Here is a 70,761-nt window from a genome sequence, read left to right on the forward strand (position 1 = left end):
TTGGACAAGATCTATACAAACTAACTTCAAAGCAATGGCCAACTCTAAGCCGTGCACCGGTGCGGCCCACCCTCTCAATATTCTTATTGTTATGTAAGGTCTTTTTAGTTATAGGAATGCTAAACTGAGGGGCACCCTTACAAAACTCGAAAGAAAGGGCTCCACCGTTGGTAACACGTCAGCAGAGTGCAATCAATGTTCTGTGACTTTTAAATACTACAAATGCACTTTGGTGACGTTCAACCAATGGGGGCGCCCTTTCTTCTGATTTTTGCAATGGCAGCCTTGAGTTTACCATTCCTCTTTTAGTTATAAAGAAATTTATATGAAGGGCGCCCTTGCAAATATCAGCTTCAAGGTCGCGCCCCGGTTGACTTCTAAGAAATCAGCCAATAGGAGGGCCCTTGAAGCTGATTTTTGCAACGGTGCCCTTCATTCTATCATTCCTCTTATATGTTATTTAAGAGAAGTAGAAGATTTTATCTTTATAAGGTTTTAAATAAACTAGGCCTCCCAAGAGAGTGCACATATTTCGCTATCATTCCTTAGAGTCCAACAGCAATAACAATACCACATCCGTGACACAACAGGACAGAGACAGAGAAAAAGATTCCAAAAGTCTTCTCTACTTTTTTGAGCTTTTTATGTTGGGCCAAGAAAGAGAAGTCAAAGATTTTGTCCTGCTTCTTTTACTAAATTCAACAGAGTTATGAAGGAGAAAAATACTACCCCAGATTCATTGAACCTGGACTGGATTTGGGTTTCCCTCTTGTAATGAGAGATTGCATTCCAAATCCAAAACGTTGAGAGCCATTGAAAGTGGTCGAAGAGAAAAAGAAAAGGGAGGGGGAGTAAAGATAAAAATTTGTTTGGATTTTTCTTATACTTTTCATCTAGATTTTTTGGGGGCACTATGGATGGTTTGCATGTAAAGATTTTTATGGGCTAGGAGGTGAGATTCTGTAGGCTTTTTGTCTTTTTAGCCTTTTTGCCTTTTTGATTATATAATAGAACAAGAACCCTTTCATGGAATTGTAATGTGTTTTATTAATTTATTGAATATTTTGACTAATTTGAACAAGTAAGAGAGGTTGGTTAGATTGGTTGATTGAATATGTTCACCTGGCTTTTGGGTTTTAGCAAGGGGCATGATTTGCTTGTATTTTGAGAATTCATGGGCTCTTCTTTATTATATTTCCAGAATTGGGCCTCTGATTTTTTTGGTCTTCTTTAGTAAAACCAGAATTGGGTCTCTGATTTTTTTTTTTTTTTGAATTTCCAATACAAATTGATATTGAGCTTTTTGTGTATTTTGAAATTTTTCATCATTTTATGCATCATCATTATCATCATCATCTCTCTCTCTCTCTCTCTCTCTCTCTCTCTCTCTCTCTCTCTCTCGATATTGAGCTTTTTGTGCATTTTGAAAATTCTCATCATTTTATGCATCATCATCATCATCATCTCTCTCTCTCTCTCATGTGGGGGTGCATAAGAAATGTTACTTATATAGGGTTTCCTTGAATATTCAAGATATTATTATTATTTATATTTTTTATAGTTCTGTTTTCCTGCAGAACAAAAAAAAATATGGATAGAGAAAAAAAAATAGAAGGAAAGAGGAAGTGGGTATTTTTATCTTTTGAAAAATGGATTTTCATTTTTGCCTCTTGGCACAAAATCTGCTACTTCTCTGCTATTTTTTATAATTTATAAGATTGAATGCTGATATTTTTTTGGCTGTTTAGCCTTGTTACTTTATTTTTTGGAATGATCATTGGAACTTCTTTTTAAATGGTCTTGTTAAGGTAATCTTATCTACCTTCAAGCTACAATTTTTCAGTAGAGGAGCTACAACCGTATTTTCAAAACTCCTCTACGTCATCGTAAACTCCCCCAAGTCGACTCTCTTTTACCTTAGCCGCGTTCTTGTCCAAGTCCGTGTTTTGCCCTACAAAGTCAATCAATACTCGTTTGAGTATCCCGAGTTATCACTCTGTCTACTAATTACTCAGCCGTGTCAACTGAGTACTCGACCACGTCGTATAAAGTCAACTAGGATTTGCTTTGGCTGCATTCTGACATATGTCTGCATTTTAATACATTGGCTACAACTATGCACAACAGAAAGCCCAGACAGTGAAAGTTGCCATTTTATTGAAGAAACAATAAAAAAAGCAATGTCCGACTGGCGTGAGGAATGGAAGTTGTAGTTGGCTTTTGCTTTTCAGGCCAAATTGTTTAACACCCACCGCAGAAAAACTCTTCTTCCATGATTCTCTTTCTGAACTTTCCCTGAAAATGTATAGCTTGTTGTGTCCACAGTTGTAATCAGAACACCCAAGTCAACACCTTTTTTAACCTTCTGTTTAAGTTCATAAGTAAAGTAATATACAATGGATATAGACCTTACAACATTGCCTAACCATTGGGTATTCAATAATCCGGTCATTGGTTTTTTTTATATTTTAATTAGCTTAGACTTGGCAATCTTGTATTGGGTACTTATAAGATTTAGGTTCATAGCAATGATGGCTTACCCCTCAGGTAACAAGTTTGACTTGGAATTCAGCTAAAACTTATATAAAGAGCTTCTCCAATTCCATTGTAGAGAAGGAGCAGAAGGCTCTGAGTTGGAGTGTTTGTTGTCTATGCCTTCTTTGTAGTCCTCCCTTTCACTTCGTTGTATTTAATTCGCAAACTTCCCTTCTGAAATCAAGCGCAAAAGGCCTTAATTCACTATAGTTCTCTGATCACAAGAGCTCAGATTCAGTATACCCTCGTGTTGCTTGAATTAGGTAATTGTCTCTATTGACTAAACTAAGTCCTACTTACTAGATTGCCTGTTGCAATTTATTTGGATTTTGTGACATATTTGAGCTTTGGAATTGAATGTTTGGTTTCATAACTGAGAAGAAAATCCATCACATCATATCGTATATCTTCTAGCTTATACTTATTGAATAATAATCTACATCATAAGACACCTTCAATGATCAATTTGCAGCTTTCCTAATAAATTTATAGATGTTAGAGCAGAAATGTGCATATTGAAGGCAAATTATGTCTTTTGATTTGTATATACATACATATGTACATACATATATGTATATGTATATATACATACATACATACACACATATATACATATACATATATGTATGTACATATGTAGTGATGTAGCATTTGTTAGTTTTACCAACACATATTAAGGCTAGTATGTGGCTCTTCTGATCGAATTTTTTTACATCATACAGGTGAATACTTTGTTCTTGTAGCCACATCAGTCTTTGGTCTCAGATGGGCCACTCTGTTTCTGATGAGCATGATGCAAAAGAATTGGACATTGCCAGCCATCATTCCTCACGTCGTGGGGATGAATTTCCATCTGTTCACAAGGTGAGATTGCCCCCTCGACAAAAACTCATTACGGAATTCACTTCTATGGTGAAGGAAACGTTATTTGCCGATGACCCTTTCCGCCCTTTCAAGGACCAATCAATTTCAAGAAAGTTAATCCTAGGCCTGCAGTTCTTATTTCCCATTCTTGAATGGGGGAGACACTACAATTTACAGAAATTCAAAGGAGATCTTATTGCAGGACTAACCATTGCCAGTCTCTGTATTCCGCAGGTAGATAATTTAAAGAACCAAGTTGTCTCCATTTCCTAACTGTTGCCATCTCTAAGAGCTTAAACTTTTGGAGTAATTGGTTGTTTCACATGGTATCAGAGCAAAGGCCCCGAGTTCAAAACTCCTTGATGTTAAAAATCCACATGTAATGGCCAACCCAAAAAGGGGGGCCACATGTGTCCCATGTAGGTCAACCAAAAAAAAAGAGGGGCCACACGCGAGGGGGAGTTTTAAACTATAAAAGATTAAATAACTCCATCTCTAAGAGCTTAAGCTTTTGGAGTAATTGGTTGTTTCACACTTACTAGTTTAATAAATGTTCTGATTTGAGATTTGGTCTTTGAAATAGGACATTGGATATGCAAAGCTTGCAAATTTGGATCCCCAATATGGGCTATGTAAGTCTCACATTTCCATTCAACTTTGTTATGTTTGTTTAACAAGAGCATATTGACTTAGTGCCAATTGATTTTATGAACAAATCTATCTTTTATCGTATGTCACAGACTCTAGTTTTGTTCCTCCGCTTATTTATGCTTTCATGGGGAGTTCAAGAGACATCGCCATTGGTCCGGTAGCTGTTGTGTCTCTGTTGCTAGGAACTCTGCTCCAAAATGAGATTGATCCTGTCGCCAATCCGGTTGAGTACCGTCGGCTCGCATTCACAGCTACTTTTTTTGCTGGTATTACTCAAGCCACACTTGGGTTTTTCAGGTAAATAACATGTATCCATTTTATATCTTTTCTTGTCCTTAATTAACTTATAGTCACCTATTATTCTCATTTTATATGTTTGTGATTATGTTCTCTAGTGGGGTGTTAGTCCCATATTACTTAGTATTATTCTCATTTTTTTTTTTGTTTGTAACTGCAAGCTCCTGGCTACTTACTTAGGGGCTGTTTGGATACAGGGATTTTAAAATCCTGGATTTCCTCAAAATCCTGGATGGGAGATGAGACTGAGAGAAGGAGACCGTCCGTAGTTTTCTGATTTCTCGCCCCTCTTTTTGCCTATCGAGAGAGTAGGAGATTGTCCCGTGTTTCCAGGATTTAGAGATCTCAGGATGGTGGAGAGATTTCTAAAACCTGGATTTCTAACTTAAAATCCAAGAAAACAATTGATATCCAAGAATTTAAAGGAGACCATCTGCCATTTTCTGATTTCTTGCCCCTCTTTTACACTGCATTCAAACTAAAACCTGGATTCTAAAATCCACGTATCCAAATTCCAAACAGCCCTTTAGAGATCCCATGTCTACATGTTTTTTCTCTCATTCCTTTAGTTGAACGTTGAATTCATAATTATTATCGATAGCTCCTCCCCTAAGAGTAAACAAAATTGGACTAAATTATGTGTTAATTGTTTTCTGTTCATCTCTTGTGCCTGATTATTCATAACTATCAGTATTCTATGTTATAACAACTATGACTTTGGTTACATTTTCAGGTTAGGATTCTTGATTGACTTCCTATCCCATGCTGCCATTGTTGGGTTTATGGGTGGGGCAGCCATTACAATTGCCCTACAACAGCTCAAAGGTTTCCTTGGTGTGGAGAATTTTACCAAGAAGACTGATATTGTTTCTGTTATGCGTTCCGTATGGGGTTCAGTACACCATGGGGTGAGGAATTAGCACTCTTGAATGTTTATTAAGATCAGTGAAATCAGTCATTTTGTTGCGTTTGTTAACCGTTAACCTTTTACTGCATTTACAGTGGAACTGGCAGACAATACTAATAGGAGCGACATTCTTGGCTTTCCTTCTACTTGCAAAATATATCGTAAGAGTTTCTCTTTACTTCATATAGCCTGAACTTTATACTTGTCTAAAGGGTTTTTTTTTCATGCTTCTTACATGATTTGATGTAACAGGGAAAGAAGAAGAAGAATCTTTTCTGGGTGGCTGCGATAGCCCCCTTGATCTCTGTTATTCTATCCACCTTTTTCGTATATATTACCCATGCTGATAGGCATGGTGTTCAAATTGTAAGTTAAAAACTTTGAATAGAACAATATATCACCATTGTTTGTTTTGAAAACTGAATAGAAATGTTTCCCTGAATTATCGCATAACAGTAAAACCCGTAAGGGACTAATATTTCTTCTGATGTCTTGAAAGGTGAAACATATAAAGAAGGGTATAAATCCCTCATCCGTGGATCAAATTTATTTCACTGGTGGATATGTTGGGAAAGGTTTTCGAATTGGCATCGTGGCTGGTATGATAGCCTTAACGGTAAGCCTAGATTTTAAGACTATATTAAATTTGATTTCTGTATTGTAAGACTAAAAGCAACGGATTTATCAGGAAGCTGTAGCGATTGGAAGAACATTTGCAGCCATGAAGGACTATCAATTGGATGGAAACAAAGAAATGGTGGCCCTTGGAGTGATGAATGTTGCTGGTTCCATGACTTCTTGCTATGTGGCAACAGGTGAAAGAGCTAATATAGACACACACAGAGAAATGGTGGTCCTTGGAGTGATAAGTTATCTACTCGATCGAGTAGATACACTTCTCTGTGTGTGCGTGAGTGCGTGTGTATGCTAGCGTCCATCGCAAGAGGCATTTCGAAGATGGTCCGTCGCATGTCAGACCAGCCACATGGTGAATGAAGACAAAATCTGCTGAAAAGTGATCCTGTGTGGCTGGTTCACTTTGTGGCTGGTCTGACATGAGACAGACCATCTGTGATCTGCCTTTTGTGACGGACGCTAGAAAATCCCATATATATATATAGGGTCATGATAAATTCACACCCTCTGTAGGATAATTCGCACCCCTTTTAACTGATTTGATCTCAAAAAGCGTTAAGTCTGCCACAATTCACGTTATGAGGGGTGCGAATTATCCTACAACGGGTGCAAATTTATCATCTCCGTCGACCAGAAACAGAGTGAGGCCCACTTTGTTTGGGTGATGCAAACCATTCATTTGATGGGCCCTGTCATAGATGGGTGTGCCCAAAAAATCATCTCGTTAGAATCATCCTAACCCTCCACAAATCGAAGGGTTAGGATGATCCTATGGAGATGATATTTTGGGCACACCCTATCTATGTCAGGGTCCATCAAATGAATGGATTAGATCACCCAAACAATGTGGGCCCCACTCTATTTCTGGTCGACAGACAAGATAAGTTAAAATGTGGACCACCATAACCTGCTATTTCACTGCTCATTTTTCTTCTCTCTTTCTCGACTCTCGGATTGACGGGCTCCTATGTTACAGGTTCCTTTTCTCGCTCTGCAGTGAACTACATGGCTGGCTGCCAAACAGCCGTCTCTAACATTGTGATGTCGGCAGTAGTATGCCTAACTCTAGAACTGATCACACCCCTTTTCAAATACACCCCAAATGCCATTCTTTCATCTATCATTATTTCTGCTGTGATCAGCCTAATCGACTATGAAGCCGCACATCTGATCTGGAAAATTGATAAATTGGATTTTTTTGCCTGCATTGGAGCCTTTTTTGGTGTAATTTTTGCATCGGTTGAGATTGGCCTCTTAATTTCGGTAGGGAGCAGATTATGCTTTCAAACTAACTTTCATCTGTTCCCCTTTCTCTACCTGTTGGAAACTAAAATCTTTAATTATCTGTTTTAAATAGGTTGCAATATCATTTGCAAAAATCCTTCTACAAGTGACAAGGCCAAGGACAGCTATACTTGGGAACCTTCCCAGAACAGCTATCTATAGAAATGTCGAACAGTATCCTAATGCAAAGAAAGTTCCCGGTATTATGATTGTGAGAGTTGATTCAGCTATCTACTTTTCCAACTCCAACTATATTAAGGAGAGGTATTCATGTCTCCTTTTTTTCAGTTCAATTTTTAGTATGCATATCTAATCAGACAGAATTGGGTCTTAAATATATTCAATTTTTAGCAAACTTCAACAGTGAACACAAAATTTAAACAGCATGCAGGTATGACAATCAAATTAAATAAAACATCAAATAGAAACTTCTTCAAAAGTGACATGAACCTAACAGATACAGCTAACAAAATTGCAGTGTTTGGCTTACTAAAACTATATCCTTTTATATTCCTATCATTTTATTTAATGTTTTGATTGAATGTTCAAAACCCAAGTGGGAAATTTTGCTGACAATTCTCAGGACTTTTATATGCAACTTCAAATTCTATTCTCTACGACATCATATTCAATCTGAACAAATTGATTGATAAAAACACATAGAAACCATGATTTTTCCTTAAGCTTTGATGTTCATTTATCAAAGTGTCTCCCAGTGAAACTCCACCTTCTTTAATATTAGTCTTATGCTGTTAAGTAGGTTTAGCCCCATGGGTGATTAGAAATCCCTAAAGAACTTACTAACAACAATTAAACATGTTTTCTTACAGGATCTTGAGATGGTTGGGTGATGACGAAGAACAACTGAAAGCAAACAATCAATCACGGATTGAGTATTTGATTGTGGAAATGTCACGTATGCAATCTGACTTGGTCTTATGTTCTCTTGTTTAACTTTGTCATGAGTAAACATGTTGAATTCAGTTAAGTCAAGTCTCATTTTCACGATTTTGTTTCTGTTACAGCCGTTACCGACATTGACACCAGCGGCATCCACGCCATGGAAGAGCTGCACGGTAGTCTCCAGAAGCGAGACATTCAGGTGAGCAACACCATAATCCCATTCTACAAGGAAAAACTAATAAGAACAGGATTTTAATGTGTAGATTTTGTGAATATTACCGAATCAAAATAAATATCCAATAGCAAGTTGATGGGTTTATTCTATAAGAAATAGAAATGGAACTGGGAGTTGGTGCTATATTTCATTGGTACTATCCAACCGAATCCAATTCAACCATTTACTCACTCAATGAGTGAATTTTCAAGTTCAATGGACACTTTTTCAAATTAAAAATATAAAAAAAAGTAGATGAATTAGAATCAAGAGGAAGTGTTTCATTTATCTATCATTATAGACAATCCCATCCATATTATCTATGGTATTCGAACCTGAACTCTGTATACACAAATTATTTCCATAAATTATGAGAATTTGGAGTGAATCAAAGCTTGTACAAAAATTCTATGGTTGTTAGATTGAAAGTACCTCAGAAATCTCATTATCTTCACAACAGCTTGTTCTGGCCAATCCTGGGCAAGTGGTGATCGACAAGCTCTACGCATCCAAATTCACAGAAGTTATTGGCCAAGACAAGATTTTCTTGACGGTCGCAGATGCCGTGATGACCTTCTCTCCAAAGATGAGGGTGGAAGAAGTCTGAGAGAATCAGTACCCAACTCTCTTGAAAGAGAAAAGCCACCATGGGAGGAGAATTCAAGCTGGTTTTCTTAACATAATTCAGTAAAAGAATACTGCTAGCAGAGTGTGGGAAACAGTATGTCCTATGAAGAAAGGGGAAGATTAGATTGGATTGGATTCATGGGTTGTAAAGGTGACTTAAAAATTTGAGAGAGAGAGAGTGCATATGATGATCAGTGGGGACCTGTGGGGTAGCAAAAAGAAAAGGGAAATGGTGTGGAAAAAGTTGATGGGTGGTTTGTATTATAGCAGGTTTGATAAGATTGAGACGTTCTCTTGTGTAATTCTGAAAATGGCCCTCTCTTTGTGAATGTTGCATTACAAAATGAATAAACTATAAGAGTTTTTAATCAAATCTTCCCATTGGACAACGTGGCACTCAATTATTTTCCACCCTCTTCAAGTGGTCTCTCCACCACCTTCCAGTGCCCGCCCTTAAGGAATTTGATCATTTCATATGCACTAAGGTGGTTGGATTCATGGATTGATATGTTCTTCTTGGAATTAGGAAAAGATATTGGACTTTTGTGGATAATTTTTTTTCCTCAAATGGGTGGAGTTTTGTGGACCAATACCATTGAATCAACAAAATTATGGTATTCTTGCCTTTATAGTGATTTTGATATTGAAACTTGCACACTTGTGGACACCAGAACTCCCTTTAAAATGATAACTTGGCTTAAGGGTGCGTTTGGATTCCCAGAATCAGGAATCAAATTCGGGATCTGATTCCATTTCTGCTGATTCATTTGGTTCTAAAAAATTAGCCAAATGGGAGATCCCAGGCGGAATTTCTTCTGGAATTTTATGGATTACATAGCAGAATAGTTCTGTTCATGTAGGAATGACATGTAGGCACAACAGACTAGTTACTACGAATGTTTTCTTTTCTTAAGATTTCAAAAGAGAATTAGGAAAAAAAATGGCTCCTCACAATATTTAGTTCATCACACACCATATTGAAATTCTGTTTAATGGGAGAAGGAATAGGAATCGAATGTGATGTCAATTCTGATTCCTGATTCGGGTAATTTAAAAGTGCTAAACTGATGCCATCTGGATAATCTGAACAATCAAGCAGGTCTTGCTCTTGACCTCCCATGACCCAAAAAGCATGAAATCTTGACATCTAATAATGTGATTTTTATCATTAGATGTGAACATGTTACCATTGGATGACTCGTGATTTTTGGACCATAAAAGATCCAAAGCAAGCCCTATCAAATTGATTGTTCAGATTAGTCAAAGGTGGGCATGTGGGATTAGTAAGAGCACGCCATTGTATTATGATGAGGCGGCACCCTACTAAAGCATTCCTCTAAACCAGTGAGTTTGTGGCTCTGCAGAATGCCATCCTCAAAAAAGTTTCAAATTGCTAAACAAAAAAATCATTGACATGGGATGGTGGAAGAAGAGAAAAGCTTTCAAATTTTTTTTTTCCTACTTGATAGAAAGCGAATGCAGCAAATTCTGCATCAACATAACACTGCCAACCATGCAAATTTACTTGCTTAGTAATGTAAAGCAATTTCTGTATCAATTTAACACTGCCAATCATGTAAATTTACTTACATTTGCCCTTTAATAGATGTCTTTCAAATACATGCATCCACATTCTAAAAGGCAGATTTCCACCCTATTTGGATACAATTATTTGCAGATAATGACTATCATAGTTTTAGAAAGGGAAATGATTTCAGCGCTCCAAAGTTTTGATAAACATGCGCTCACTTGTTTGTCATGTAGTATTCAAAGGGCTTTAAGAGTTTTTTGAGAACCGTAATATCCTCTGACATCCTTTTAAATGCTACATGACAAACAAGTAGAGCGCATGTTTATCAAAACAGTGGAGCACAGAAATCATTTCCCATTTTAGATATCATTCAGCATTTCAGCTTATGGCTTCCAAAGAGGCCATTGTATCCTGTAATAAAATTGGATTAAATTAATTTTGGAGGCATCAAAGAGGCTATCCAAGAAAACCCATCTAAAAACTGCTTTGAACTCCCAACCCGATAATGTCCACAAGAACAAATGACTATAAAACAGAACAGAAGCAACAAAGAATGGCTTCCAAAGAGGCCATTCTTGAGGACAAAGATTTCCTTCCTCTTTGGATAAAATTATTTGCAAATAATGGCTGTTTTAAAAATCATCCAATTATTTCCAAGAGGCCTAAATATACTGTAATCAAAGTAGATTAAATAAACTAATTTTGGAGGCATCAAAGAATCCATCCAAAAAAACCCATCTAGAAACTGAATTAAACTCCAAATCCAATTCTAATCCTATCCAAGAAGTTCTAAACTAGTATGCATAAACCAAATAAAAATGCAATGCCTAATAAAAAATCTATGACATAGTCAATCTAAAAGAAGTAAGTTGCAGAGGCAACTGCAATACTAAGAAGAAGAGCTGAAAATGAAACTGGAAGTGCTAGAGCACCAGAAGTAGTCGATGGAGCTGGTGCCGGAACTTCTCCAGATGTAGGAGGAACTGCTGGCGTGATTGGCGATGAAGGAGGAACTGCTGGCGTGATTGGCGATGAAGGAGGTGGTGTAGAAGGCAATGGGGGTGTTGCCGGCGGTGGAGACTTTGGCGGTGGAGAGATTGGTGGTGGAGACATTGGCGGTGGAGACGGAACTGGAGTTGGAGCTGCAAGACAATAACAATAGATTTTAATAAAGATTTTATTTGGTCTTAGAAAGATTAGATTCTGTTCTAGACTTGGCATTTTGAAAGCGACGACTAACTGTTTTTGTAGGAAGAAATAAGAAAATTTTGCATGATTATGACAGTTCATCTTGGGTTATATAGTTGATCCATGATTTATGTTTTATATTTCTTTTCGTTTTATGCTTTCTTTTGAATGGTAAGATATTTTATTAAAAACAATATACAAATGATAAAAAAACATCTGTACTTCTACAATGGGCTTCTCATGGTAAGGATTATCATAGTATCTATCCCTTAAGAAATATAAAAAAAAGTTCAATCAAATTCCACTCAGACAAAAAACTAGACTCGAATGTAGTTTGAAATTCACTATCCAATCTAGTTTTGAACGGAACCCAAAATCTCAATTGGCCTCATAAACATTGGTATAGAATAAAAAAACAAACATAGAATGAGTTCTCAAAACAAAGTACTACAGAAAATAAGCAAAATTCTATACCTGCAAGAGAAGATAACACAAGATTTGAACAAGTTTTACATCAAGGATAAAAGAAACTAGACTGAAATCATGAACCACCATATCCGTGAGACTCAAAAAGAACTTTCCCCGACTCAAGAACGGTGTGGAGGAAAAAAACGCAAACCTCGTCTTCAACCTCCGGCTCCTCCATCGTCTTCAACCTCCGGAAAACGACACAGACAACATCTTTACACTACAACAATGGTGCTCCAGCAGTTTTCCTGAAGCCAAAGAACAGCTTGAAAACATGTACAAGGAGAAGCCTCTGTATCACAAAGGTACGCAAACCCCTGTTTCTTTTTGCCGGCAGAACCAGCAGCATACTTTCCGGCAGCATATTTGTTTGAATGCCCAAGATCCGTAGGGGCCAAGATACCATGGATCCTCCGGATCCCCGCAAATACTCTCACTCATTGCAAAGATCGAGAGAGGAACCACCCGATCCAGGAAAAATTCCGGCCTTGCAAACCCTTAAAGAAAACGAATCGTCACGGCCGAGGCAGAACCAGCCGGAGAAAAGTTCTTTTGATCCTGTAGCTGCCATCCCAGCAATCCCTCAAGAGGTAAAAGACCTCGAAAAAGAGTACTGGTCCTCACACGACATTGTGGAATCTTCTCCCAAAGACCTCTGCTCTGTCGATAATGGAAAATCCATCTCCAAAAACCTTGAGGCATTGAAAGTTGGTTTATTCCTCGATGCTTTCAGCATCGATTTTGATCCCTCAACTCACTATAAAAAGGGGACTCGACTTCACAAAATCCTTCCTTCCTGGTAGATCATCAGTGTCTCCCCCAAATCAGCCAAACCCAGCCCAGAAATCAGCTCCGGCTGTTAAATCTCCTCCCAATCCCTTCAAAACACCGGATCCTAACCTAGAGATCGCTTTCAGGCCACCAAGAAACCCAACCCTAGATGAATTCATCCAACCCCATCTTCAACCGCCTGAGTCTCACTCACTGAGTCAACTCAGTCCACCAAGCCAATTCGCCCATCCAAACCAAGACTCGCCCTCCTCCTCGGGACCATTGCCCACTCCCCCTAGCCCAAAAAAAACGCCTCTTCATACATCAAAATCTCCCGCCCAGAGATCTCAAAGCTCAATCCCTCCCTCTGTCGCCCCTACTCAAGCAAACTCCTGGCCTTCCCTCCCCTCAAATGGGAAATGGGCTGGTCTCTTTGCCTCAAGCCCAAAAGATGCTGTTGACACCAAAATCCTCTTCTTCTCCCCAATTTCCCCGGAAGAAGGACCTCAGAGAGCTCTGTTTGGAGAAGAAGACTTCGATAAGGCTAAGAATATGTGGGAATATTGCCTTCTAGGTTATTTTCTGGGTCGAATACTTTATTACCTAGCTCTAAAAACCTATTTATCCAGGAAATAGAATCCTAAGGGAGACTTCCAGCTTGTTGTCCTTCCGAACAGTTTTTTCCTGTTCAAATTTTCTAATGAAGAAGACTGCAGAAAAGTCTTGGAAACCCCTACCACTTATGGAGGCAGAACTCTGATTCTTCAAAAATGGACTTCGGATTGTGCATTGGAAAAGCTGAAGCTAACCTCCATACCCTTATGGATAAAATTCCCAGCTCTCCATCTAAAATTTTGGACACCAACTGGTCTTGGAAAGTTAGCAAGCCTGGTAGGACAGCCTCTCTACATGGACACTCAAACTGCAGAATGCACAAGACTCACATACGCCCGAGTATGTGTTGAAATCTCTGCAGAGGACTCCCTACCAGACATAATCCACATCCAAACCCCTACTGGCTTAGAGACCCAAGCTGTAGAATATGATTGGAGGCCAAGAGCCTGCCAACATTGCAAAGAATTCAACCACAATTCAGACAGATGTGCCCAAACTGCCCAAAGGCCGATTCCTCAAGGGAAGAAGAAGCAAGAATGGATCTCCAAAAAGAATTTGGGAAACCAGGAAGCAGGAAATAGTTCGGTTGCACCTTCCCAAGAAGAAAAGAAAACCCCCCCAGCTATTGATATCCAAATTAATAACCGTTTTGACACTTTGGTTTCAATGGAACTGATGAGAACCCATCCTATTCAGAGAAAGACCCCAGCTCTCAATCCTCAGAGATCCAACCTCCCAAAGAAAACCCCCTCTACACCAGTCAGGCCCAAGACCCTTCTCTTACTACATCCCCAACCATGGCCCAAACTCCTTCACAAAATTCAAATGGCAGCCCCATTGCCCCCAGTCAAATTAAGCCTTCCTCTTCTGGACCTGGTACCCAACCTCAACCATTTAACCCTCCTCCCAGACCAAACAGCTCCCAACCCCCATCACAGATAATCATGATGTCTCTGGTGGTTTGTCAGTCTCAGCCGATTCGAGGCCTGAGAAGGAACAAAGTGAACCTTGTCATAGAAAGGAGGAGGCACTTAGGCCTGAAACAGAGTACTCCTCCAAAGAAGAGTCGGAAATGGAAGCTGATGAAGAAGAACACCCCTATCTGAAGAAAAAAGAAACCCTCTATCAAAGGAAAACTAAATCTTCTAAGGTTCAGAAGCTGAGGAAGAGCCAGAGACCAAGGTATTTTAGCCTGAAGATGAAAGACGCCTTGGATCATGAGTGCCTTAATCATGAGGACCGGCTCTAGATTTCACATGATTTCACATGTTTTCTCTATTCCCTTTTTTGTTTTGTTATCAAGGGTATTATTATCTTTGTTGTTTCCCACTCCCTTAGTCATTGTTCTCAGGATTAGGGAGTGGTCTTGTTTCTTTCATTGTAATATCTTTCTTTAATTAATATACTGGTAGGGGTCCGCCTAACCCCAGCTTACCGATCAAAAAAAAAAAAAAAAAAAAGACTGAAATCATACCAAGGTTAGTCTTTTCTTCATCAATATCATCCAAAAAAATGTTATCAATATGAATAATAGAACGAATAATAATAGTAATAATAACAGATGCCTTTGGAATGATAAATCCGACCCATGTTATTTTTTATCCAACAGATGAGCCTTATTTTGCATGTTTAATTTCGTCCCTATAAGTTTCGATTTAATAAAAACTTGCATGAAAAATGGATAGCAAATGAACAATAAGAGATCAAATATGATAATCAAATTCGATCAAATATGATAATATGAGATCAAATATGATAATCAAATAAGAGATCAAATAAGATAATCACATACCAGGAGCCGGACTAGGAGGAACACCTGCACCTGCAATACCCAAAACCAAGCTCCATAGTCAAATCAAATAGCAAAAAGTGCTAACAAAAAAAGTGGAAGAAGCAAGAAAAAGAGACAGAAAAAACAAACCAATCACAAAAAGAGAAGGGACAGAAAAAACAAACCAATCCCAAAAATAGAGCAAGGAAACCATTGTCAAAACGAAAGGAAACAAAGAGAGAGAGAAACAAACCCAATAAGAGTTAGAAAACCATTGATTAAAAAAAAGAAAAAAGAAAAGGAAACCAATCCCAAAAATAGAGCAAGGAAACCATTGTCAAAAACAAAAGGAAACAAAGAGAAAGAAAAACAAACAAACCCAATAAGAGAGTTAGAAAACCATTGATTAAAAAAAAAGAAAAAAAGAAAAGGAAATCAATCCCAAAAATAGAGTAAGGAAACCATTGTCAAAAACAAAAGGAAACAAAGACAGAGAAAAAAAAAACAAACCCAGTAAGAGAGTTAGAAAACCATTGATTAAAAAAAAAGAAAAAAGAAAAGGAATCAACCAAAAACCCAAAGATCAATTACCTGCACAATTATTAGCAGGAGGAGCAGAGAGCCCACATGTTTTAGGAAGGGTCAATGCTCTAGTCATATTCACTTGAATCCCAAGACTATTATTGGGACTTAATGCATCACATAAGCAAATAGGGGCCTCCTTCAACACAGTGGCGAGCCCTGAACAACAAGTCTTATCAGGCTTAGCAACAGTACTCCCATTCGAAACATAATCAATACAATCAGACATCCCCATAAGAACATCCAAACAGTCCACAGTTGGAGGTGGTGATGGAGAATGATGTGCTCCATTGGCCACAACCCACATAGCCAAAACACAAAAAACCCAGAAAGATTTCACCATTGTTTTGGAAGAATAATAATAACACTAAAAACTCAAAACAAACAAAGCAGTGCAACTATGTTTCTGTCTACGTTATAAAGTAGAGAAGAGAGTTGGGATAGAGTCCAACTTTTCGAAAATAAAGGGAAATGTGACATGTGTGAATACTATTCAGATTTTTCCAACAAGTATTTTCATACGTGTAGAGTTGTAGAGGGATAAAGATCAATATGAGATTTGCCCAATGCAAATCTGTTCCCTGATTTTTAGACGGTTTTAAGCTTACCTCATGTACTGCAATTTCAAAGGAAATAAAAAAGGAAACCAAAACTACCCAGATTTTTTTGCTTATTTTGTGCTAGAGATAGAAAGAGAGATAGGATACCTTTTGGAAACTTAAACGTACTGTTACTTTCAAACTTTTTTGCTGATTTGTGCCAGATAGAGAGGATTGGAGAGTTTTTAAACGATGAAAGGCCTTGTACTGTATTATTTTTCAAAAAGTAGAGCCCACCCATTTGATGGGCCACATCCCAAAAATCATTTCCACAGGATGATGGCAACCCTCCGATCTAAGGAGAAACTGCGGAAACCTTATAGATCGGATGGTTGCAATCATTTGAAAATGATTTTGAGGAACAACCTATTTACGTTGCTGCCCATCAAATAGAGGGCTTGGAAAATACTTCATCTTGAAAAATATGGGTGGGCCTACAATTAGGCCTTAATGTTACCGTACGATCTTTCTGGTATTTCTCGGTATAAGATCAATCAATCTTTCTTTATCTATTTATTTAGATATACACCCGCTTCGCTGCGCCTCGTAACGGATAAAGCTCCGATGGCTCGAACACGAAGGAATGCTACGGATTTGCTGCTCCTACGGAATCAAAACAAAGAATAAGCTACAGGTACGACCTGCCATTTGATTGGACACAATGTAAATAAGTTGTGCTCCAAAAATCATTTCCATGGGATGATCGCAACCCTCCAATCTAAAGAGGTTTCTGATGGGACGGCTAGGATCATCCTATGGAAATGAGATTTTTGGGCGCAACCTATTTAAGTTTGGCCCATGAAATGGATCATCCTAGGGGTACAGTTCATTTTGAAAAATATGGGCGGGCCTACCCTTATTCAAAGATTTCAACAAATTAATTGTTGGGCCCACGGTGAGAGAGAAACCGAGTTGTTGTACCGGCTGAGAATGGTAGGGGAGATTTTATCCCGAATATCACTGCCCTAAATAGATTGCTAAAAGATAGGGATTTCCGTTTGAGAGAGAGAGAGAGAGAGAGAGAGAGAGAGAGAGAGAGAGAGAGCATTGAATGATGTAAGTTTACTCTGCTAAAAGATAGGGATTTCAGTTATGGAAAGACACCCAGATCCTATCCGTCTTTGAAGTAGAAGGGATTTTTGCGGATTAGTCAAAATTCAAAACTGCCTACAAATTTAGTGATTTTATTAGGGCATTGATAAATCGACTCCCAAATATCTTAGATGGGTCCAGCCTCTAGCTCAATTGGTTAAGCCGTTAAGGCTTTGCTTGATACCGCCAAAAACCTCAGAAGTTCCTCGTTGTGTAGATAGAAGCAAAATAGATAATATACAAAAGAGAAGGTTTCCTTCAATCACCGTAGTAGGGAATACAGTCGTCCACTGTCAAAGGAATGACAATTACACGGAATTGGAAAATATTCCTGTAGGGCTAATCCTAGCAACCTAAAAGTTCTTAAAGAATTAAAAACCCTGAAGGCAAAAAAAAAAAAAAACCATCTTGGAACTATGCGTGCAACTTGGGCGGGCTCAACCCTAACCCGACGGGTTCAACCTGATTTTGGCTCAAGCTGGGTTGGCATTTTCTCGGGTTGGATTGGGTTAGGGTAGGGAAAAGCCAACCCAATTTAAATTCGGGTTGGGTTAGGGTTGAGGCCCTGGCAACCCGACCCGACCCAAACCCAACCTCCATCTTCTAATTTTATCATGATTTTCTCAGAATTATGTTTTTCTTTCTTGTATTTTTCTGTTTGGCCGTAGATGAACCCGACTCAACCCAAACCTAATATGACTCAACCCGACCCGATTTGGAGGTGGGTTGGGTTAGGGTTGACCATCCTCAACCCAAGGCTCGGGTTGGGTCGGGTTAGGGTTGAGGGAATGCTATCTCGGGTTGGGTTAGGGTTGGACCCAACCCGACCTGAGTTGCACCCCTACTTAGAACTTGAATGTGGACATTAAGATCATCTCATAAGTGTGATTTTATGGTCATGTTATTTTTATGAAAGGATCCGTTGCAATGAAGGGTCTAAATCATGTTAAAGTTAGGAAAAACATTTTAGACTAGTGTGTGTGAAAAGGGATATGGGTGTATGATATTGGAATCAATCCCATGGCAAAGTTCATAGTAGGAGAAACTTTCATTCAAACATTTTACTATTGTTGTGGCTAACACTAGTGCAACGGAAATGAGGGACTTTGAGAGACATAAAAGTAGGGGTGTCGATGGACTGAGACGATTCGGTGGACCCTAAAGGGCTGTTTGGATACATGAATTTTATAATCCAAGATCCTAGTACCTTGATTTTACAATACATGGATTATAGAATCCAGGTTTTAGCTTATAAAATCCAAGATTTTACAATCCTTGATCATAAACTGCATGAATCAAATGGCCCCGAAGGATCCGAGTGGTAATGGATAGGATTTGGGCATTGCAACTGAACCGTGTTCGTTGGATCCATATCCGAAGGTCCACAATTCAGATGTAGAACAAAATTCAAAGGAGGTATCTTAGGTCAGAGTGGAGGGTACTAATGTACGAAAATACCCTTCATTTTTTTGTTCATTTATGTGTAGTAATGAGGGTTACATCTATTGATAAATCTTTATAGCTCAATTGGAAGGCCTTCTGCTAGTTGAACATGGGCAATTATTCCTTATATGTCTTGGTCATTGTCCATTTGCTGGCAACTAACCAACATGATTAAGATTAATTGCGTCTTTATGGCCCATGACCACTCATTAGTGGCATCTACTATAGATGAATGATGGGATCTCATATATGGGCCACTCCAACACAAATCATCTACATTTATGTCTACCCATCCTCTCTAAAGTCCCTTTATTCAGTGCCCATGTTTTTAGCATGAGCTCTTCTACTACTACATTTTCTTCACTATTTTTCCAAGATTGTAGTATTGGATGAATCTTCTTCAAGATTGGTTTGTTGCATTAGAAATGATTTGCTTACCTCAAACAAAACATTTCATTCCATATCATATGATTCTTCTTTGTCTTCTAATTATGATCGATTGAAAATTTGAGTCATCAATCAATGGAAAGTGCAGAACAATAGTTCTAGAACAATTTTCAGTAAGTTTTATTTTTACTTTTATTATCTTTCTTAAATATTTCCTTATAGATTTGAATAGTAATTATTTTTAACTTAAGAATCTTAAATAAGAATCTTGAATATAGATCATTGCTGAAAATTCATGTAATCTTATTCTTATAGAAGTAGATGAGAGATAAAAAAGAACTCTGAAGGAATTTAGAGCTGGAGAAAATTCCATGAAATCCCAGTTCCTGAGCATCAAACTCAGAAGAGCTACTAGTTCTAAACAAAATTCGTGCGCAGATATGAGCACACTTCACGAAATCTTATGCTTGATTTTCACCAGAATTTCCAAGGCTTTACAAAATTCATGTTCAGTTCTAAGCACACTTACAAGAGTTTATTTTTGTGGTAGAGTTTCAACAGGATTTCCAAGGCTTTTCTAATTATTTCCTTGTGTTACTAATCCTTAAGAAATTCAATTAAGAAACATGCGCAATTCACTTAATGAATATGTAAGCTAATCCTACTGTATGTAGAGGACGGCACTCTTGTAGCTTGTTAGGGGACAACTTATCCCTTATTTGGCACTCGTTGGAATAATAAATGTCAATTTTCATAAAAAAAAAGGTGCAATCAACAAGAAATTCCATAGCATAACTGTAATTTTTGGAGATCAGAGTTGCTTTCTTGCATAGATCTCTTGGTCCACTGCCACAAACACTATCATTTGAAGTGAAAGTTCCAGATCTTTCACCATAGAGAAGGATCTTCCATGGCATATCTATGTTATTTTTAATAACCTAAATGGAGTCCTTTCTTGAGCTTCTCCAAAACTCTAAAACCCTCTCCAAACCCATTTTCCCTGGGTTTCTTCTCCACAATAGGAACCACTGAACCTTGTTTATAGATAAACTAAGATGTGTTCATTGAGTTTTTAATATGGTGTAAGCCTTTAAAGTCCTGTATTTTTCAAAAAGTACTGTACAGGCCACACTATATGATGATCCAAACCGTCCATGCGATGGACCACAATGTAAGTAGGTTGTGCAAAGAAAAATCATTTCTATAGGATGATCTCATCCGTCTGATCTCTAGAGAAACCACATATTATGGAAACTTCAATAGATCAGAGGGCTAGGATCATCCTGTGGAAATGATTTTTGGGGCACAACCTATTTACGTTGTGTTCCATCACATGGACGGTTCGGATCGTCCTATGATGTGGTCCGTACAGTACTTTTTGAAAAAATACGGCACTATAAGGCCTTACACCATATAAAATCTCAATCATTTGGGTTTTTGCAGGCACCCGTGGCACCCACGGGTTTACCCAGCCTAGCCCAATTTTGACGGAATGGGTGGGCCGTGTCAAATTTCAATGGGTCACTAATTTAGTGACCCAGACCCTTAAATTACGGGCGGGCCCACGGGTCCGGGTCACCTTTTGGGCCTTTTGGATACATGGATTTTAGAATTTGGTAAAGTGAGTTTTCTAGCATTTTGGTAAACATTTTCCATGATTATTTTGTAAATTAAAAAATTATCCATCTTTTTCAAAGAAAATTGGAAACTAATAGACCTTGGAATTTTATTTTCCATGGAATATTTTATATACCACAATCTTCTTTTCCTTACATCCAGACACCCCTAAGGAAAGTCAATTCCATTGTAAAATTTGATAATAAAAAAATTCTATGTACATTAAATGAAATTGAAGGCCTTTTTGTCATTAAACTTCTCACAATCAGTGAGTAGCTTTCACATGTTGTCAATATGAAGAAAAAACAGAACCCATAAAAAGAATGCAACTGTTGAAATAGCCAAACAGGAATAAAGAAATATATGGTGAAGGCATAGAAAGGGAGAGTGATGTTGACCTCAGCATTGCAAAACATAGAGCTTAGGTGTAAAGGGGCAAAGTAGTTGTGACTTGTGAGCATTGCAAAGGGGTGTTCCACCATTTATTTTTGTAGCAATTTGGGAAATGAATTGATAAGGGCACTCATTTCAGATGATAATGACACTCCTCACTTCATCAGACAGGGTTTTTTTTTTTTTTTTTTTTTTTTTCTGATAGGCTGTTATAGCTTTTTGGGAGTTTCTAACAAGTTGTGGAAGCTAATTAGAAAAGTTCCTAAAGAGAGAGGAATGCCCTTGGTGAAAGAAGGGGGTGTGGGTATCATTTTCCTTTTAAAAATTGAGAAGATTAATTTGGAAGCTAATAATCATTTGTGAACAAATCAAAATCACCAAATGGCTGAAATAGATGGTGACCCGGTGAAGGTGGTCAAATTCAACCGTTTAAAGACCGGCATTGAAAAATGAAGCCCCAACTAACCTTGACACAATGCTTATTATGTGATAATTGAAGAGGGAAATGATATTTCCACACCCCTTTTCAGCATTTCCACCCACTCTTTTTTGTCTTTTCCTACAAATGGATGCATTTCCACCTCATTTTATTTGTCTTTTCTTGAAAATAAATTCATTTTGCGAAAAAAAAGAAAAAAAGAAAGGGGGGAGGGGGGATTAATGCTGGGAAAGGGGTGGGAATGTCATTTCCCTACTGAAAATAATAATTAGATTGTATGACTTATAAAATCATGTCTCCACTTTAAGTTATGAAGGTGGGCCTTTGAGTTCATTTCATTTAAGAGAGTTAGATTAGACCATTTTGTGTGTACTCCATATCTAATGGTGATGAGACAACTCCTATAAGGAAAACAAGCCCACATCTCCCCTAACATATTATATACATCCAAACAAACATTTATGTTTTGTCCTGTGTATGTCTTTGATTAGAGAAGATAACCAACTATATGTAAAGCAAATTCATTTAGAGTTTGGTGAGAGCAGCTTTATAAAAAAGAAGAAGCATAATTTACATAAATAAAATGGGGTATTGTTTAATGAAATTTTTTTATTTCTTTTATTTAAACCATGATAAAGAAAAAGAGAAAAAAATAAAATAAAATGGGGTCACCCTTATAAGAGAAACCCTTATAAACAAAAGCAAGCTTGGCTCTACAGTACAGCAGTGCAATTATTGGCAAATATCAATAATTTAATCTTAAACATACTATAAACAGTGCAATTATTGGCTAATATCAATAATTTAATCTTAAACAACATCTTAAGCATTCAGGTGTGGCTTTCTTGTGCATGTCTCGAGGGAGGCGAATCCCACAGCGGATAGTGTAGGAGAAAGGCGCTGAGCTACTCCTACAATGAGAGAAGCCATTTTTTTAAAAATATTTTAGGCGGCGAGGTTACGACAAAGAGCACTGTTCTATTGAGAATCTCATTTAATTAGTGAAAATTACTGATTTATTAAAAGTGTACTTGTTAAGATGTTTATATATTGAGATCTAATGCTCATGTGACAATATTTTTTTTAAAATACTACTTGCACTAAGACTGTCATCAAGTTAATCTTTTCCATATTAAGCATATAGACAGCTGACATAAAAGTGTATGGAGGAACCAAAATTGAACGAAAATCTTTTCCATACTAAGCACATATGACAATGTAAGTACCTAAAGCATGGACCAGGCAAGCATACATACCTTCTCTTATTTATTCATTTTTATTTAGGAAGATGATCATATGTTCCTCCCTTTAGTAAATTCTTATTTGATTGAGTATTGGTAGCCATTTGGGAGCAGCTCTCATATTTTTATAATGACACTCATGCTTTTGTTTTTTAATGGTAATAATTTATTTAAAAGGGGTGAAGTCCAATGACCAAGATGATCAGAAACAAACCAAAGAAAAAAGAGAAAAAAACAAACAAAAGGCCACATCATGGAGGGATATAATTAAAGGTCTCAACTACTAGTTTGTCCTCCCCCAAATGGGCCAAATCCACCTCTGAATGGGCCAAAAGATCGACATCACTATTAGCCGAATGGTAACCATTCTAAAACATCATGCATGGAGTGTTCCTCAACCTTGTCAAACACTTCCTCAAATTTATCAGCAAACCTCCATGAATAGTTCGTCCCTATTTTCATCGAATGAATTACATTGAGTGAGTCTCCTTTAACAATAAGAAAATTTAGGATTGTGATCCAGGTGGATCGTGGCTGAAGGTGGGCCCGATTGGACGCACCACACTTAGCAATAAGTTAGAGCCCGCTTGTTTTTTTTTTTTTTTGGCCAGGATGGTGTGGCATGTTTTTAACATGGGGTTGATGGCATGCATTGGAAAGAGTCCTACTTCCACGAGTGAAAGGAGAAATTCAAGTTTTGAGATAAACAATATCTCATTCTTGGCAACAACCGTGACATCAAAGGAGCCTACATGCCAGGATTTATCTTATCTAATTAAAGATGTGTTTTAGGCCGGAGTTCTTATCTTTTGGAAATTTGATGTAAACAGGGACATTAGTTCCCAATAAAAAAAATCTACATGCCAGGATTTATCTTATCTAATTAGAGATGTGTTTTAGGAGTTCTTATCTTTTGGAAATTTGATGTAAACAGGGACATTAGTTCCCAATATAAAAAAAATCCCACGTACAGTGGAGAGGAGGGGTTACATTTTATTTTTCTTAGTTAAATCTACCATAGAGCTCCCATATTGGAGAAGACAAAAAAAAAATTGTGTGTTGATATTTTCATCCTCCGTTCTCATTCTTTGTTAGTTTATGTTATATCAGAATCTCAAATATAAATATCCAAACTTAATTTTGGATCAGATTGAGTGATCAATGAGCCTAACATGACACTACTCATTCTATTAAACTCTACTCTAATAATATGTTGAAGGCTCTTATTAAAGAGTATATCAATCTTCATCAGCTCATTAGAAAAGTGTAAAAGGTGCAAAGAGTGCCATTAATTATTAAAAAAAGGAGTGCACATATCACTCTCCATTTTGGATTTCTGACAGCTTTCAACAGCTAATAAAGTGCAAAATAAATAAAGAATACCCATTATCATAACAGGTTGTTCCAACATAATTTTCCTTATATTATTATTAACCAAGATATAAGCATGCTTACTAACTAAGAGAGTGAGGCTATTCTACATCAACTAACCTCAAGAACTTGCTTGGTATTGTTAAAAGTATAAAAGATTAAACAACACGTTCTCTAATAGCTTAAGGTTTTGGAGAAGTTGGTAAGTTAACATGGTATCAGAGCCAAAGGTTTTGAGTTCAAACCTCCAGGAGAGCAAAAATCCACATGCGATGGTCGGCCCAAAGTGGGACCACATATGCCACGTGTTTGCCAAGTGGGCTACACGTGCGGAGGAGTGTTAAAGTATAAAAGATAAATAACACCTTTCTCCAACAGCTTAAGCTTTTGGAGAAGTTGGTAAGTTAACAGGCATCAAAATAAATCCTCACATCGCAATTGGGTCGATTTATAGAGGATTAGATTCACCATTAACGAATCTAGATTATGGGTCATACATATTCTAATTAAATATCGAGGAATGGTCGACCAAAAGAATCCCGAAATTTAATATACTGTCCCCATGCATGACCAATTTTACGCCGTGGGTCCCAAATTGGAACCATTCAAAGGAAGATCAAAGGCTTGATAATCTTGCTTATGCTAAAATTGAAGGGGTAATTAAGTAAACTACATAGCATCTTTCTTTCTTTTCTTTTTTTTTTGAAGGATCACATAGTCTCTCTCTTCATATATTCCTTCTTATGGTTGTGATCTAAGATATCAGAACATGAGGTCCCAATGTTCGAGTCATGGGTTCCACTAGCACAAGTGGTTATAAACACTTTTTTCTGTCAAGAAGCAAAGCCAATGGCACAAGTGGTTATATAATGATAACATTTTAGTAAGACCACATGCTAATGATTTGGGAGCAATTGACTTGCTATATAAGCAAAGAAAAGGGACTACCAAAAGTTTAACATTATCACTTTCAGGTGTGTTCCCGTGTGAGAGAACTATACCATCAAAGATTAGTCTTGTTAAACACTGGAAATGTGAATTCTCATTACTTCTTAGATTCATAGACCAAATTGGATTCAGTTTGATCATTCTACTCACATTGTTTTTTACCAAAAAAATGGTTTTATGAAACTCTGAGCTCTGAATTTACAGCATCCGTGATTCACAGGATTCAACAAGCAATCGACATTTCATGGGGGAGTTATCCTCAATGTTTTACTTTGAACGAGAAGAGCTCTGAAGAATAGCAAACAGAGAAATGGGGCTAAGAAAAGTACCTTGGAAGAAAGAACAAAAGACCCCTAAAGAGGCAAAAAATTATATAGTGGGCATCTTGTGCCACACGATGTATATATGAATAAATTCTCTTAAATACATGCGAACACATGTCCAAGCAATTTTGTAGCCCCTCTTTTTCAAGAGAAAAGTGCCTTATGAATTAAATTAATAAGACAAATTGAGTTTATGAGGTGGCTCCACTCTTGAGAAAGAGGGACCGTGAAATGGCTTCCCACAAAATTGCCTAGACACCCCCATATATGTGTAAGCAGATTTGCAGAAAGCCATTTTGCCGCTCACTTTTGCAGGAAAGAACACCCACACAGGCTTACTTTTTGGTAGATTTTGTCATATTCATTTAATTCATCTGAGGTGGCTGTTCTCTCCTGCAAAAGTGAGCTGCGAAATGGCTTTCCACTAAATGGCCTAACAGATCCCGTTATATCTAGGCTCAAGTACCCATTGAAGTACATCATAACCAACATGACACCTTGTATATTAAGCTGTAATTGAGTATAAAAACTAAGTTTTATGTAACGGGTTTTATAATGAACATTACTTCAAAAGGAGACCAGCAGAGAGGCATAAGCACAAGTGGCTATAAAGTGAAGGCTTTTAATAAAATCACAGATCCCATTGAAGTACAGCTCCCCATAGTAATGCAATGAAAGCTGTCTTAGGCATTTTAATTATTTCATGGCCTCCCCATACTCAACAGAGATGAGGTGAAATGGGAAACAGTCCCAAACACTGGGCCTTGAAGGCAATTGAAAAACAAACCCATTTTTCAAAGCAACCACATGCAATAAAGAAGTGGAGGAATGATAGAGGCAAGGGCGCCCTTGCATAAAGAGCCAGAAGAGGGCCCTTGATTGGATCATGTCATTTTCGGTTACTTTTTAAAATCGGTTGAGAAAGTAAAATCAGTTACACTTAACCACGTGGATCGAATCAAGGGCCCCCTTTTCCGGCTCTTTATGCAAGGGCACCCTTGCCTCTATCATTCCTCATTAAACAAACATATAAGAAAATTAGTAAAAACAAAGAGGAAAAGGAACCCACATTTTTAGTGGAAAGTGAAAGAAAATATGTGCTTTAAAAAAGTATTCTGTTATTCTAATCCTATAAATTTGGCCACCCAATTCGCAAAGAGTGCCATTGACCAAAAAGAACAAAAAAAAAAATCACAAAAATCTTTTAGCTTTGCTCCTCAGATTTAAAACATTATTTTATGAAGAGCAACGAAGAAAACAGAGAAAGAGAAGGAAGTCACAATCATAGATTCTTGTCTTGAGAATTGCATGCTCATTTCATAAGATTTATAATATCTCGATTGATAATGATCTCTAAATGTAAAATACATTAATAAATTGTTATAAATCGAGAGATCTCTAATCTTCCAAAAAACAGAATCAAACTTGACTTGTAGCCAACCCAAGATAAGATGCAAGAAACACAAATACAAATAAAGCGAAAAAAACACAAAGACTTGGTTTATGAGACGAGAGTTTCACTATTTTGATATTAAGAGCATGGTTTTAAATTTCGACCGGAATCCGAAATTTCGGTGGAGACCAACACCGAAATCAAACAAAACCGAAACGGGCATTTATTTCGGCCGAAATTTCAGTTTTTCTGAAATTTGACCCAAAAAATCTGTTTTTTTAATATTAATTTAATCTTTCACCGAAATTTAATATGGAATAAAATATTGTTTTCGGGTTGTGTACCAGATTTTGACCGAAATTTCGAAATTTCAAAGACCGAAACCGGTACTGAAACCGAAATTTTAAACCTTGATTAAGAGTACAAACTTCGTGCATTCAAGAAATGCCTATTACCCATGACCCTAACAACAAATGTGTGGATTATATACAAGGAAATGATATATTCACCTCCTTTTCTTCCATAGGCCACCACCTTTTAGTGTATAAAGAGTAGCTATAAATACATTAAAAGGGGTTGCCCGGGGAAGAAAATGGGGGAACCTATCACTCCTCTTACATATATTTGTAAGATCCCACATCGGAAAGGGAGAGAAAGTTCGGTTATATATGTGAACCCTCCCTCTCCTTGTGTAGATACATTTTCAGGATCTCCAAGGGGGGGGTCCCTATGGAGTGGGTTGGGCACAATTAGTGTTGCTGGAAAACAAAACCGAAGGTTCGGTTATATATGTGAACCCTCCCTCTCCTTGTGTAGATACATTTTCAGCATCTCCTAGGGGTGGGTCCCTATGGAGTGGGTTGGGCACAATTAGTGTTGCTGGAAAACAAAACCGGGACGGATAGAAGACCTAAAATCGGACAGTATTTACATGATGGGGACATGACAAAATGGTATCAGAGCCATACCCCTCTCTCTCTCTCTCTCTCTCTCAAAACACATTTTCAGCATCTAATTTAGATCTAAAGGTTAAGAGAAAAGCTTTGTATATAATCCATACACGAGATTCGGTACAACCATGTCTTCTTTCCATTGGAAAAGCACATTTTCTTGGGTCACAGCAGGAAAACTGGCATTACACAGACGTTTCTATCACTACAATTAATAGCTTGTTTTGGACTGTCTTCATGAGATGACCCATCATTTAGACGGACCGGATCAATGGAGAAATCCATTGATTTGACGGTTCAAGTGGTTAATATACTGAACTTTTTATGTATAGCTTATACAAAACATCATTCCTAGCATAATCCAATCATTGGAGTACAAGTTATATGACATACTTATATGAGATTTGCTACTGATGTTGGCAACTTGGCACTACTGTGTGCTAATAATTGCACAAACTCAAGTTGTCTTTTCTCTTTTAAACTACTATCAAAGGTTATTACAGTTCCTAAAAAGCTCTCAAAAGCTAATTAGAAAAGAAAAAGATAAGCTGAGTTTGTGCAGTTATTAAAACACGGTTGTGCCAATATAAGTTGCCTAGGAGGAGAGAGAGAGAGAGAGAGAGAGAGAGAGAGAGAGAGAGAGAGAGAGAGAGAGGGGTGGGGGCTTTCAATGCATACATCAAGGGACCCACCAAAGCATCGAGAATCATAAACCTTCCAAATGAATCTCTTGCCACTTTCTAAGGCTGGGACCCACACACCATGCAAATTGCAAAAACTAGTCAATTTCATGGACATTCCTCTGCCATAATCACAAATCACTGTTCATTTAATTAATAGCATGAAGCCCCATGTTGAGTACCTACACTAAATGCACCCGTTTCTTGCTATTGGAAGGAAATGACATGAGTTCCAATTGACTTATATTTTTTTAAGTTTCAATTGATGTATTACCCACCCAGAAATATTTACTAATGAAAAGTGCATCAGTCCCTTTCAAATGCCTCCATAGATTACTCTTACAAAAACTCATAAAAAAAATTAAAATAAAAAGACTTATCATCTCTCTCTAGAACATTTTTTTTCTGTATAGCAAAATTTTAAGTTTTTGTAATGTAGAATTGATAAGTATGTCTTTCTGAATAAAAATTTTATCTCTAAAAAAATGATATGTTATTGCTGTAGATACAGTAAATAAAAAAAGGAATATATAGTAACTTTGCATAAAATCATTTCCATAGGTGACATCAATCACACACCCATGTGTGCTATGTTCTTGCATTTAATTTGATTGCTTTCAGGCTATTTTTCTACTGAATTTTCAGTTGATGTGAGCTACTTTTTTCAAATTTTTATCAAAGTTTTATGGCATTATTATGACATTGATATTGTAGAAAATGTAGAAAATAGGAGCTCTTATATGTTGAGCAATGAAATTATCTTCATTGAAGAAAGTAAAAAGAAAAAAAAATAAAAAATTCTCTTACATGTTGAGCAATTAGGTTCATTGAAGGGGGGAAAAAGAACAAGGAAAATTCTTTTTTTTAGTCTAATATCTTTCATGGTCATGACTCATGAGAACACCCCCGCCCCATATTCTAGAGCTTTTTTGGTATTCTCTGTGGTTCAAAACCAAAGGAATCACTAGAAAAAGAAAGGAATCTCTTGAAACCCATCTCATTCACAAGTTAGACAGACCATGCTTCATGTTAAAATTCAAATAAAAATGCATATAATTCACATGAACTGCAAAAAAATTAAGACCAAGTAGATCAGCCATTTTCTCCCATTAATAAGAAAAAAAGTACGAAGAATTACATCTGGTTTGTATATGCAGTCCTGATACAAGTTGATTCAGAACTTTGATTTTGCATACAAGATACTGCATTCAATTTTATATAATCGTTTCCAACGCGAAGAGATTGATCAGTAAGTACTCTTAGGCAGCTGCCATTGTTTCGCCATTGCTCGAAGCTTCGGATTTCGTGGTAGGAGGAGCTTCATTCTTCATGGAAGCCGAAGAACATTTCTCTTTTCTTTCATCTTGATTCATTTGTTGTTGTCTACATTCTAGACTGCAAAAGGCTGTATCACCCCTAGAAAATAAAAAGAACATATGGGTTAGATGGAAAATAAAAGATAGTGCAAAAAGTTGTGTCACCCCTAACAATTCAAAGTTGTGTCACCCCTAAAAATTCAAAGGAAAGAACAAATGGGTTAGATGGAAAATAAAAGATGGAGAGTGCAAAAGGCTGTCTCACCCCTAAAAATTCAAAGGAAAGAACAAATGGGTTAGATGGAAAATAGAAGATAGAGAGCTTGCAATTATTTATTTTTTTCAAGAGTTAACAACATGATGGGTCAGGAAAAAATTAAATAATTTATAGAGTAAATAAATGCTACCATCTTCAAAGACAGGTTTTGCATGGTTGAGAAGTTAAAAATAGGAAAGAAATCTGAAATATAAGAAAAATTACAGTAAATTAGTCAATTTTGAATAAAAAAGGAAAGAAAATTTCAGCCAAATTAATTCAGACAAACAATTAAATTGAGAAAAAAGAAGCAATACATAAACATATTCTTCCTAAGAGTGATATAAATGATAAAATTGGAAAGAGTCTGTCATCCAGCAAGCATGTAGTTCATAAAAACTGGACTATCAGTAGTTCAGAAAAAACAAAAAGATGAGTTTTTCAGAAAAATATCAGGGAATATTATTATCTTAGCTTTGAAGCCAAGCTGGGGGCCTTCTGACAAAACCCTCTTGGGTTCTATTTACATGGTTTTGTTCTTCATTCAAAAGAAATGAGAAAAGAATAAACCAAAAAATAAATAAATAAAAAGAGAGAAAGCCCAACAAAGAAAACCCATCACAAATATTACAAAGAAGAAAACCCATTTTCCAAACATTGAAAAAAAAAACATAACAACCCAAGTGGGTTATTGTAAAATCAAAATATGCCAAAAAAACACAAAGAAAAACAGCATAAACCAAATGGGTCATCACCAAAATCATCAAACTCCTTCAGTACAAAAAAAAAAAAAAGAAAAAAAGGAAAAAGAACAAGATAAAAAAAATCCAGTTTCGTAATCATTAAACTAGGCATCTTATCAGTTAGTATTCCAAACAAAGAGAGAAAGAGAAACAACAACAAACCAACAAAAGAAAAAGCTGCAAAACAAAGAGGGTGTCTTTATCAACATAAGAGGGACTAAACTAAATCCATTTTCCAAAATAAAAGTAGCATAAACCAAATGAGTTAACACCAAAATCATCAAACTCCTTCAGTAACAGCCTCAAAAAAACAAAAAAACAAAAAAAAAAAATCTAAATAGAGGGTGTCTTTATAAAAAAAAGGGGTGCTACCTATACATATAAATATCACGACCAGGAGCAAGCCTACGCTTACAGAGTCCACAAGCCCTCAAGAAATGAGCTGTTTGGATCAATTCTCCAGAGTTTCTCCGAGGATTCCTCGGAGAAACCATGGAAAGAATACGAGGGTCAAACCCTTCTGGGTTTTTTTTAGGTGCCTGAAAATCGGACGGCTGAGATGGGTTTATAGGAGGAAGATCAACGGTGAATTCAGTCATGCTAGTAGTTCTCCTCATCGAAGGACGAGGCCTCTTTCCTAATATCATAATATTAGAACGACTCGTTTTTTGATAAGTACAGCCCCAAAAGAGTTTCAGAGAGAAAAAAATTGAGAAGATAGAAGGGAAGGAAGAAGGGGTTTGGGGTTTCAATTTAGAGAGAAAGGAGAGGGTGGAGATTAAAAGAAGAGAAATCTGAGCAGATAATCTGGACCGTCCATTACGTGTTTTGCATACAAGGATACACGTCACTTTCTGCTTTTGTCTTTAGCTTTTTTTGGGGTTTTATAATGATTTTTCCTGAGTGTTTGGAACCGTTGGATTGGAAAATGTGGGACCCACAGGTTAAAACCGGTGGTAGCCGGTGAAAACCCTAATTTGTCGTATTTGTTGGGAGAAATTCGATAGCTAGAAGTGAAAAAGTAATGAAAGCGAGAGCCCTTTTCTAGAGAGGGAATGTGGGGGGTCCCACGTACGTAATCTCAAATAAATGATATATTCGCCCATTTTTCTTCCTTGGGCCACCCACTTTTGATGTAAAAGACTAAAAGGGTATTCATAAATGAGAAATTATATGGTGTATATTATACAGTCAATTCCATAGGATGATCAAAACCGTCCATTTGTTTGGCCACAACGTATGTGCTCCAAAAATCATTTGATTCCAATCCTCGATGTTTCCGTAAATGGACGGTTTGGATCATGCCATGGAGTGGGCCATATAGTACTTCTGAATAATACTGGACTATGCGGCTACACAACATATAAAATCTTGTCATAAATAGACTAGAGTAGGCTGGCCCAGGAAGAAAAGGGGGGAAATATAACACTTCCCAAATTCGGTTCGGTTTCGGTTCCGCCAATTTTGCCACCCCTTACTCATAATAATTGAAAACATTCGGTTTGATCCCCAAACCGAACCGAAATTTGAGTCGGCTTGGTTTAACCAAACTGAAACCGAGTTTTCGGTTAAGTTTCGGCTCGGTTCTGGTTCGGTTCGGCCAATTTTGCCACCCTTACTTAGAGGGCACAGATCAATAGAGAGTGAGAAGTGGCTATAAACAAAGAAAAAATCAATCAAATTTCGAGTGGAGTTTTTAGTTTCCATGTTTTTCAGGCTTTTCTCACCCTCTACTTATTTGCGCCCTCTCAAATTCCTCCTCCACTGGCTCTACCCCTCTCGAAACTAAATTTATCATGAAAACAAATTCTGGTTCCCTGGCCTAAGGGGGCATTTGGATACATGGATGGTATAATCCACAATTGTAAAACCTGGATTTTATAAGCTAAAACCTGAATTTTTTATAAGCTCAGACCATGATTTTACAATCCTAGATTATAAAATTCGCATATCCAAACAACCCCTTTGAGTGCACTTAGATTGTTGGAATTAGGTGCTGGACTCCGTATCTTTTCAAATTCTACCTGATTTTGCCCCGATTTTGATGTTTGGTTAAAAAAAAATATAAACGAAGTCGAGGGTAGATTTTTCCTTGGAAAAATATGCACATCCATTATAAGAACTCATATTTTGGGAAGGCATGAAGTTTTCTATGTGCATCATTAAATCTCGATTCTCATTATTAAGCGCGATAAAAAGGAGGGAAGCCCAAATAGATAATATTGAGAGAAAAATGCTTAAAAGATTAATTAATTCCCATGCACTAGTCAAGAATTTCTATCCTGATAGAGAAAGCCCTAAAAGGAATTACCATTGAATCATGCTTAGTATAGCCAATCAGGCTTCTCATTCTATCTACAACTAAGATCATGACCGTTCAACAGTTGTGCCCAGTGTGGAACATGAACTTTGTTTAGTGCCTTTAGGTCCTGTTTGGATTGGAGAAGTTTGGAAAAGAAAAGCTTTTCCAAAATTTCATGATTTTCTCTTAAAGCTCTGTTCACTTGTTTTCCCGGGAAAGAAAAAGAAAATGTTTCCCGGGAATCTGACGTGGCATTAGGAAAAGAAATCCAGGGAATCTGTATAGGAAAAATTTTCCCTAGCCCGTTCACTTGCGTTGGAAAAGGTTTCCAGGGAAACCGCTTGCCCTTCTTTTTGCACTAGTTTTTCAGGGAAACGAAATCCGTGTGTTTTTATTAGGAAATGAAATCCCTAAAGGGTGGGAAAATGGGCTTTTCCATGTCATTTTTTGCATTTTTGCAAATATTCCACATGTGTAATTCTATTTTCCCTGGAAAGCAAGTGAACACCAGAATTTTGTCTTATTAAGGTCTTGTCAGCGAAAAAATAAGCTGTTTTCCTAGGATTTACTTTCTTGGGAACCCAAGTGAACAGAGCATTACGGCAATTCAAGTTTTATTCAAAGGTACCTTTAATTTAGGCTACTGATATTGGCACTACCATGTTTTGATAATTACACAAACTCTGCTTGTCTTTGATGATTTAAACAGCTGTCAAGAAGCCCATTAAAAAGGAAAAGACAGACTGAGTGCAATTAGTAAAACTTAGCAATGCCAATATTAGTAGCCTTCATTTATAATACGGAAATGATATCAGCACAGCCATATGATTCATCTGGACCGTACAAGAAGCGACAGGCTGTTTCGGTCATCTTTCCGGGCCCGTGCGTGCGACGAATCACTCTCACCAATTATGGAGAGCGGAGTTAATTATTTGTGTTTGTGGGACCCACCTCTCTGCAGAAAAAGTTAAGAAAATGGGAAAAGACAAAAAAAGGAAACAAACTATTAAAAGCTATGGTGATATCATGATGACGTAAGCCCTATTATAGAAATGCAAAAACATGCTGTCACTGAGTCACTCACTCAGATGCCTTGAACAAATAAATGAATGCTAAAGTCACTCGCGCTAATGTTCAGAATTATTGTCTCTTTTCTTTTACCATACAACATGTCAGTTTCGTTCGGCATTTTGTTCGAAACTTTTCATTACGCTACGAAGATCGAATTATTTTTTAATAGTTAAAAATATAAAAAATATCTAAAAAAACAGAAATTGTTGGAAAAAAATAAAATAACAATTAAATGAGCCAAATTTGTAAAATATACAATATTTACTTAAAGAAAAATAACTGTCAACTGAAACATCTGTGTTGACAAGTTCCTCACAAGATGAAAAAAAATTTGAGACAAAATTATGAGATCTTTTATCTGACTTTTGGAATTTAATAATATTTTGACTTTTTATCTTTTTAGAATTGGGATTTGAAACTATTTTTAATGAATCTAAACGGGGGTATTCCCTTGTATGTAAATCTTAAGTAAATGGACATTAAAAACATCAAAGACATTTACTAAGAAAGAAGAGAAGAGAACAAAGAAGAGTAGAAGAAAAACCACTAAAACTGCATATTTGGAACGAAATTCGGCATTTCACCCATTTCATCCCAGAAGGGGTGAAATGGACCGAAATGCAGAAATAAATGGAATATATGGCCATTCCCTTTCGAATTTCAATCCAGAACGAAATTTTTCGTCTATACCGGACGAGACAAAAAGAATTTTACAATTGGAGAAATTTCAAGATGGGTTGGGTTAGGGTTGACCCTCCTCGAGGCTCGAGTTAAATGGGCTAGAGTTGGCCTCAACTCAACCTAACCGGCCCAAGTTGACAAATAAGCAATGTTTGGCCATCATGATATTTTTTTTCCGTGGTGTATTAGTTTACCAATTGGTGAGAGAGGGCTGGGGTGTTGGGGTTTCACGCAAAAGCAAAAGTTCCCACATCGGAAAGGTGAAACGGATGTAGATGGCTTATAAGGGAAAGGGAACCCTCCCTCTAACGGCTAGCTCTTAGGGGTGAGTTCTACCCGGTCAAAGTCCCTACAAATGGCATGAGAGCTCAGGGCGTGGTAATTCCCGGTTTGCCTCCTAGGGTGGAAATGTCCCTCGAGGAAGATCTCGAAAACCCCAGTGTAGTATCTCGTGGTTCCCATGTTGCCGCCGCGTGGATGGGCGAGATTGGCCACGTTGCTTCCATGTGGAGAGGGAGATTGTTGGGGTTCCACGCAAAAGCAAAAGTTCCCACATCGGAAAAGTGAAACAGATGTGGATGGGTTACATGCAAGGTTTTAAATTTCAACCGAAATTTCGGGGTTGCTTCCATGTGGAGGGGGAGATTGTTCCACGCAAAAGCAAAAGTTCCCACATCGGAAAAGTGAAAGAGATGTGGATGGGTTACAGGCAAGGTTTTAAATTTCAACTGAAATTTCAAGTTTCTGTCGATAATGAAATCGAAATTGGGTAAAATCGAAACGTTACAAAATTTCGACCGAAATTTCGTTTTCCCTGAAATTTTTGGTAATTTCGCCGAAATTTTAGACAGGATAAAATATTACGTTATATGATTTCGATAGATTTATTTCGTCCGAAATTTCAAAATTTTGGCTGAAATTTCAGTTTTGGTGAGGATCGAAACGCATTCCGAGACCGAAATTTAAAATCTTGGTCACAGACTCACAGGGAATGGGCACCCTCCTCCCTCTAACGGCTAGCTTTTAGGGGTGAGTTCTACCCGTTCAAATTCCCTACGGCTCTATTCACTTGCGTTCCCTGGAAAGCAAATCCCTGGAAAACAACCTCTTTTTTCCTTGACAAGACAGAATTCTTGTGTTCACTTGCTTTCTAGGGCAAATAGAATTACACATGTGGAATTTCTGCAATAAGTCAAAAAATGACATGGAAAGGCCCATTCCCCCCCTCCCCCCCCTTAGGGATTTCAGTACTTTTCCTGCGCAAGTGAACAGTCTAGAAACAGTCCAGGAAAACCTTTTCCTACACAGATTCCCTGGATTTCTTTTCCTAATGCCACGTCAGATTCCCGAGAAACATTTTCTTTTCCTTTCCCGGGAAAACAAGTGAACAGAGCCTACATGGGAAGGGTGGGAGATGACTGAGAAGAGGGTCAGAATGGCTTAAAAACAGGGGAAAAATAAATTGTACCCAATTAGTTTTCTTTTCCTTATTTTTCACTCTTTTCTTACTCTCTCCTCACTCCTCTTTAGTATCTCCTCCTCCCACCTTCACTAGGTCTCTCTCACCACTTGATAAACTAAAATTTCATGGAAAATCCTTTCATGGCAGTTAAACATTCCCAAGAGATTGTCATTCCATGAGAAAAGAAACTGGAAAGAAAGCAAAGGTTCCTTGTTTTCACCTTTTCTGCAAGAAATGGAAAGTGGGAAAGATGGTGAGAGGGACAGTAACATCATCACCAACATGGTGACATTAGCACTAACAGACTTGCCAAAAATCAGAAAAAAAAAAAGCCCAACTAAGAATCCTTTTTGGTGGACAAGAAAAGCACCCAAAATACTGAGATCTAGAAAGGGACATTCACCTAATGGAAACTGATATCTACACCCATAGGGGTGGCCAGAACCGAACCAGAACCGAAGAACCGAACCGGAACCGAAGAACCGAACCGGAACCGAACTCTAAAAAAATATTTTTGGTCCGGTTCGGTTCCACTGATGAAGAACCGAACTTATTCGGTTCGGTTCCGGGTCTAATGTTCTCGGTTCGGTTCCGGAACCGAAGAACCGAACTTTGAATATATATATATATATATATATATATATATATATATATATATATATATATATATATATATATATATAATATTTTTATATTTCTATTATACATATACTTTATAATATAAATTACTTATAATATTAATAAGTAATAGTTAATACTATTATTATAATAAGAAAGTAACTTATATTATAACTTTAATTAAAAGTTTTTATAAATTATAATTAATAATTAATAATTAGCCATTAGAACCGAAGAACCGGACCGGACCGAACCGATTATGTTCGGTCCGGTTCGGTTCGGTCCTACTGTGTACTACGGTTCGGTTCGGTTCTTACGGTTCATGGAACCGAGAACCGAGAACTAAAAAAAAAGAGACCGAGAACCGAGAACCGAACCGGTTGGCCACCCCTATACACCCACCCTTATTTTTTTAATCAATACACCCCTCTTTGTTTTTGAATAAACACTCAAACAAAATGGGTGGGGTCCATTAATTTGGTAACCCAAACCATTTATTTCGTGGGTCCTACAACTCAGCTTCACCAGTGTCTTTCTAGACCAACTGTACTCTACCATACAAAAAATGGAAAAGTTTGGTCAATTTCACTAAAGCAATTTTGCAGCTCTCCCTCCTCAGGAGGGATGTGCCAACTCATATGAATTAAATGAATAAGACAAATTGAACTATGTGTTGGTACTTCTCTTTTGAAAAAGAGGGGCCCCAAAATGGCTTTGTTAAAAATTGCCTAGACAAATATGTGGCTTTTGCCACTTAGTGATTACTATGCAAATTATTGCTCAATGGATCGTTAAGAATAGTATATTTTTTAAAAATTAGGTTTACAAAAACTAATTTCCAAAGCATCCCTAAAACAAACTTCTGTTAATTAGGTTTGGCTTCTATATTTTAAATTATAATTTTACTTACAATTGTATCTTAAAGTAGCAGTAGCCATTGCATTGCATGAGGAAAGGTTAGAAAAAAGGGGTTTCAACTGAAGGAATTGAAGGACATGAGTGCCCCAAAAGGGATGAAAGAGCAGCGGGGAAAGGTAATCTGCACATGAATGAAAGTCTTATTGAAGAACCTAAAACCCACATGACAAAGAAAGGGTGATGATAAATTCGCACCCGCTATAGGATAATTCGCACTCCCTATAAAGTGATTTGACATAAAAAAGAGTTAGATGTCTGCCACAATTCACGTTATAAGGGGTGTGAATTATCCTACTGGGGGTGCGAATTTATCTTCTCCTTCTGAGGGAAATAGAGAAATTGGAGTACTAGCTGGGGGAGGAGAACGAGAGAAAAAACCAATTACTCCAAAAGTTTAAGCTGTTAGGGATGGCATTATTTAATCTTTTGTACTTTAACACTTCCCCTCACGTGTAGCCCCTCTTTTTAGAGTTGGCCTCACATGGCACATGGGGCCCTCTTTTGGGTTGGCCATTACATGTGGATTTTTAATATCAAGGAGTTTTTAACTGAGGACCTTTGCTACGATACCATGTGATACAAACAATCACTCCAAAAGATTAAGCTGTTAGAGATGGCATTATTTAATCTTTTATACTATACCAGAAAGGAGAAGGGAAAAGTTGCACAAAAGAGAGGATGGAGGAAAAGGGAAACTTGATTTAGGCTATGTTTGTTTAAGATTATGACAACTGATTGTGAGTGCCTAACCGATTATTAGAGTCAGAATTACATTTTAATTTGGGGAGTGATAAATCGACCCCCGTATATCTTAAATCAATTTAAGATATTTGGGGGTCGATTTATCACTGCCCTTTAATTTGAGTCCAATAATTGGTTTAGCACTCACAGTAGGTTGTCATAATCTTAAATGAACAGGCCCTTAACCATTTTCCTTTTAATTAAGGGTAAATGTATAATTTGACATAAAAGTAAACGGGGATGGAAGGAAGTTAAAGATAATAGGTAATCTCTCTCTCACACACACACAGCCATCAATGTTCAGTATGAATTCATGGTCTCTCTCACTGAGAAAAGCCTTTGTTTTGATTGGATACTGTATATTCAATTTGTATATGATTGTTGTTGTTTCCCACTATGGTCTACTGAACAAAAGAGAATTATGTTATGGATTCCACTGCAGGTTTGCAGGGTAAAGGTTCAGTCCACATTACACATGAACGCATTACGACAGAGAGCTTTGGGGACCAGTTTGTACTCCGAACACCGTACTTGTAGGGCAGAAATGAAGGGTATACCACATGCTCATAATTATATAGGTGGTTGGGTCCCACTGATTTCCAACGTTGAGAAAGAAGAGACCGTTTCACCTGCCTTGCCACTAAGGCTCTGTTTGGTTTTTTTCTATTTTGAGAACCGATTGTTGTGAGTCCAAAACTGATTATTGGTCAAATTTACGTTTAATTTGGAGTTGTTTACACCCATTTTGGGGTTCAGTCGGTCATAAATGATCGAATAATTATCAAGTGGACAGTTATTAGAAGACCCCCACCAATGTATGTTCATGCTTACAGCCAATTGGTCGAGTGGTGCCAGACTACCAAGACACCATTTGGTTGGGCTGATACAAGGATGTGGCACAACTGTTGCCAATCGTGGGAAAGTGGAAGACAACCGCTTGAACAATGGAGGGCATGAGAATAAGGGAACCCATCATGGGTGGTTACCAAAAGAGTTCCCTCCAAGAGGAACGTGCGGTAATGAGGAACGGTTACCTAAATAAAGCTATACAAGGAGGCGTCTATCTTCAAAAAAGAGGTACCAAAACCAAATCCATACATGTAGTAGCATTTTATTTTGATGTATCGCATAAAATCGCACGCATATACAAAAAAATAGGTTTGTGTGAGGGCAAACATGTAAAAACCCACAGCCCAAAAGCTCCGTTCAAAACGACGTTTTGCAAACGGACCTCTCCCCCCCCTCCGTTTGCAAACGCCCTGCGCACACAAACACTCCCAAACAGCCGTTTGGCCCCAAAACGGTGTTTCAGACGCCAAAAGGTGTTTTAAACGGTACGCCAAATACGCACTAAGAGCGCTAGAGCGGCATTTTAGACCAAACAGGAGTACAAACAGGGGCAAAGTATGTCGCCCAGAAATCAGCCTCTCACTTTCTTGTGAATGGCTCAGATTAAAAAAGATGTTTTAGTGAGATTAATCTTAGCCTTCCATAAGAAAGTGATGCGATTTCTGAGCTAGAATGAGAGACTTGAGCAGATGGGAGTGAAGAGAGCAACAGTAATCCCTAAAAATAGTGAAAAAATAATACCCACATAAAATGTGTAATTTGTTTTCTTGATTTTTAGGAGTTTTCCGGACTCTCCTCACTCCTACCCTCTCCACCAGCATGTCCCACTCCAGCCTATCTCATACAACTAGCCCCACAAATATTCCATGGAATATTTTTTCAAGATTGCCAAACATGGCCTAATTTTGCAAATGGAAAAAAAGGAAAGTGGGTTGGTGGGACCAACATTGACACCTCATACATGTGTCCCGTGCACGGTGCATCACGTGGCTTCATCCAAATCGTTCATCTATCTGCCAAGACTATACTGAAAATTACACAAATCCTAAAAGCTCAGCCCATTGAATGTGAGGTGGTTCTTTTGTTTTAAGCATTCTGACTTTTGTTCCTGCTGTGGCCTATTCAAGTGGGAAATTCTTCCACAAAACAACCTTTTGATTGGTGAAAATTAAGCTCAGCCAGAAGAAACCAACTGATTTATTCAGAAGTTTCCCATAAAAATTTTAATGGTGAAAACAAGTTCAACCAGAAGAAAACAACTAAATCGTTCATGAGGAAAGTTTCCCATAAACAGAAACTTTTAAATAGTGAAAACAAGTTCTGCCAAAAGAAAGTTTCCCATTACATTTTTAATGTTGAAAACAATTTAAACCAGAAGAAACCAACTAATTCAATCATGGGGAAAGTTTTCCAGAAATTTTTGAATGGTGAAAGAAGGTCAACCAGAATAAAACTTCCCATGAACAGAAAAACAAGCTCAGCCATAAGAAACCAGCTAATTCATTCATGGAGAAAGTTTCCCAGAAAATTTTGAATGGTGAAAGCAACTTCAACCAGAAGAAAATTAATTCATTCATGGGGAAAGTTTCCCATAACAGAACCCTTTTCAATGGTGAAAACAAGCTCAACCAGAAAAAGGCAACTAATTCATTAAAGCAAGCTCTGCATGTCCATTGACTTGACATTGACAACCCTCCTACTGTCAAAACTACTCAAAAAGGCACCAACTGAAATTTTCCATGGGAAGGAAAACTGGAATAAATAGAAGATAAAACAGAATGAAAGTGAATCCTTACCAAGATGTGAAGGACTTGACAGCAGAATCATACTCATTCGCTACTACCCGTAGCCATCAAGAACTCACCATCACAAACCACCTCGCCCCCGACATAAGCCTTCCCTTCCATCTTTGCTACTCCAAAGCGTTTCTGAAGCTTCACCAGGGTCATTCTCAAGACCAAAGTGTCCCCTGCAATCACGGGTTTGCGAAACCTCACTTTGTCGATCCCTGCAAAGAAGAAGTTATCACGGCATCCCCCTACTTCTGGCTGCAACATCACAATGCCTCCGACCTGGGCCAAAGCCTGGAATACCACATTCATTACTACCCATCAGGATCATAAAAAGATTTTGCAATGTTTGTTCAGTGAAATCAAGGTATGCAAGAAAATATTATAGCAAAATAGCTCAGAATGGATCCATAATCAAGGGCGGCTTTGAAGCATCATAGAACACATTGCCAATTAAGAGCATGAATGTGTTCAGATTTAGGAGTTTGAGCGCAGTGGTACTATGCATGGCATATATACTTGCACATTAAACTAAGAACTGAAACCTCTAAAGCGGAATAAAACCATGATGAATTCAAATCGCCATTCTAGAATTTTGCATGAATATATGATCAAACTTACTTTTTCAGATGCTACGACTGTCGACTATCAAAAACTTCAAGTGTGAAAATCAAAGCATCATGACTTATGTTCTGTTCTAAAAATAGATATGGTGCATCCGATTTTAACTTTCAAGACAAAAGTTCAAGTGTGAAAGTCAACAGAAACAAATGAAGAAAAGAGCACAAATATGTTCACAATTTCAAAGGTAGATTCCTTTGAGTTGAGATTTGTATCACTGTTTAAAAATTCTGCATAACAATTGTCGACTCACCAGAGTAACTCCTTTTTTACTTTGCCTAGTTCTTCTCTGAGTCCAACTTTTGCCCATACCAATCAATCAAAACTCCTTTGACTCGCCCGAGTTAGTGAAACACTAACCACATCAATCATTGACTTGCTCATTCCTTGAACTCACCCAAGTTAACAAAACATTGACAACGTCATAGGAAAAAGGATATCTGCCTATCCTTTGTGATTTTATAGCAATAATCAACAATATGGCCTTTCAGACCACAATGAGCACACATGTTTCTCATATGCATTACAACCTCGACCACAGTCTCCTCCATGAACCCCAGGTCCCCCACATCCCTTCCATGATTTCTAGGTCCCCCACGACCACCAAATTGACCACCATTCGGAAAACCATGACTCCCACGGCCAGGTTAGAATGACTACGGTCAACCGAACTAGCCAAATATGATGTCTCCACAGTAGTAAAAGAATTTATAGATGGACCAACATAGGCTTGTTGGTCTCTAGAATAATACTGTCAATATAGGACAAACCACCTTCACCTGCTAGAATTTATCCTCGGATGGCTCAAAAAGAAGGATCTAACTCGGACAAGAATTTGGCAGCTTGAAACTCTGCACCCTATTTTTCCATAACCTAAATATTTGAAGAAATAGGATGATACATGTTCAGGTCCTCCCACATACCAGTAAGAGTACTAAAGTACTCGCCCAGGGGTTTACCATCTATTTAGTCAGAAAGATCACATACAACTCGTACATTCTCGACATATTACGTTCATTGGAATACCAAACTCTAACTTTGTCCCGGACACCCTTAGTTGTATTCACAATTAGCACTAATATATGACTTCATGTCGTTCCACGGCAACGTCATAACTCATAACAATATAATTATCTTGCATCCAATCAGCATAAACGGCATCCATTTCAGGAGTTTCAAACAACATATATTTCAACTTTCCTTTCACACACAAAAAATACATTTATAGATTGAGCCCGTAGTAAGTAATTCTTTCCATTTAATTTGACTGAAGTAGCCTGTATACCACCTCCATCCTTGGACAAACTGGGAACAAATTCACCTCACTAGCAAAAGCCATCGATTATGTTTCACAAAACCGTTATAATGCGGGCCAAACACAAGTTATAGCCTACACAAGGCTGCCACAACACAATGTGGCATTTTTGGCCTAGCCGAACCCAAAAAAAAAAAAAAAACGGTATAAACCTTAGTAAAACATTTCCTGGCCTTTATATGCGTGCTCTGGAAACAGAGAAATGCACTTATGTTCAAGAATGTTGTCTTAAGTGCATCCTCTTCCTATACAAAGATTCCATCTTTAGTCACTTCTTGGGCTAAAGCTCTCCCTAGTTTCAGCTTATATTCAGCTACTGACATAAGACGATGCTGGAAGGAAATGTACCGCAGTAGGGACTATGAGGAGGTAGTCGCTCCGAGTTAGAACCCCCTTGATACTAGTAGGTTGAAGCTAAATTTTGACGGTTCGAGTTTGGGTAACCCCGGACCAGCGGGTATTGGGGAACCCTTAGAGATGGTAGCGGCTCAACCAAATGGGCCTTCTCTGGGTCGGTCGGTATTAAGGATTCTAATGCGGCGGAAATTAATGCAGCTCTTCGAGGTATTAGATTGTTGGTGAGTACAAACTAGGACAACCTCATTGTGGAAGGTAACTCCCTCAATGTTATTAGATGGTTGGATAGGAGATCCCCCCACACTTGGAGATTTTCAGAGTTTATTGATGAGATACTTGACCGTGTGGAAGGTCATTCGGTCCAATTCCTCCATGTCAGGAGATTGGCGAATGAAGGGTGCATCGGCTTGCTAGGGCGGGGGTGTTTTTTTTTTGAAATGGCAAGATGAATTCATTAAAAAGGAAGGGGACCGAGGTGGGCCTCAACCAAAATTACAAGAAAATAAAACAACAATAACAAGAAGGTTTTCGGCTTGCTAGGGCGGGGGTGTTGAGATCGGGTTTAGAAATTTTTTATTTTCTTCCAACTTGAGTTTTGAATTGTTTCAGCTACATGAAGGTTTTCGGAAGATACAGAAATATACAACACTTTTTTTAGGGTAGTGATATATCCACCCCTTTTGATCACCAGGAACACCTCGTCAGTGTATTAATGACTAACGAGGGGCTGTTGTACTTAAGTCAGAAGATTTCAATGCCCCTTGACAGGGGGTGTTCCTGGTGATCAAAACGGGCGGATATATCACTTCCCTTTTTTTATTGACAAAAATATTTATAAAGAAAGGGAAGAAATCCCATGACCGAGACGGTCAATTCAAGGGAAGAGAAATAGAAAAAGGAAAAACAAACCAGAAAACCAAAGCCCTCGAGGGAGAAAATGAAAGATCTCCCAACCGGGCTAATCTATCATCAATGCTACACGTCGCTCTTCTAACGTGCTGGAAAGCAGTGAAGGAATCCGCCACATGGTCCTGGACCTCATCGAGTATATGAGTGAACTTCAAGCATGGGGGTGGCTCCCATCAAAGTTGACCCTCAACAGTACCCAACGATTCACAAGCGGATGAGTATTCTTTTCATAAGGGCCTATTCAATCAAATCGCACCTTGTAATCCTTTAAAAGATGTTCTGAGTGAATTGTTTCAGCTCCATGGAAGTTCTCGGAAGATATAGAAATATACAGCACTTTTTTTTTTAATAATGAAAAATTTTACAAAGCAGGGAAGAAACCCCGTGGCCGAGATGGTCGGTACAAGGGAAGAGACACTGAAAGAGGAAAAACAAACCAGAAAAGCAAAGCCCTCGAGGAGGGAGAAAGACAAAGAACTCTAGACTATCCCTGTTAACTCCCAATTGGGCTAATCTATCAGCACCGCTATTCGCCAATCTTCTAACGTGCTGGAAAGAAGTGGAGGAACCCGCCACACAATCCTGAATCTTGTCGAGTATATGAGTGAATCTCCAAGGATGGAGATGGCTCCCATCTAGCCACCTGATAGAATTGAGGGAGACTCCCACAACAATCAATATGTCTAGATCGGAGCTCTCTGTAATCCTAATGCTCTGTAGGACTACCCTCACATGTAATACACTAATATAAGGATAACGTAACACTTGCACGAAATAAACAACCAAGGTTTTAAATTTCGGTTTCGGTCATCAGCGAAATGGGAACATTTTGGTTTCAGTACGAAATTTCGGCCAAAATCTTGTAAAATCACGGAAACATTTCGTTACAAAATCACAGCCGAAATCCAGGTAAGATTCTTCACCACTAGTTTTTCTTTTTATTTTTGCTGTCTCTTTTAGAAATATCTTAAAAGGAATCTCATTGTTCTTCTCTTTTCTACGAGTGGAGTTGATTTTTGTCAAGATTTCTATCAAAATGTCAACATTTCGACAGAAACTTTACTTTTTTTAATATGAAAAGTTGCATGATTCACATAATTCGGTCGAAACATCATCATAATCCCGAAATTTCGGACAAAATCTGGCGTTTGTCAAAATCCAAGTGGATTTTGTTTCAGTAATAGCTGAAATTGAAAATTTTCAGCCAAAATGAAATGTTTTGACCAAAATTTAAAACCATGGACACAATAACAACTCAACTCAACTCAACAAAGCCTTTGTCCCAAACTAGTTGGGGTTGGGTAAAATGAATACGTTAGAAAATTTTCATGAAGAAGGTGGAAGGAATCTACCCGGACTCTAGTTGAGTTCTTCTACATGGATCATTTTCTTCCATTCTATCCTATCCAAGGTCATGTTCGTTGTTATGTTCCTAGCTCTCAAGTCTTTCCTCACTGTTTCTACGCAATAACAAAAAAATAAAAAATAAGATAAATGTAAAGAATGATAAATATACTTAGGGGAGTGACAGAGGAGAGAGAAAGACACATAGGGGGTCGATTTATCACTGCGCTATACTTATTGGGAAAATGATGCATGGTGGGGAGGGGAGATGATTGCGCTCATTCCTAAGAGTCACTTATTGGCCCCACTTCTGCCTCATGTAGGTGAACCCTTGATCCATCAAGCCTCATTCAAACTTCCGCTAAGAAAAGCCAAATCTTTGATTTTTTTTAGCATTTATCTTATACATAGATGTCCGTTCAGGATGGGATCAAGACCATGTGGGTCGCCTCCTATGGACTACAAGATCAACGATTTCACATATATGTATGAGGCCCAAAAAAGCCTCTTACAATTCACTGTGAAAGTGAGTTTCTACCAAGGTTACCTGGAACGCTGTTCGTTCTGGTACGTGGTACGGGAACGAGTACGGGGTACGATGGTAGCCCGGTACGCGGTACGATGAGGGTAGGTTAAGTTGGTTCTATATTTCAGCTAGCAGGTACTTTGGAGCGCAAATTTGGGTTGCTCGGGTACTCTATATATATAATTTCATATATTTTTACGAGAGTATCATTCTATAGTCCATACTACATACATTTAATAAACAAAACCAAAAACCTCATGTATGCCATTCATATATATTCAAAATTAAAATTTCAATTTCAACCCAATCCATAATATATAAAATTTGAAGATCTCCAAATATCACTAAATTACGTACCAACATATATTGCATTCTCAATCTTAAATGAAAGCAAATTGAAAGTAACTACCCAATTCTGAAATAAAAACATAAAAGCATGAACAAACTAATAAACTATTGTGCAACTCTCTTTTCCTAATCCACCGAAGTGTCCCATCTCTCTATGCATCTCTCCCTTTCCCTTGAGTCACCCGGGTTGCCATTTTTGGTGATCCGGATCGCAAATGACCCATGTTTCGGGTCGGCGACCCCAGATCACGGGTCGGAGAGAGGGAGGGCGATCCCGGTAACATTGGTTTCTACGTACTTGTTCTCTTTTTCTTATTGAAAGCATAACAAATGCGTGCAAAAGAAGATAAAAACGATGAAAAAAGCAAAAGAAAAATAAACACGCACAAGTATACATAAAGATCTAGAACAAAGAATGTGATACATCTAAACTAAAAAAGATATCTAAGAAAAAATGCAAAGAAAAGAGGTGAAAAAAGATGGGCAGTTATATTCACAACTATGTAAACCAAGCTCAAAGATAGGTTGATGGTTGATCTAGCTCATCGAGACTGAAACAATAACATACATTACATGAAAATGCAACATAAACATTGAAATAAAAAACAAGATGAAAATACGTAAATAAGAAGAAAAAATAAGCAAATAGATGAAAAACACGCACGGACCTGAACTCAAGACATGTAAAAGCATCAAAGGGTTTTAAAGGAAAAACAAAACATACATTAAAAGATGAAAAATGAAGAAAATCAGAAAAATATTAGAATGAATAAAAAAATAAAGAAATATCCATAACCATGAAATCTCACCAAAAAAAACATACTAAATCAGACATGATTTTTATGGTTTACAATTAATCCCCATGTAAAAGCATCAAAGGATTTAAAGGAAAAACAAAACATATATTAAAAGATGGAAAATGAAGAAAATCAGAGAAATATTAAAATGAATAAAAAAACGAAGAAATATCCAAAACCATGAATTCTCAACAAAAAAACATAATAAATCAGGCATGATTTTTATGGTTTACAATTAATCCCCAATAAATCAAGGAAAAATTATGATTATTTACCTCAAACAGAGAAATCCGTACATCCACCTCCAATTCACCAATTTCTAGTTATATTTGTGTTTTAATGTTTGGATCGAGCAAATGTGATTGGGATATGGTCATACAATGCATAACCCCAGAGAAAGTAGTGAAAACAATGCAAAAAGTGAGTGAAGCTCAGTTACGTGGAACCCAGGAAATTCAAGTGGAATAGAAATTATAAGGAATAGTACCAGTGATGTATCAACCAATGCAGGCCAATCCACCTGATATGGTGTCGTTTAGGCAAAAACAATAAATAAAATGACCATGTCGTGGATTTTTTTTTTTTTTAATGGTAGGGAAAGATTTATTGAAAGATAGAAATAAGGGGAGACGCGACCAAGGTGGACAGTAAAATCAGAGAGCAAATAGGAAAAACTAGGATAGCAAGCATAAAACCACAAAGGCCCTGAAGGGGGAAGGAAATAAAAAAATCTCTAGAGCCTCTCTGCCCCCACCCGCCCGAGCTAATCTGTCCGCATCATTGTTCGCCAATCTCGACACATAGTGAAAGTAAACATGAAAATCCGCTACTCGCTCCTGTGTGATTACATTGAAAATCCCATCTACCATAGCATCAAATCTCCAAGGGTGAGACGGCTGCCATCCAACCATCTGATTACATTGAGCAAGTCTCCCTCAACAATCAGCATGATTAGTTCCCTTTCCTCGATTAATCTAATACCTTGCAAGATTGATCTCAATTCCGCTTCATTAGAGTATCTAATGCCAACGGGACTGGAGAAGGCCTACTTGGTCGAATCCCGATCGTCTCTAAGGACTCCTCCAACACCTGCAGGCCCTGGACTGCCTAAACTTGATCTGTCTAAGTTTAGCTTCAGAAACCCTTGATAATGGCTTGGATAATTCTTGCTTACATGTATCTTATAAGTAAAGCTCTTAATTTTGGTTCATTTGATTCTAGGACTAAAATGCCGTTACAGTTCCAAAATCATTGCTATACCCCTAACAATAGTCGATCCCTAGTTACCATGTAAGCTTTAATTATAATTTAATATAACCATATAGGGAGGAGCGGAGGAGGCCATCTTGGTTCATTTCTAAAAACCAGAACCCAATTAAAAGATGTGTTAAATTCGAAGGGGACCACCTATAGATAAACCTGAAACTACTTATTACATGACCACCTAAGAATGGATAATTGCATCTCCGATATGATTATCCAATTTGATTTCTTCTCATAGTAAAAAATTCTCTTAAGGGATGTGTGGATGCAAGGAACACTTATCTTGGAAATTGTTTTCCATGAATAATGGGTTTTCCGGCTTAGGGAATCTGCGCCGTCAGGGATTGGTGTAATACTAAGGGATGACAGTGGATCAATTAAGTAGGCTTTCTCAGGTCCTTCGGTTTCATGGACTCTAATGAAGCAGAGGTGCGAGCGATTTTCCAAGGAATAAAGAAACCGGAGCCGTGTATGCTTGATAAGGTAGTAGTGGAAGCAGATTCTCTTAATGTGATTTGATGGTTGAAAAGCTATTCTCGGCCACCCTAGCGGTTCGAGCAGTGGTTTGATGAGATCTCAGATCGTATTGGAAGATCTTTGATTTCTTTTAGCCATGTTAGAAGATCGGTAAATAGTGAGGCCGATAAGCTTGCTAGAAATGGCATAGATGGGGCATCATTGGATTTTTTTAATTTTCTCCCTCCTTAAGGGTTCCTTTTTATCTATTTTGATCCTTTTGTACATTCTTCCTTTGTATTGACCAGCTCGGTTGTGTTCTTCTAATTAATTCAATCCCTTACCATTACAAAAAAAAAAAAGATTTATGAATGTTCAATAAATTTATTTTCCATGGAAGTTTTTTCTAAAATAAAAAAAATCCCTCGTTTCTATGAAAATTGCAAACCTACTAGACGCAAGAAAGTTTTCTGAGGAAAAAATAGTTTTTATAATTTTTCCCTACATCCAAACCGCTCCTCTTGGTTCTTTCCACCAAAATGAAAGATTCATTTTTCATGGAAAAATGAATTTTCCATTGTTTGTTTAACTTATTTTCAAGGGATATGGAAAAATGAATTTTCCATTGTTTGTTTAACTTATTTTCAAGGGATATGGAAAAATGAATTTTCCATGGTTTGTTTAACTTGTTTTCAAGGGATATTTCTTTCAAAAATAAAAAAATTCCCCTGTTTTCAAGGAAAATTTCAAACCTACTAGACCCAGAAATTTGTTTTCCATAGATTTTTTTTCTACATAGGACAAACCTGCTCGTCTAAATTATATTTTCCTCAGTATCTCAGATGTGTTGAGCTTCCTGTCAAGCAAATTCAGCCAACAAAAAATCTTTCACCAAGAGAAGAATTGCAGTATTTCACAGACGCAATCCACCCTAGCCAAAGAGGCAAAAAAAAAAAAGAAATCATCGAAAATCATCCTCACTAGTCACTAATACAGGATCCAAATTGTCTTCGTCTATTCAACGGTGAGATATTAACATTATCAAGCAATCTCATTAAGTGAAAGAAACAATCAAATTCATATGTTTAAGCTTTCTCTTAAGAACTTATTACCAAACCCTCATACCCCCAATAGGGGTATCAACGGGTTGGGATTGGGCTTTGCTTCTACAAAAAAAAAAAATTAAAAAGCAAAACAAAAAAAAAAAAAAAAAAAAAAGGGGATAGAATCTGGCCCGATTGATGAGAAGGTAAATTTTGGGACCAAATAGCTTGTTTGACTGCGTGATATCCTTGACCACCACCCTTTACCCTTATCTCATAGGGATAATTTATTCACACCCTTTACAGTTCACCTCATGACATACTCTAAAAAATTCATTGTCAAGGAATACTCAACTAATCATAAATCCTACAAAACCTAATTCCATCGTCACCATCATCCTAAAACCTAAACTCAAACTCAAAAGTGACCCTTTGACGAACAAAAAGTCTGCTATGACCTCAAACCTCTTCATTTAAGATAGTTCCTACATTCCTACCAACTTAACATAGTCTATATTTATCCCTGATAATTTTTTGCAAACATCTTTTTCCTCGCAAATATCCACACTCACCCTCGTAATGACGAATTTCACATTTTCAAATTTTCAATGCTAAACCCCCATTTTTTTTTTTGAATTTTAGTTCATTTCGCCAGTTTCTACCCAACTTGTTTTCGGTCTGCCCCTACCTCTTTTTACTCCAACTTGGCACGAGTCACTTCTTCTCACTAGAGCATCCAAAGGCCATATTGTTACGAACCCGGATCGGTTCGTAACGTGATTTGATCTTCTCAGAGGGAAGATCAGATCCACTTCGAGGGAAGGATCCGTCCTCCTTTGTGCACAAGACACTTTCTAGAACAATTTTCTTCATTCCACGAAAAAGGATGCGTACATGTTAATTATAAAAGATCTCTAATCTAGCTAATACTTATAAATAAGACTCCTACTTATCCTAAACAACTAGAAAACAAATCTAAAAATAACAGAAATCTAAACTGATTTGTTTCAGCCAAGTGGGACCCATTTGGTCATGTAACAGATCTTAAGCGGTGCTCTTTCATCTTCTCCTCAATTGGTGCCACCCCCACCTTTTTAACAGATGTCTTTATTTTTAATTTTATCTAACCTTGTGTGGCCGCACATCCATCTAAAGACTTGATCGAGATAAAGCTTTAGGAAATAAAGCTTCCTAAATTTAACAAATGATAAATACTAAAGCCCATCAATCAAACCTAAAATTGCATAACCAAATGGCAACATCGACAACACTTCATATAGTTTTTATTTTGTTCCACACCCTACTCTTTGCTAACAACATTCTCAGTATAAAACCATTCAAAAAAAAAAAGCCATTCTCACTATAAAGCTTCCACCTTAATCAATGAACCAATAAAGAAATAAATAAACAGAAGAAAAAACAAGAAATCAAGTAAAATACCTCGACCATGAGAACACCGGGCATAATAGGCCTCTCTGGGAAATGGCCAGGGAAGAAGTTGTCATTAATCGTCACATTCTTGATACCGACAGCTGTAACGCCTGCTTTATACTCAATAATTCTATCCACAAGAAGAAATGGAAACCTAAACCCGTACAAACACTCAAATTAAAAAAACCAGAAAACAAATCCAATCAAATACTACAATTCTCCCTTCTTTCACGAAAAAAATAAAAAACAAAATTAAAGGCATGTCAATCCAAACATGATGAAAAATCAAATGCTGACTCACCGATGGGGCAAAATCTCGCGAATCTGGTTGATATCAAAAACGGTGGGAAATGCTGCAAATCCTGCCAGATCACGAGTCCAAATGAAGCTCAATTTTAATATAATTTCTAGATTGAACGGACTCAAAAAAGCCGTTTGGATACAAGGATTTTATAGTCCAAGGATAGTAAAATCCTAGACCTTACAAGCTAAATGCCTAAAACCTAGATTTTATAAGCTAAAACCTGGATTTTACAAAAACTTTGATTGTACAATTTCAGGATTGTAAAATCAAGGTTTTAGCATATAAAATCGAGGTTTTAGATTATAAAATCCAAGTTTTAGCTTGTAAAATCCTAGATTTTATAATCTAAATCCAGGCTAAAACCTTGATTCTACATTTTCAGATTGAAAAATCCAGCATTCATCTTATAAAATCGAGGTTTTGGCTTATAAAATCCAGGTTTTAGCTCGTAAAATCCTAGATTTTATAATCCTGGATTCTAAAATCCATGAAGCACAAAAGATAACAAAGAAATCGAAAACAAGACTTACTCTTTTCGATCAGATTTCTCCTCCGGACTGTACATTTTCAGGATTGTAAAATCCAGGTTTTAGCACATAAAATCGAGGTTTTAGCATATAAAATCCAAGTTTTAGCTTGTAAAATTCTAGATTTTATAATCCTGGATTATAAAATCCATGTATCCAAACGCCGTATAATTAAAAGAGAAGAAAGAAAGAAAGAAATCGAAAAAACAAGACTTAACTCTTTTCGATCGGAATTTCTTCACCGGATTGCTCGGCAACGCCATCTGGGGAAGAACGAGTGATAAATCTATAGCATTTCTTCGATCCGAGGGAGGAGTAACGAGATCTAAGATTAGAAAGAGAGAGTGACGAGATAGGGTTTGTTCCTTGAGAGGTAAGATTAGAAAGAGAAAGTGAAGAACTAGGGTTTGTAGATCGAGAGAAAAAGACTACGTCGAGGTTATTAGTACGGAGAGATAAAGAAGAATGTGGAAGAGGAGATATGCAAGATCTCATCATGGCCGTAGATTCCATCTTTATTATTACAGAGAGAGAGAGACAGAGAGACAGAGAGGGTTAGATGAAGAAGAAGAGAGGGAGATTTGCAGAGAGGAGTGAGGCTAGAATGCGCATTTGGGCGAAGATGAATACGGGCGGGGTTTCATTTAAAGCGAGATGGGAGAACGGAGATTACAAAGTTAATGATGGGCTGTTGTGAGAGCAAGGGTTGACGGAGTTTTTATTTGGGCAATGGAAAATTCGCATCCCCTGTAGGATAATTCACACCCCTTGATGCATCCTAGGAGGACTTGAAGAGAAAAACTGTAGTGGGGCCGATCTCTTTGGATGATCTAAACCATTCATTTGCTGGTCCCTACCATTGATGTGCCATATAGTCAGAATCTTCAGGTGAAAGCAATACTTTATCTCATGAAACAATATGGGTCCCATCATGTACACAAATTGGAATACATAGAATATACCACTAAACTAATCCTCTTCTCAGAGATAACTAATCCTCTAACAAGTTCAGCATTGATAATTTTGATAACTTGAGTCATCTGAAACTTGAATACATTTTCAGAGTCCAAACTCAACTCAACTCAACTCAACTAAGCCTTTGTCCCAAACTAGTTGGGGCTGACTAATGAATCCTTTAGAAAATTTTCATGAAGAAGGTGAAAGAATCTACCTGGCTCAAATTGACTGAGGCTAATCCTGACACTAGTTGGGTTCGTCTACATGGATCATTTTCTTCCATTCTCTCCTATCCAACATCTTGATAAAATTGATAACAGAATAATATGGAGAAGCATCAGAATCCAAAATTAAACTAACCAACCTCAGTGTAGATAAGTTTGCAAGCACCAAACAGACCTGGAATGCCCCACGATGACCATTCAGAATGAAACTTTGCTTGATCTCACCAGTGGAGGAATCCAGTTAATAGAGATAGCTTTGACATGTCTAGACCAGATATCTGCCTTAAGCAGGCACAATTCACGTCCATAGAACAAATGTGTTATGAATGTACATGTTGACAATGTGGACACAGGACCATAAAATTTTGAATTTTGAACCATAATCAGATTGGATGAGCCACCCTCCATGTAAGATCTCTGAAAACTCCACCTTGAAGATTTGAAGAACGACGAGGAGAGCCATTCTTTAATTGCATGAGTCTCAGACTGATGGATCCAGCACATATAATGTAGCAATCTTCCCCAATTAGTTTCTAAGTGTACCTTCAGACTCTGCCAAACCAGATTTGAATGAGAACTGCACTCAAAATTTTGCTTGATGGGATTTGGAGGATGGTACAATTCAGCCACAATCCTACCCAACTGCAGGGAGCTCATAAAAATCATCTTCCATCTATGACGAAGTCCCAAACTTCCAATCAAAGCACTCAAAACACTCCAGAAAATACTCGACCAAAAGGCAGGTAAGATTGAAAGTCTAACCTCATTAATTTGATAAAGGAAACATAACAGTTCTATTTCTTTCTTTTTTGTGATTTTATTTACCAAAAAATCAGAAACGACCATATAAATAAACAAAGGCAAACGAGGGGATGAAAGTGTACTGCGGAAAGAACAGATTTATATACCAGAGGGCAAGTTTTAGTTTCTCTTCTATCTGACCCTCCAAGTCGCTACTACTCTATCCTCTCCGACTAGCTAAGCAAGATCAGTGGCCACCACCACAGAGTCCACTTCTATGAGAACGTTTTTAAATACCGAGCTCTTCCGAATTCTTTACAACTTGCACAATAGCTGTAAGTTCCACACTATTGTTTTCACAGCCAAGGAATTCCTGATCTTGAATGATATGAACTTCACCAAAAGACACCCCCATCACACTTAATTTGAAGAGACAAGTAGGAGGCAAGAACCAATAAGGAAGGATACCATGGGGCTTAAAGGAAGAGCAAGAAGTCAATCCAAGGAAACTAGCAGGCTAAACATCATCAGAATTTGAACCCAAATCAAAATCATTGATTTGAAATAATTTAACCACCATATCTCCGACTCGGCTTTCCACCTGTCTCATACATGATTGACCTTCAAAGAGACTCCCAAGTTCTCACTGAACAAACCTTCCATATTAGAGAAATGCCAAGTCCCTCCACAGCTTACCACTTTAACTAGTCAAAGAATAAACAAGTTGCTAATTCACTTTATTTCGTCACTGCAGATGTAGCATTGAGGCATCAATTGGTAACCACGGCCTGCATTACATGAACAGTTGGTAATCAATCCTGTGAAACTCGCCAAGCTTAGAAGCACTACTCTACGAGAAGGGGTGTCCCACAGCCTTTCTGCTCATTTAGCCCTGGACCTGCTACCCTCATTTCTTCCCAAGCAGACGTCAAAGCAAAGTTTGCACTATGAACAAGTTCAGGTCCTGAATCACCTAGCAAATTGGAGTACATAGAGACGTTCTTAGGAAAGAGTGATCACTAAAATTTCCGTAATCCAAAATCATAAGGAACTCAGCTTGCCGTGAATCCAGTTTTATAACCCAACATTGTCCCTCCAAAAGGTGGGAATTTCAGGATCACAATGCCATGGGCATGTATTTCATTTTCCTTCTTCATCAAAGATTAATAAATACTGATTCGAAATCAAATCCTTAATAACTCTATTGGAATTCTCTATTAACGCATGAATCTCATCTGCTTGGGGATGAGATCTATCACCCGCAACAAATACGTGAACATTGTTGTGCAACTCAACCCAGCTATACCCAGGCTGCTTTCTTATCCCATTTCTATCCATCCTCATCCTCACATCCATTGCATCAACCCATCTACCAGCATCCGCATACATATTATAAAGCAACACGTATGGTGCCGAGCTCTCGGGTTCAATCCTCATCAGTGCCTCCGCCGCAATCCTAGCCAAATCCATGTCATTATGCACCCTACAAGCTCCGAGCAATGCCCCCCATACTGCCGTGTCTGGCACAACTGGCATGCCCTCAATAAGCTCCATGGCATCTTTCAAATTCCCACGTCGACCAATTATGTCCACTAGAGAAGCAAAGTGTTCGACTCTCGGAGGAATCCCAAACTCACTAGCCATGGAGTCAAACTGTTTCTGGCCTTCAGCCACCAGCCCCGCATGGGTACACGCATTCAAGACTGAAACAAATGTTATGTGGGTGGGTTGTACCATCATCCTTTTCATTTCTCTAAATTGCTCAAGAGCTTTCTCCGCAAAACCATGTTGTGCATATCCCCCAATCATCGCATTCCATGAGACAACATCTCTTTGAGCTTTCATCTCATCAAAGACGCTTCGTGCATCAACTATGTTCCCACATCTAGAGTACATTGTGATGAGCGAATTATTTATCGGTGTATCAGCGGTCACCGTTTTTACAACACACTGATGAATCTGCCTTCCTTGGTAAAGACCTACAAGCCCCGCACACGCGCTGAGTATCGAAGATAAAGTGTGCCGGTCTGGTCTCTCGCCAACCATTTGCATTTGCGAGAAGAGCTTAATTGCACCTTCATAGTCACCATTCTGCTCATATCCAGCTATCATTGAATTCCACGAAATAAGGCTTTTCTGAGGCATTCTGTCGAAGAAATCGCGTGCAATCTCCACTTCACCATGTTGTGCATACACCAAAATCATGGAATTCCACGAACAGGCATCGGGTTCGGGCATCTCACAAAAAAGAGAAGCAGCTTGCTCCACATCCGATACATGAACATAGCCACTAATCATGGTGTTCCACGAGAACGAATCTCTTTCGGGCATTTCATTGAACACCTGCCTCGCTGAAAAAATATCTCCAGCTTTTACATAGCACATGATCATAGAATTCCATGAGATGATATTCCTTTCAAACCTTTGATTCCCACCATTCTTCTCAACCTCTCTGTCTTCCTCAATTTCTCTATTAAGCCGTAAAGGAATCTGATCAAACAGCCTGCGTGCTTCATCGACCCTCCCATTCTGACCATACCCAGCAATCAAAGTATTATAGGCATCCACAACATATCCAAAATCACCCATCTTCCCACTTTTATCCAAAAAATCCGCGGCCTCATCCAACTTACCATTCCGAATAAGACCTGATATAAGCGTGCTCAAAGAAGCCGAATCCCTCATCGGCATTCTCTCAAACACCTCAATTGCACTCAAAACATCCCCATTCTGAAGAAAACCCGTAATCACGGCGTTCCACGAAACCACATTCCTCTCAGGCATTTCACGAAAGAGACACATAGCATGTTCCATCCTCCCATTTCGCGCGTACCCACTAATCATTGTGTTCCAAGAAACCAAATCTCTCACCGGCATTCGATCAAATAGCCACCGCCCCTCCTCGATATGTCTAGTCCCCTTACACAAAACATACCCCGATATAATCAAATTCCACGAGACGATATCTCTCTCAGGCATTTCATCGAACATTTTCCGTGCCATCGCAATCTCTCTGCGCCTGATATAGCCGCTGATCATTGAATTCCAGGTCACGACGCTTCTTTGAGGCATTTCGTCGAACACCTGTCGTGCGTGGATCAGTTGGCCATTTCGGATTAAGTGGCTGATTGTTTTGTTCCATTGACGGAGATTTTGGTGTTGGGGCTGTTTAGATTGGGTTGAAAAATGAGATTTCTGGGCAGAATTTAAGATCAGAGGATGGATATTTTTCCGGATGTAGGTAAGTAAGGAGACTGTGAAAAAAACCCATGTAGGACTCAAAGAATCCGCCATGGAATCCGACTCAGGGACTCAGTCATGTATGGCGATTTGAATTCAAACGGTTGTCCCAGAGCGGGAGCATTTCATTCAGTGCACCTACAGGTTTATAAATTATCAGATTTTAATTTTTATATGGTGTAAGCCGGTGTAGTCCAGTATTTTTAAAAGTCCAGTAGGGTCCACAACATAGGATGATCCAAACCGTCCATTTGATGGGCTACAATGTAAATAGGTTGTTTCCAAAAAATCACTTCCATATGATGATCCTAGACCTTCGATCTATGGAGGAACTGCAGATTACGTAAACCTCTAGGAAGGTTGGGGTGGGTCGTTTCCACCATCTCTACGCAAACCCAAGCATAGGGTGGGGCACAATGTGTAATTTTACACCGCGTGCTTTTTCATGAGGTGGGGCCCTCCATCTTATTCCTCATGTTTTGATGGGGGTGCGCCTATCATTTTATACCCATGCATAACATGAGCTGAGAATACTAGTCAGACTCTAGGGGGCTTCTAGTTCCACCATATAAAATCTCCTCAAGGGGATTTGCTAGGGACCATCGCAGAAGGGGTTTCGTAGATCGTCTGTCGCATGTTAGACCCTCTACAGAGGCTTACTTTTCAGCAGATTTTGTCATCACCCACGAGATGGCTGCTCTGATTTACGACAGACCATATGCGAAATGCCTTCTGCGATGTTCCCTAGCAAACCCCCTAACCGAACCTTATCTATCTCCTCGTCCCTACAATCACGCCCTTACTTTTGAAAACTCCGCGTTGAAAAAGTGGGCCCACGCGGACAAACGTCTATGGCTTTCTCTGTCACGCACCACGTGACCACCGATGCCAGCTGTGTATGCATCTTTCTATATATTTTAAGCGGAACTTATATTTTCACCCCCTCGGCAGTACGCATTCGCCCCCCTGACCCCGTGAACAGTGGACAACTTTAACGCTTTTTGACGTCAAATCACGTTAAAATTGGGGCGAATTTGTACTATAGGGGGGCTGAAAATATCAGTGCCCTATTTAACCTCCCTTTTCATCTTCGTCCTCTCCTTACTTTCTATCAGTCTCTAACAACGAAAATATCTTGCTACCAAATACCATGGCTAGGGTTTTGATCTTGATGGCTCTCTGTGTCCTCCCGGCGCTTGTTAGCGCCCGCCCTAGTAGACCCAATTTCATAGTTCAAGGCAAAGTGTACTGTGACACTTGCCAGGCTGGATTCGAGACCAGTGCCACCACTTACATCCAAGGTTCTCCTCCTCCTTTACTATCTATGGATTTATTTTTTATCTATCGTGCGCCGTGGGGGGTTATAGTTATAGGGTTCTGTAGTGCCATGAGAATTTATACGGTGTAAGCCCTTATAGTCCCGTATCTTTCAAAAAAAGTACTGTACGGACCACATCATAGGATGATCCAATCCGTCCATGTGATGGAGAACGCAATGTAAATAGGATGTTCCTGAAAAATCATTTCCATAGGATCATCCCAGCCCTCCGATCTATAGAGGTTTCCATAATATGCAGTTCCTCTATAGATCGGGCGGTTGTGATCATCCTATGGAATATTTGCAATGTGTTCCATCTTATGGACAGTTTGGATCATGCTATGATGTGGTCCGTACAGTACTTTTTGAAAAACAAATAAGAGACTGTAAGGGCTTACACCGAATAAAATCTCAAGATGTTACGATATGGTGCAGTATAGCCCTTGCGTAAGCCTGTATAGTCTAGTATTTTTCAAAAAGTACTGTGCGACTTACACCATTGGATGATCCAAACCATCCATTTGATGGGTGCAACACAAATAGGTTGTGCCCCAAAAATCATTTCCATAGGATGATCCCATCCTTCCGATCTATTGATAGATCATACGAGAATCATATAGGAGAGGGACGGAGTCCCTCATGAAATTACATCGTATGGGACCTAGGAGATAACTCCCGGCCCCTAACAGAGAGACCAATTCGTTTCCCCCATTACTGCTCACTCTAAATCCCCCATACAAAACAAAATAAAGGTGTAATTTCTGAAGATCTTCATAGTATTCTTCTTTTAGGTTTGGCCATTGCTTGTGGATTTTTACAATCAAGGAGTTTTGTATTTTGGACCTTTGGCTCTGATACCATGTGAAACTACCAGTTACTCTTATACTTAAGATGCTGGAGAAGGCATTATTTAATGGGCGATGATATTGTCACCCCCCCTAAATTACGCATTCGCTCCCCTTTTGGCTTGATTTGACGTCAAAAAACATTAATAAGGGGGGCGAATGCGTACGCAGGGGGATCTCTTATACTTATAACTTTTTGAAGTTCAGCCTCTTTCTGATAAATGATATGCAGTTTCCACTTATCATCCCTTATGCTTTCCACCCGCAGGTGCGAAAGTGAGGGTTGAATGCCGAAACAGGGAGACCGGGAAGCCTACATACAGCATTGAGGGGGTAACCGACAGAACCGGTATGTACAAGATCCCAGTTGCCGGAGATCATGAGAACGAGATTTGCGAGTCGGTGCTCGTGAGCAGCCCCGAAAGCAAGTGCTCGACCATCATGGCAGGCAGAGAGCGGGCCCGCGTGGTTCTCACCCACAACAATGGTGTCGTTTCAGATACCCAATACGCCAACAACATGGGCTTCCAGAAAGACGCCCCCTTGTCCGGGTGCGCCCAAGTTCTCAAGCAATACCAGGAGGATGATGTTTGAGAGAAATCAGTTTTCTTTTGGAAAGTTTTGATTCATGGTGATGTTGGGTCTCTTTTAATTTTTCTAAATATTGTTATGGAAGATTATTATCTATGTTCAGTGCAGTTCTCTATTTTTATTTATGGAGATTCAATTCAATGCTTATATGAAGTTGACTGATCAGTTACAAACCTCCTTTTTTGGCTGCGGTTGCTGCAGCTGTATACCTTCTGAGTGTTACGGTTTGATCAGTTTATTACTTATTTTTCGTAATAGATAGGAGTTTAATCAGGATTAGGGTTTTATCGTTTAAGATTAGTGGATAATAGATAAGAGTAAACATTTAAGATTAGTGGTTTTATTCTCTATAAAGAAATGTAAGGAATTTATTTTCTCTTCTTTTGACACATTTCAATCCGAGTTTGTGTTTTTTTATTTCCTAGGGCCCAATCTATTTTTAGTGCATTTCTCTATATTTATTTTATGGAGGTTCATTGCTTGAATTCAGTAGACTGAGATTATGTTATCTGAGATTTCAGTTTCCTTCGGCCTTGTTTGGATTGCAGGAAAGTTCTAACTTATTTGGAAGGATACCATTATAAATTGAAGCCTTCTCTAAAGTCTAAACAATGAAATTTTGGAGAAGTTTTTCTTTTCCAAACTTTTCCAAAAAAATTGCTGCAATCCAAACAGGGTAGGAAAGAAAGTTCGACTCATGATGATGTTCGGTCTCTTTTAGTTTTTCTAAATGTATTTGGTAATGGAGATTCAATGATCGAATTCAGTTGAGTGAGATTATTTGATTTGGGTCACTTGTCGTTACCCTTGTAAGCTACTTTACTGTTTGATATTTCTAAGTTGGTATTAATGGTGTTCTTATTTATCTATTGTTTCTATTCTTTTCCTGATTTTTAAGCTAACAAAGGGTCTGGTTTTTTCTTGACAGTATGGGTTGTGTTGGTTCTTGATTTGTGTTCTGCAAATGCTTTATCCTATATTTCATGCTTTGATTTTCACCTTTGGTTTCTTCCTCTGCTTGAAATGATTTCTGGTCATTCGAAGCAAAACCATTTAATTTTACACATGATGGAATCATTGTTTGCGAGGTCTGTGTTTTACATTTTTCATGTCCAATTTCCTCTTTGTTTTCTTTCCTAAGTAGAAAGCTTTGGCTTTTAACAACTCTGTTTAGGTTTTAGTGCCGGACCTCCAAAGTTTTGTTTTGCTTATGGAAGAGATGGTAGGCGTTTAAGAGTATTGAAGAGGAAACAATAGGTGTATAAAGACATCAAAAAATCAAACGACTTGCAGGACTTGGATAGATTTTCAGAACTTAGATTTTTGGCCATGGGAGCAGCGAAAATTGATTTCATTCTATGATGGTCCTTGTCTCTAAATTGTGACTAAATTCTGACAACCACACGTTCGTGGGCTTTGGGTTTTAAAACCTATTGAGTCCTTGAATGGCAGAACCCAACTTTAGGCAATGGATTTGGGTATGAAATCACCTAAACAAATAACAGAAATATGAAAGCAAACATTCATTTGTAGAGAATATGGCTGAAATTCAGATCTATATCAGTCACAATCATGTCGAGAAAGGACCCATTTCATGGTTCACTGTGGGAATTGGGTTGTGATTAGAGAAAAAAATAAATGAATAGATAGAGAGAGAGGACTGGCCGAAGGGATAGAAAGTTGTTCTCCTTTGAGTAGGCTCTAAGGAGAACTTGACTCCATTACCTTGAGAGAGAAACCCCAAATTCAAGTCCAAATTCAATTCTCATAAAAGACAGGATGAACACATTAAGAAAACCAGTCAAAGCTTCGAGAGAAAGATGGTTGTTGGTTTAATGTGTGGAAAGTATGGTCACTTCTCGAGCCAATGTGGCTGCGGACTAATTGAGGTTAACCTCATTATCCTCATTGGTAATGTGAAAGATTGGTGGGTGGACACTGAGACACCAAGTACATATGTTGTGATAATAATGCCCTTTCTTCCTGCGTTTAGGATGATGAACGGTTGTTAATGAAAAAGGTAAGATGTTGTTGAACCTTACATATGTCCTCAAGTTGAACTAGGTGTTACATGTGCCAACTATCAGGAAGAATCTACTGTGAAGTTGAACAAGAAGGGTGTCAAGATGGTCTTTGTGGCTTAAAAATTATCTTGTCTGGGACTAAATTTGAATGTTCTTAAGGACGTTTATTATAATTTTTTCTCTTCTTCTACTTACATTGTTGACTCTTTATATGTATGACTTGGTAAATTAGGACTTGTGAACTACTTCGAAAAAAAATGACAAACCTATTATTAACAACTAGATTTGAGCTTATCCCTATGGTGTGACTAATACAACTTGTAACCTTAAAAGGATGAGTTTTTAAGTTTTTAAGATATTAGCTGACAATAGTTCATTGCGTTGGCTCCAATGATGAACATTGCCTGTCATCATATGTGCAGAGCCTTGGTTCTCCCTCTCTCACATGTTCCGAGTTAGGGTGGCTTTTGTACCTTATTTTGTATCATCTTTCTCTTTATCATATAAACCGGTAGGGGTCACCACCAAACCCCAGCTCTTGGCCAAGTTCCAAGGCCAAGAGCTATAGATTGTTTCTATTAAAAATCCAAGCTCCTTGTTTGGATTGTAGGAATTTTTTTGGAAAGTGTGGAGAAGATTTTTTATTTTTTTCCCAAAATTCCATGCTTTTTCATTGTTTGATTACACATGAAAAAAAGTGACCTGAACCACCACAATTCAAGTTTTATCTACAGGGACCTTTAATTTATAATGATATCCTTAAAATTTATCATTGCCCTCTATATTATGGAAATAAAAAAATTGCTCAAGAAATATTTTTCCAGCAATCCAAACCGGGCTTAGGCCCTGTTCCTTTAAGATTATGACAACCACTTATTGGACATCGGATCCCTCACATAGACAAGGACATGCTTGTCATTTTTGGGAAAGGCCAAGGCCGGTCTCTTGGGATACCTTAACCAAGGACAAGCCTTTTCCATATTTTTCTCCCAATGTTGAGAATTTCAATCAAACAACAGACAAGATAAAGATCACAAGATGATGATAGAAACAAAAGAGCAGCAAAATAGTATGACAAAAGCAGTCTACATCTGCACACCAAACTTTTCAATGGGAAGCCAAATTCTTTGTCGTTAACGATTATAGTTTAGCATGCATGTTTAGTAATCCTAGGATAAGCTGTTCTTGGATTGACTACCTTGCTTGAATAACTTTATATTGAATAAAACCCTGCTATTGCCTACCTTGCCTGTATAGAAAACCTAAACTATTGGAGTTAATTTAATTTTATTTGAAAAAAGGGAAATTAAGCCTCTTTGAAAGCCATTTATTATACTATTTCTAAGGCCCTGTTTGTTTTGGATTTTGAGAACCGATTGTGAGTCCAAAACTGATTATTGGACTCAATCGATTCTAGATCCAAAACAAACAGGACCTAAAGCTATTATAATCGGTTTTTTTTTTTTTTTTTTTTTTTGCAAATAATTAAATTTAACTTGAAAATATTTGCTTATAAGATTTATCCGAAGTGTCCCGAAAGCAAACATATAAGAAGAATTATTATCATAAGCCTAAAATAACTTGTCTCATTTCTTTGCTTGTGGGAGCCTTCAACCCTTCAGTTTTACATAAGGGGACAAAGCCAGTGACATATTCAAGGGATATTCTAAGCAATAATTAGCCTCCCTTTTTGGTGCGTCAACATTTTAGGTGCAGCCATGTGTCAGAATTTGATGAGCTTATTGGTGGGCCCTAGGAGTGAGGTAGCTAGGGTTGGTTTGTTCATTGTGTAGCACCTAACCCATGTCAAGAAGTTAGGTGTCATTTGGGTAGTTGAAGGAGTGACTCTAATGAATTGTTGCAAGTCTCAAATATGCATTGAAGGGTTGTTAAAACTTTTCTTCTCTCTAAGAATACTATTTGATTAGACTTCCATGAGAATGACACTCACTATGATTACTATGAGAAGTGTAAGAGAATGATCCACACAATATAGGTATAATTTCGCGGGGGGGGGGGGGGGGGGGGGGGGGGGGGGGGGGTGCGGCAACTCGGGCTGGGTTGAGGCTAACCCTAGCCCAACCCAAGTTAGCATTCCCTCAACCCTAGCCGGACCCAACTCGAGCCTCGGGTAGAGAACTTAACACGGGCAAGTTTTACCCGGGTCCTAACACATGGTATCGAGCCGGGCACATGGTAACCCCGGTTTAGCCTCCGAGGATGGAAATATCCCTCGGGGAAGATCTCGGTAACCCCGGTATGCCTCCGAGGACGGAAAAATCCCTCGGGGAAGATCTCGCAGTTTCCCCGCGTGGAGGGGCAAGATTGTCCACGGTGCTTCCACTTGAAGGGGGAGATTGTTGGGGGGTTCCATGTGAAAGGCTGAACGCAAAATAGTCCCACATCCGAAAAGTGTAACGATGTGGATGGGCTTATAAGAGAATGTGTTCCCTCCCCTTAACGGCTAGCTTTTGAGGGCGTGTTCTACCTGTTTCTCAACATAAATCTCCCAACCCTAGCCCAAGCCATCTATAACCTGTTTTCCCCAAACTGGGTCAGATTGAGTCGGTTTGGCCCAGTGCAAAATAGAAAAAAGAAAAGAAAATTGTAATCCTAAGATTTTGAATATCAAGAAAAAATTGAAGGTGGGTCGGGTTGGATCGGATTTCACAAGACCTCAACTCTAACCCAACCCAAAATCAAATTGGGTTGGCTTTTCCTAACCCAACCTGAGGAAATGCTAACCCAAAATTTGACCCCAAACTGTCCTGCATGCATGAGATTCCAGATTTTCTCTTTACTATTCACACAACAAACTACTACAGATTGCTATTAAATGCAACAACATTTATGCTTTCTGTTCCCCCAGCGCTCAAATTGTATTTTTGCATACGTATTTATGCCATCTATTCCCAAAATGCCCACCAATATTACCCCATTTAACCCTCCCCTCTCTCTCTCCACCTACGTCCAGCTTCCTCGGTCAGGTACCTCATCTCACATGCCAGTTAATATCATGCATACTTTTCAATTTCTCATCCCTACCAGAATCAAAATCAAAACGACCAAAATGCATAACCAAAATAACAAATTTAATAGTGGTATACTATATTAGTATATACAGCTGGGGCTCTAATACTTAGTATTGTCGGTGATCACATTTTATGCAAGGGATTAGAGAGTATTAATTGCAAGATAGGTGTTGTCTAACCCCTCCCTAGCCATGTGGTACTTCTTTCGTCCAACTCTTTGTCCTTGTCCTACCAATGTTTTGCAGCAACCTCTTACTATCATAGTCAGGCTAGAGTATGGCATTAGTGTCGCTGCCATTGGGACTGAAGAATGTTTTATATGTAGCTACACATTATATACTTATATACAATATATATCTAGAGCAACATTATTGTTCATTTATATGTACTTCGAAACAACTTTTCTTAAGAATGTACTATCTTATATCTTATATCATTGGATTCTTGTATAAATTATTAAAACTAAGAGAGTACAGCTCATCAACATAGGAACAATGCAAGTTCCTAGTATGAGCAATAAGATATAAGAGAGTATGACTTATCAGAGCTTCAACTATATTACATTATTATATTTGAATTGAAAACAAAACGTGGTGCATATATAAAGCTTAAATATTCATATGGATTACATGTAAAATTTGTTGAGGGCGAGCCTTGGTGCAATGGTAAGGTTGCTCCATTGTGACCTGATGGTTACGGATTCAAGTCATGGAAATAGCGCTCATACATCTAGCCCTCACCAGACCCGGCAATGGCGGGAGCCTTGTGCACTGGGCTGCCCTTTTTTTACATGTAAAATTTGTTGAGGAATGATAGATGCAAGGGCCCTCTTTATACAAGGGCCGGAGAAGGGCCCTTGAATAGATCCACGTCATTTTATAAAGTCGGTTGTGGATTTATTCAAGGGCCTTTCTTTAGCCCTTGAATAAAGAGGGCCCTTGCATCTATCATTCCTCAACAATAGAGTATAAAATATTTGAGGAATGCTAGACTCACAGGAGCGCGTGCAAAAATAGGGTAGAAGGGCTCTCCCATTGGTCAATTTCGTCATAAATCGAAATTGACCAATGGGAGAGCCCTTCTACCCTTTTTTTTTGCAAGGGCTCCTATGAGTTTAGCATTCCTCTAAATCTTTATATGGATTGTATGTAAAATTTGTTATGTACTAAATTATTAGACATGTGTGACGGTGCACTAGGTGTTTTAAACCATTATAGGTGGATTGCCTTGCTTATGTGATGGTTTCAAAGTGTGTATTTGTACTTATTCAAACATATTTTATATCGGTTGTATATGTTTTTATATGTTCCATTTATCACTGCCCTTAGGCCCGTTTGGATACCTCATAATTTGGATTTGGATTTGGAATTGAGTTTTGAATACAAAATGAGTAGATCCGCCACCTCATGTTGACGGAGACGGAGGGAAGGAGTTACCTCCTACTGGAGGGTAGAGGTTGAGGAGCAAAGAGGGTGAAGGAAACTGCCAGATCTGTGGATTTCCAATTACACATTTCCACAGCATATTTGGAAATCTGATTTTTTCACTAGATTTGGAAATCCAAGAATTTGATCCGGATCCAAATCACAACTCAAAAAGGGCTGCAAATGTGAGAAATCCAAATCAAAATCTTCACCGAAATTTCCAACACAACTAAAACGTTTGACTAAAACTTTAATAGGAACACTACTTACACAATTTTTAGAGGGGTATTTTGGTCACTGCAGTCATTGTTTAGAACCTAGGAGTTCAAATACCTTTCAACGTCCAAAACCTCCTCTATATTTGGTCCTCTCTTAGTCTCTTACAAAACGCAACCATTTTTTGCCTCTTTGCTCTTATACCAAACAAGAGAAAGCTATTTCCCTTGTTTTTCACATCTGGGTGACGATCTCTTCTATATCTCCATCTGTCCAACATGCATCTCTGTAACTCTCGCCCTCTTCTTACCTTTCTCTTCTCTTAGAATCTCCCCAAAATTCCTCTTTCCCTCGTTTTTTTCTCAATTATTCCTCAACCGAACCCTTAGTTATAAAAAGGTAACACCTTCTTACCTTTTTAGTCTCTTCAAGGCAGGTTTTTGGCATCACAATTCTTTACTCGTTTTGGGTTCTTCTACTCTTTTTGGGTTCTTCTTTCCCTTGTTCATGTATGGTAGTTTTGTTTTTTGTTTTTTTTTTTTTTTTGTGGGTAATGGGTTTTTGGATCTGAGATCAATGAGGAAGAATAACTTGAAATATGTGATATGGAATGATTGTCTTAATGGGTTTTCATGCATTTGAATGTTTAGTCCTTTTTCTTTAAATTTTTTTGCTTGTAATGCTTTAATTATCTCTTTGTTGGATATAAGATGGTATGCCTACTTTAATGGAGGTAAAGAATATCTGGAAACTTATGTTTATAGCTTGTTTGAATGGGTTTTTTGCTATTTGTAAGCGAATTGCTTGTCTAGCATTTCTTCTTTGTATTTTTTTTTTAATTATGTAGGGAACTTATGTTGGATCTGAAATTGGGTTTTTTTTTAATGTTATTTAGTTTTTTTGACATGGGAACAAACCTATGTTTTTTTTTTTTTGAATGGTAAAAAAGGAAAAATGATTGAAATGGGAATAAACCTATGTTTGTATCTTGTTTGGATGGGATTTTTGGATTTGTAAGCAAATTGCTTATCTAGTGTTTCTTCTTTGTTATTTTTTTTTAATTATGTATGGAACTTATGCTGGATCTGAAATTGGGGTTTTTGTTTTTTAGTTTTTTTTATATAGGCAAAATGGGTTTTAGATTGACATGGGAATAACCCCTCATGGAAAATATGCCCCTTTGAGCCTTTTTTAGATAGTAATTTGATGTGGTTTTCTTTGATTTCCATACGCATACAAGTTTCTCTGCTCTTTTAGCATAATTTCTATTGTATCTGACGTTGATTTGGTTTTATTTGTCAATCGCCCATCTTTAAAAATATATTCTATGAGCTTGATATGAATACTTTGGGTTGCCGCATATGTTAAATCTCCAATAATCTCTTATCTTCATTTGAACATTTTTCTAGGCATTAGTTTTGTTGGATCCAAGATGGGTTTTTGATTTTGATGAAAAATCACATTTCGCTAAGTATAAACCCATTTGCAAACATGTTGAGGTGTTTATCTCAGTGGATATTTACTCAATTTTTGCTACAGTGAAAACCCCACCTTAAAAAAAAAGTTCTATGGCCTTGTTTTGTTTGCAATACAGAAAAGTTATCAACAATGTGTTATTGAGCTTCTTTTTACGGATATTTTTGTTTCGTTTATATGTTTTAACTGATTTTGATGGGGACTGATGTGGTTTCATGGATTACCAGAATGGCTGTTACCACATTTCACCAAGGCATTGGAAGCATCCAGGCTCATGGATTTTGCAAGAAATTTAATACTCGGAAAAGAATTGGGAATTTATCTTTGGGTTTTGTTTCAAATGGTGTCACTTTTGAGATAGGTGTGTCGAGTAGGAGAAATTGCTCTAGCAGGTGGAAATTGGGTGTTATTCATGCATCGACATCACATACATCAGTGGTTGATCCAGTTTCATTGCCCTCAAGCAACAACACCGGCGATTCCAAGAAGAAATCAAGTAAGCTCTCTCTCTCTCTCTCACACACACATGTATGTATGTATGTAATTTTGCTAAACACTAGAATATAGGGTAGGGGCAAACTGAAATTGCAAAAAGCATACTTAGAGAAGGCAGCCAACATAATGAAAAAGTGGTTTGTGGATGTGATTAATAAATTGTTCCTTTAAATTCAAAGCCGCGAGGACAACTCTTTTAGATTGGTTAGTTTTTGTAGTTTGGTTGGTTGATATTAATACTATTTAATCTCGCGATCTTGCTAGGCTTTCTTGCCTTCCCCTTTTTCTTTGTAATCGATCTATTCCGAGTATTAATGAGAATTGTAATTTCTAGCAAATTTTGAAACAGGGAAGGAGAAGACTTGGCACGATTGTCGAGATTAAATAATGCTAATATCAACTTTCCCGTTGGATGCTTGGTTTATTTCCTTGCTCATTTCCGACCACATTCAGTTGTACATTTCAATGATATGAATGAAAAGAGATTCCCTTCCCTACTTCCCTCTTTTGCTTCGATTGATCCTTACAGCTAGTTGGTATTTGGATGGAAATGAGATATGTGAGTCTAATGACGATGAGTTTTGGAAGGGTACTATGTGTGTCATGATTTCCAAGGCTAGCAGTTGCCGGATGTGATAGGGAGGATGGTTGTGGCGTGAGGCTAAGAAGGAATGGGTAGGACTTGAGGAGATGGAGGTGGAGGTTTGGCAGAATTAATTGAGGTGAAGGTCATCGGAATTTGAAGGGGATAATCGGATTTGGTTGGGGTTGGGGTTGGGGTTGGGGAGAGATGGAAAATGGCGGTGGTCGGGGTGGTGGCTGTGAAGGTGGTGGAGAAATGGGTAGCCAGCGGTGATGGCCGGAGCAAACCCTCCTCAAACCCTCTTCTCTTATCCCTCTTTGCAAAAATCTCCCCAGAAAATGAAGAGAGATATTTTCTCAAACCCTTCTAGAGAATTCCTAAAAGTGATTAACCTAAGCCCTTGAAATAAAATGGGCCTTCTCTAGGATCGAGAGGGTAAAATGAGTGGTGAGGATCAAAATGGGCCTTCTCTAGGTGTTCTAGAGTATTCTAAAAAAGATGTGATCCTAGCCCTTGAAATAAGGGTAACCCAATGAATGGCGAGGATCGGATGAGCTTGCCTGATTAAGATTTTAAGGGTTTAGATGAGAAGACTTTATCTAAGCCATCACCGCCAGCCAGGGGAGGGGGTCTTCATTTTCAGGGGAGATTTTTGCAGAGAGGGATAAGAGAAGAGGGTTTGAGGAGGTTTGCTCCAGCCATCACCACCGGCCACCCATTTCTCCACCACCTTCACACAAACATAATGAAAAAGAAGTTTATGGATTAAGCCATGGATAGAAGGCTTGCCCACTTTAATATGGGTGACTTAGAACTAGTAAAGCTTCAGCCGAACCAGTTAAGAAAAATTAGAAGATTCCAACCCTGGAAAGGCTTAGTTGAGTAGT

The 70,761-nt window shown here is 38.1% G+C and overlaps 7 protein-coding genes across 13 annotated transcripts in view; 3 read left to right on the forward strand and 4 right to left on the reverse strand.

Annotated features, from left to right (window-relative positions):
* The first annotated feature begins 794 nt into the window (after window positions 1-794).
* On the forward strand, window positions 795-9,291 carry LOC143857698 (sulfate transporter 1.3-like). 4 transcript variants are annotated; one of them, XM_077368137.1, is made up of 14 exons: window positions 795-952; window positions 3,258-3,633; window positions 3,983-4,031; window positions 4,140-4,347; window positions 5,081-5,255; window positions 5,350-5,415; window positions 5,507-5,620; window positions 5,754-5,870; window positions 5,943-6,069; window positions 6,867-7,153; window positions 7,248-7,438; window positions 8,005-8,090; window positions 8,200-8,276; window positions 8,752-9,291. In XM_077368137.1, the coding sequence occupies exons 2-14, from the start codon at window positions 3,301-3,303 to the stop codon at window positions 8,896-8,898; spliced, it is 1,977 nt and encodes a 658-aa protein (XP_077224252.1). In that variant the 5' UTR covers window positions 795-952; window positions 3,258-3,300; the 3' UTR covers window positions 8,899-9,291. The 4 variants fall into 4 exon arrangements, with proteins under 4 accessions (XP_077224252.1, XP_077224255.1, XP_077224254.1 ...); XM_077368140.1 differs by having other exon boundaries at window positions 3,258-3,399; XM_077368139.1 differs by lacking the exon at window positions 795-952 and adding an exon at window positions 1,604-1,625.
* Window positions 9,292-11,037: 1,746 nt separating this feature from the next.
* On the reverse strand, window positions 11,038-16,398 carry LOC143858124 (non-specific lipid transfer protein GPI-anchored 31-like). 2 transcript variants are annotated; one of them, XM_077368757.1, is made up of 4 exons: window positions 15,854-16,398; window positions 15,284-15,313; window positions 11,552-11,591; window positions 11,038-11,521 (listed from the first exon to the last, which is right to left on the reverse strand). In XM_077368757.1, exons 1-4 carry the CDS (start codon window positions 16,185-16,187, stop codon window positions 11,305-11,307), a joined length of 621 nt encoding a protein of 206 aa, XP_077224872.1. In that variant the 5' UTR covers window positions 16,188-16,398; the 3' UTR covers window positions 11,038-11,304. The 2 variants fall into 2 exon arrangements, with proteins under 2 accessions (XP_077224872.1, XP_077224871.1); XM_077368756.1 differs by having other exon boundaries at window positions 11,038-11,591; window positions 15,854-16,365.
* Window positions 16,399-29,810: 13,412 nt separating this feature from the next.
* Window positions 29,811-31,780, reverse strand: LOC143858191 (FCS-Like Zinc finger 6-like). Its single transcript, XM_077368831.1, has 2 exons — window positions 31,408-31,780; window positions 29,811-30,136 (listed from the first exon to the last, which is right to left on the reverse strand). The coding sequence occupies exons 1-2, from the start codon at window positions 31,680-31,682 to the stop codon at window positions 29,980-29,982; spliced, it is 432 nt and encodes a 143-aa protein (XP_077224946.1). The 5' UTR covers window positions 31,683-31,780; the 3' UTR covers window positions 29,811-29,979.
* Window positions 31,781-41,301: 9,521 nt separating this feature from the next.
* Window positions 41,302-53,626, reverse strand: LOC143857694 (uncharacterized). Its single transcript, XM_077368131.1, has 4 exons — window positions 52,927-53,626; window positions 52,179-52,239; window positions 51,887-52,031; window positions 41,302-41,761 (listed from the first exon to the last, which is right to left on the reverse strand). The coding sequence occupies exons 1-4, from the start codon at window positions 53,219-53,221 to the stop codon at window positions 41,507-41,509; spliced, it is 756 nt and encodes a 251-aa protein (XP_077224246.1). The 5' UTR covers window positions 53,222-53,626; the 3' UTR covers window positions 41,302-41,506.
* Window positions 53,627-54,015: 389 nt separating this feature from the next.
* MEF9 (mitochondrial editing factor 9) lies at window positions 54,016-58,232 on the reverse strand. The gene is made up of 2 exons (XM_077368130.1): window positions 54,798-58,232; window positions 54,016-54,531 (listed from the first exon to the last, which is right to left on the reverse strand). Exon 1 carries the CDS (start codon window positions 57,922-57,924, stop codon window positions 55,771-55,773), a length of 2,154 nt encoding a protein of 717 aa, XP_077224245.1. The 5' UTR covers window positions 57,925-58,232; the 3' UTR covers window positions 54,016-54,531; window positions 54,798-55,770.
* A 726-nt stretch (window positions 58,233-58,958) lies between these two features.
* On the forward strand, window positions 58,959-60,771 carry LOC143857805 (pollen-specific protein C13-like). Its single transcript, XM_077368299.1, has 2 exons — window positions 58,959-59,171; window positions 60,302-60,771. Exons 1-2 carry the CDS (start codon window positions 59,021-59,023, stop codon window positions 60,625-60,627), a joined length of 477 nt encoding a protein of 158 aa, XP_077224414.1. The 5' UTR covers window positions 58,959-59,020; the 3' UTR covers window positions 60,628-60,771.
* A 6,706-nt stretch (window positions 60,772-67,477) lies between these two features.
* Window positions 67,478-70,761, forward strand: part of LOC143857973 (2,3-bisphosphoglycerate-dependent phosphoglycerate mutase 1-like) — a 9,377-nt gene continuing 6,093 nt past the window's right edge. Inside the window, exons 1-2 of one of the 3 annotated variants that reach the window (XM_077368540.1) lie at window positions 67,478-67,719; window positions 69,024-69,292. In XM_077368540.1, coding sequence (XP_077224655.1) covers window positions 69,025-69,292 — 268 coding nt within the window. In that variant the 5' untranslated portion in view covers window positions 67,478-67,719; window position 69,024. The other 2 variants (XM_077368541.1, XM_077368542.1) reach the window with 2 other exon arrangements.

Source organism: Tasmannia lanceolata, unplaced genomic scaffold (assembly GCF_043159265.1).
Source record: "Tasmannia lanceolata isolate RefF3 unplaced genomic scaffold, GAP_Taslan_0.1 ptg000025l, whole genome shotgun sequence".
In the NCBI taxonomy this organism is placed as follows: domain Eukaryota; kingdom Viridiplantae; phylum Streptophyta; class Magnoliopsida; order Canellales; family Winteraceae; genus Tasmannia; species Tasmannia lanceolata.

Coding starts and splice junctions, on each gene's coding strand:
- LOC143857698 (XM_077368137.1), top strand. CDS start 3,301: ATGGGCCACTCTGTTTCTGATGAGCATGATGCAAAAGAATTGGACATT. Junction 5,871..5,942: donor CTGGTATGATAGCCTTAACG/GTAAGCCTAGAT, acceptor CGGATTTATCAG/GAAGCTGTAGCGATTGGAAG. Junction 7,154..7,247: donor AGATTGGCCTCTTAATTTCG/GTAGGGAGCAGA, acceptor TGTTTTAAATAG/GTTGCAATATCATTTGCAAA.
- LOC143858124 (XM_077368756.1), bottom strand. CDS start 16,187: ATGGTGAAATCTTTCTGGGTTTTTTGTGTTTTGGCTATGTGGGTTGTG. Junction 15,314..15,853: donor TCCTGCTAATAATTGTGCAG/GTAATTGATCTT, acceptor TGGGTATTGCAG/GTGCAGGTGTTCCTCCTAGT. Junction 11,592..15,283: donor TCCTCCTAGTCCGGCTCCTG/GTATGTGATTAT, acceptor ATTGTCTTGCAG/CTCCAACTCCAGTTCCGTCT.
- LOC143858191 (XM_077368831.1), bottom strand. CDS start 31,682: ATGATATTAGGAAAGAGGCCTCGTCCTTCGATGAGGAGAACTACTAGC. Junction 30,137..31,407: donor CGTGATATTTATATGTATAG/GTAGCACCCCTT, acceptor TTTATTTTCTAG/GGGTGATACAGCCTTTTGCA.
- LOC143857694 (XM_077368131.1), bottom strand. CDS start 53,221: ATGGAATCTACGGCCATGATGAGATCTTGCATATCTCCTCTTCCACAT. Junction 52,240..52,926: donor AGAAATTCCGATCGAAAAGA/GTTAAGTCTTGT, acceptor GTGATCTGGCAG/GATTTGCAGCATTTCCCACC. Junction 41,762..51,886: donor CCGGTGTTCTCATGGTCGAG/GTATTTTACTTG, acceptor GTGGTATTCCAG/GCTTTGGCCCAGGTCGGAGG.
- MEF9 (XM_077368130.1), bottom strand. CDS start 57,924: ATGGCGGATTCTTTGAGTCCTACATGGGTTTTTTTCACAGTCTCCTTA.
- LOC143857805 (XM_077368299.1), top strand. CDS start 59,021: ATGGCTAGGGTTTTGATCTTGATGGCTCTCTGTGTCCTCCCGGCGCTT. Junction 59,172..60,301: donor TGCCACCACTTACATCCAAG/GTTCTCCTCCTC, acceptor TTCCACCCGCAG/GTGCGAAAGTGAGGGTTGAA.